The 71772-nt window shown below is 48.2% G+C and overlaps 3 protein-coding genes across 5 annotated transcripts; 2 read left to right on the plus strand and 1 right to left on the minus strand.

The window, feature by feature from the left end:
- Positions 1–13007: 13007 nt before the first annotated feature.
- On the plus strand, positions 13008–14712 carry LOC123497863 (putative F-box protein At3g16210). Of its 2 annotated transcripts, XM_045234848.2 has the most exons (3): positions 13008–13645; positions 13753–13911; positions 14042–14712. In XM_045234848.2, the coding sequence occupies exons 1-2, from the start codon at positions 13190–13192 to the stop codon at positions 13813–13815; spliced, it is 519 nt and encodes a 172-aa protein (XP_045090783.1). In that variant the 5' UTR covers positions 13008–13189; the 3' UTR covers positions 13816–13911; positions 14042–14712. The 2 variants fall into 2 exon arrangements, with proteins under 2 accessions (XP_045090783.1, XP_045090782.1); XM_045234847.2 differs by having other exon boundaries at positions 13023–13911.
- A 6362-nt stretch (positions 14713–21074) lies between these two features.
- Positions 21075–46163, plus strand: LOC109765076 (uncharacterized). 2 transcript variants are annotated; one of them, XM_040404057.3, is made up of 2 exons: positions 21075–23470; positions 45913–46163. In XM_040404057.3, the coding sequence occupies exon 1, from the start codon at positions 22748–22750 to the stop codon at positions 23459–23461; it is 714 nt and encodes a 237-aa protein (XP_040259991.1). In that variant the 5' UTR covers positions 21075–22747; the 3' UTR covers positions 23462–23470; positions 45913–46163. The 2 variants fall into 2 exon arrangements, with proteins under 2 accessions (XP_040259991.1, XP_020179449.1); XM_020323860.2 differs by lacking the exon at positions 45913–46163 and adding an exon at positions 30533–32158.
- On the minus strand, positions 24016–39230 carry LOC109765075 (uncharacterized). Its single transcript, XM_045234854.2, has 2 exons — positions 39119–39230; positions 24016–30156 (listed from the first exon to the last, which is right to left on the minus strand). The coding sequence occupies exon 2, from the start codon at positions 29166–29168 to the stop codon at positions 27195–27197; it is 1974 nt and encodes a 657-aa protein (XP_045090789.1). The 5' UTR covers positions 29169–30156; positions 39119–39230; the 3' UTR covers positions 24016–27194.
- Positions 46164–71772: the final 25609 nt, after the last annotated feature.

The raw sequence follows: 71772 nt of genomic DNA on the forward strand, positions 1-71772 counted from the left end.
TAACCTGAAACTCCATGGAGATTATTTTTGGAAAATATAAAAATATTGGCGAAAGAATCAAGGCCAGGGGGCCCACACCCTGGGCACGAGGGTGGGGGCGCGCCCTACCCCCTGGGCGTGCCCCCCTACCTCGTGGGCCCCCTGGAGCTCCACCGACCTCAACTCCAACTCCATATATTCGTGTTCAGGGAGAAAAAATCAGAGAGAAAGATTCATCGCGTTTTACGATATGTAGCCGCCGCCAAGCCCAAAACTCTCTCGGGAGGGCTGATCTGGAGTCCGTTCGGGGCTCCGAAGAGGGGAATCCGTCGTCGTCATCATCATCAACCATCCTCCATCACCAATTTCATGATGCTCACCGCCGTGCGTGAGTAATTCCATCGTAGGCTTGCTGGACGGTGATGGGTTGGATGAGATTTATCATGTAATCGAGTTAGTTTTGTTAGGGTTTGATCCCTAGTGTCCACTATGTTCTGAGATTGATGTTGCTATGACTTTGCTATGCTTAATGCTTGTCACTAAGGCCCGAGTGCCATGATTTCAGATCTGAACCTATTATGTTTTCATGAATATATGTGAGTTCTTGATCCTATCTTGCAAGTCTATAGTCACCTACTATGTGTTATGATCCGGCAACCCCGAAGTGACAATAATCGGGACCACTCCCGGTGATGACCATAGTTTGAGGAGTTCATGTATTCACTATGTGTTAATGCTTTGGTCCGGTACTCTATTAAAAGGAGGCCTTAATATCCCTTAGTTTCCGCTAGGACCCCGCTGCCACGAGAGGGTAGGACAAAAGATGTCATGCAAGTTCTTTTCCATAAGCATGTATGACTATATTCGGAATACATGCCTACATTACATTGATGAATTGGAGCTAGTTCTGTGTCACCCTATGTTATGACTGTTACATGATGAACCGCATCCGGCATAATTCTCCATCACCGATCCAATGCCTACGAGCTTTTCACATATTGCTCTTGGCTTATTTACTTTTCCGTTGCTACTGTTACCATCACTACAAAACCCAAAAATATTACTTTTGCTACCGTTGCCACTACTATCATATTGCTTTGCTACTAAATACTTTGCTGCAGATATTAAGTTATCCAGGTGTGGTTGAATTGACAACTTAGCTGCTAATACTTGAGAATAATCTTTGGCTCCCCTTGTGTCGAATCAATAAATTTGGGTTGAATACTCTACCCTCTAAAACTGTTGCGATCCCCTATACTTGTGGGTTATCAAGACTATTTTCTGGCGCCGTTGCCGGGGAGCATAGCTCTATTCTTTGAGTCACTTGGGATTTATATCTGTTGGTCATTATGAAGAACTTGAAAGACAAGAAAACAAAAATTTATCCCTCAACTACGAGGGGAGGTAAGGAACTGCCATCTAGCTCTGCACTTGATTCACCTTTTGTTTTGAGTAAGCTTGCGACACCTAAACCTGCTTCTGTTATTGATTCTGATATGTCGCATGTTATTGATGATGCCACTTCTGCTATGCATGATACTTATGATGAAACTACTTCTATGCTTGATACTACTGTGCCACTTAGTGAATTTCTTGATGAACAACTTGCTAGGGCTAGAGAGAATGAAATTATTGAAACTGATAATATTGACGAAAGTGATGATGAAGACTCTCCCAATAAATATGAATTGCCTGTTGTGCCTGAGGGCTATGTTATGGATGAAGAAACTGCTAGAGACTTTCTTGCTTGCAATGATATAAGTGATCTTAAGAAATTATTAGCTAAGCTTAAACAAAAAACTCCAAATGCTAGAATGAAATATGATCCTGCTTATGCTACTTCACCTATCTTTGTTACTGATAAGGATTATGAATTCTCTATTAATCCTGATATAATTACTTTGGTTGAGTCTGATCCTTTTTATGGCTATGAATCTGAAACTGTTGTGGCACATCTTACTAAATTAAATGATATAGCCACCCTGTTCACTAATGATGAGAGAACTCGCTACTTTTATATCCTTAAAATATTTATGTTCTCATTAAAGGGTGGTGCTAAGATATGGTTTAATTCTCTTGATCCTGGTTGTGTGCGTAGTCCCCAGGATATGATTTATTACTTCTCTGCTAAATATTTCCCTGCTCATAAGAAACAAGCTGCTTTAAGGGATATATATAATTTTGTGCAAATTGAAGAAGAGAGTCTCCCACAAGCTTGGGGGAGGCTTCTCCAATTACTTAATGCTTTGCCTGATCATCCTCTCAAGAAAAATGAAATACTTGATATCTTTTATAATGGACTAACCGATGCTTCCAGAGACCACCTGGATAGTTGTGGTGGTTCTGTTTTCAGGGAAAGAACACCAGATGAAGCTGAAATTCTATTGAATAATATGTTGACAAATGAAAATAATTGGACACTTCCTGAACCAACTCCTAAGACAACTCCGAAGAAGAGGCGTGTTCTATTTCTCAGTCCTGAAGATATGCAAGAAGCAAAGAAATCTATGAAAGAAAAGGGTATTAAAGCTGAAGATGTTAAGAATTTACCTCCTATTGAAGAAATACACGGCCTTAATTTACCGCCTGTTGAAGAAATACATGGTTTTAATCCATCACCTATTGAAGAAACACATGGTCTTGATAACCTGACACAAGTAGTAAAGGTAAATTCTCTCTATAGATTTGATGAAGGTGATATTCCTCGTTATAAGTCTGCTAGCCAATGCTTAGATGAGTTTGATAATTTTATTGTCAAACAAGAAAATTTCAATGCTTATGTTGGTAGACAATTGAAATACAATTCTTATATGCTTGAAGACTTGAGTGATTATATGTCTAGAGTTAAAGGTGAGCTTAAACTCATTAGTAAACATGCTTCTATGGTTACCACTCAAGTAGAACAAGTACTTAAAGCTCAGAATGATTTGCTCAATGAATTGAATAGTAAGAATAATGACTATGCTGTTAGAGTGGCTACTAGAACTGGTAAAATGACTCAGGAACCTTTGTATCCTGAAGGCCATCCTAAGAGAATTGAGCAAGATTCTCAGAGAAATAATATAGATGCACCTAGTCCTTCTAAAAAGAAGAAAAAGAAAAATGATAGGACTTTGCATGCTTCTAGTGAACCTGTTGTAGACACACCTGAGAATCCAAATGATATTTCTATTTCTGATGCTAAAACACAATCTGGTGATGAACATGAACCTAGTGACAATGTTAATGATGATGTTCATGTTGATGCTCAACCTAGCAATGATAATGATGTAGAAATTGAACCTGCTGTTGATCTTGATAACCCACAATCAAAGAATCAACGTTATGATAAGAGAGACTTTGTTGCTACGAAGCACGGTAAAGAAAGAGAACCATGGGTTCAAAAACCCATGCCTTTTCCTCCCAAACCATCCAAGAAAAAGGATGATGAGGATTTTGAGCGCTTTGCTGAAATGATTAGACCTATCTTCTTGCGTATGCATTTAACTGATATGCTCAAAATGAATCCTTATGCTAAGTATATGAAAGAAATTGTTACTAATAAAAGAAAGATACCGGAAGCTGAAATTTCCACCATGCTTGCTAATTATACTTTTAAGGGTGGAATACCTAAGAAACTTAGAGATCCAGGAGTACCTACTATACCATGCTCCATTAAAAGAAATTATGTTAGAACTGCTTTATGTGATCTTGGAGCCGGTGTTAGTGTTATGCCTCTCTCTTTATATCGTAGACTTGATTTGAATAAGTTGACACCTACTGAAATATCTTTGCAAATGGCTGATAAATCAACTGCTATACCTGTCGGTATTTGTGAGGATGTGCATGTTGTGGTTGCAAACGTTACTATTTTAACGGACTTTGTTATTCTCGATATTCCCGAGGACGATAGTATGTCTATTATTCTTGGAAGACCTTTTTTGAATACTGTAGGGGCTGTTATTGATTGCAACAAAGGCAATGTCACTTTTCATGTTAATGGTAATGAGCATACGGTACACTTTCCGAGGAAACAACCTTAAGTCCACAGTATTAATTCTATTGGAAAAATTCCATCGATTATTATTGGAGGTTTTGAATTTCCTCTACCTACTGTCAAGAAGAAATATGATATTCTTATTATTGGGGATGTGCATATCCCCGTTGAGGTAACATAGTGTTATTCGAAATTTCTCCGGTTCCATGTTATTCGGAATGAGTTTGTTAACAAGACTTGATCAACCTTGTTAGTGGATTCCTTTTGATGAGCATGACACGGATGAAATTAGAAGGCACAACCTTCTGTACCCTCTCTCTACTTTCTGTTATTTAGTTGAAATAAAGTAAAATTAATATTTTTCTGTCTGTTTTCTGAATTATCCATGCAATATAAAAATGCCCCGAAAATAAAAGTTCTCCAAATGCCCTGAAATTGAAATATGATTTTTTCTGGAATATTTGAGAATATTTGGCACTAAGAACACAACAGGGGGAGCAAGCACCTGGGCACGAGGGTCCAGGGCGCGCCCACCCCCCTGGGCGCGTCCCCCTGGCTCGTGGGCCCATGGTGGCTCCCCTCCACTTATTCCTACACCTACACACTTCTTCCTCCCAAAAAATCACCATCCAGCTCAAGCACAAGTTCTAGCTCATTTTGCTGTGATTTTCGATCTCCTTGCTCAAAGCACCTCTCACAAAACTGCTTTGGGCGATTGTTCCTTGGTATGTGACTCCTCCATTGGTCCAATTAGTTTTTGCTCTAGTGCTTTATTCATTGCAAATTTGTGATGCCTAGGTGACCATGTTCTTGAGCTTGCATGTCAAATTTATATGGTTCCAAGTAGTTCTAATGCATGATATGAGCTCTAGGCACTTGTATGAGTAGTTGCTATCAATTTTGTTGAGCTTGGTTCACTTTTATTTGAAGTTACTAAAAATTTCAGAAAATGATAAAGAGATTTTTGAGGGGCTCATCGAGCCGAAGCTTGAAGGAAAAACAAAGTGAAGAAGAAGAGAGGCCCAAATATAATCTGCCTCGTACCGCGGAGGTTCAGCCGTCTGAATGGCCTTGTGATGATTTCTTGAGAGCAACCGGGATTTATGATGATTTTAATGAATTGGCTGAGAATGCAGGCCTCACCGACTTCCTCCGCGACCAACGCGAACAGTATCTCTTACTCACCAATACCTTTGTGCAAAATTTTCATTTCCATTCTAGGAGGTCACCACCTACGGTGGATTTTCATTTATATGATGAGTATAAGGAGATGACCCTTCGTGAATTCTGTAGATTTTGCAAGTTACCTTTCCCGAGTATCATAGAGGAACCACATAGTAACGATGTGGAGGGGTTTATTGATACAATTGCTGTAGGGGAAACGAGGAAGGTTTCCGACGCACGAATCACTAGCATACATTTTCCTGTTCTACGTTACTTTGCTATATTTGCTAGTAGATGCATAATTGGTCGCGGAAACTGTGGAAACTTGAGTGTCCCTGATATTATTATTTTGTTCCATGCCTTGTTTCGTGATGATACATTTAGCATGGGCGCCATTGTTGCCAGGCGGTTAAATCTTAACCGTACTAAGGGCCCCATCTTGGGAGGCATCTTCGCCTCGCGCCTCGCTGCATACTATAACATACCTATTAGGCACTATGAGAAAGAAGAAAAATTGTTGCCTAATGTTTATTTAGATTATAAGAGTATGGTAGCACATGATTTTATTGTTAACAATACGGAAAGGGCGCTTAAATATAAACTGTTATTTGATAAAAATCACCCTGAGACTATTACCTTGCCTGCTCCTTCCTTGTTTGATTTGTCTGCAGGCAAGTATCTCGTTCCGCTGACGGCCATCCACGCCTACCGAAACCCTACATCAGCCACAGAGCCAGAGCCGGAACCACAATTTGATCCTCCACGACAGTCTAATTACAAGCGGGATCCGGAGATGATTTCCAACCAATGGCAATCAGAGGCTTCTTCATCTCAGTACGACCCCAACTACAACTTTGGATATCTGCCAGGCCAGCCGTGGCAATAGACCAACTTAGGCCAAAAGCCTAAGCTTGGGGGAGTACGTATCTCTCACCGACATTACATTTATGTTCACACACTCATTGCTAGTTGTTGGTGCTCATACTTTTTCACTGTAATATCCATGCTAGTTTATTTTCCTTTTCTTGCTTTCTTCTTGTGTGTTTGATAAACCTTAAGAAAAACAAAAAAATAGTTGTAGCTTTTAGCTAGTTTACTTTCTTGCCGTAGTAGTAGTAATTAAAAGAAAACCCAAAAAGATTTAATGTTCTTCTTTTGCTTGTTGGGAGCTTTCCTGTGTAAATAGTTTTATTTCTTTTCTTTTCTTTGGGGGTCGATAGGAGAAGACCATGATTAAATTGTTGAAGTGGCTCTTATATGCATTATTGTTGATTTAACCAAGAGCCCATATTGCCTTGTCTTCTCCTGTTTATTGAATGCTCGTAGATTCCAGCTTAGTCCAATGCACGTACACTATTATTATTATTCACATCGTTCGGCCGTGCAAGTGAAAGTCAATTATGACGACATATGATGGACTGACTGAGATGAGAGAAGCTGGTATGAACTCGACCTCTCTTGTTTTTGTAAATATGATTAGTTCATCGTTCCTGATTCAGCCTATTACGAATAAACATGTTTGCAATGACAATTAGAGATTATAGTTGCTTATGCCATGCTTAATTAGCTAGGAGTTTATAATGGTTTACCTTGCGTGCCAACATGCTATTAAAATGGTTGTGATGTGGTATGATAGGGTGGTATCCTCCTTTGAATGATTCAAGTGACTTGACTTGGCACATGTTCACGCATGTAGTTGAAACAAAATCAACATAGCCTTCATGATATTTATGTTCACGGTGGATTATATCCTACTCATGCTTACACTCAATGTTTCTTAATTTTAATGCATGTTCATGACTGTTGTCGCTCTCTAGTTGGTCGCTTCCCAGTCTTTTTCTAGCCTTCACTCGTACTAAGCGGGAATACTGCTTGTGCATCCAATCCCTTAAACCCCAAAGTTATTCCATATGAGCCCACTATGCCTTCCTATACACGGTATCTACCTACCGTTCCAAGTAAATTTGTATGTGCCAAACTCTAAACCTTCAAATGAAATTCTGTTTTGTATGCTCGAATAGCTCATGTATCAACTAGGGCTGTCCATATCTTCCATGTTAGGCGGGTTATTCTCAAGAGGAGTGGACTCCGCTCCTCACTCACGAGAAAATGGCTGGTCACCGGGATGCCCAGTCCCATGCTTTATGCAAATCAAATCAAAATAATTGCAAACAAAACTCCCCCTGGGACTGTTTCTTGTTGGAGGCACTCGTTGTTTTGAGCAAGCCATGGATTGATGCTTGTTGGTGGAGGGGGGGTATAAACTTTACCATTCTGTTTGGGAATCGCCTATAATGTGTGTAGCATGGAAGATATCGCCATCTCTTGGTTGTTATGTTGACAATGAAAGTATGCCGCTCAAAATATTATTTATCTCTGCTTTAAAACCGAGCTCTGGCACCTCTACAAATCCCTGCTTCCCTCTGCGAAGGGCCTATCTATTTACTTTTATGTTGAGTCATCACCCTCTTATTAAAAAGCACCAGCTGGAGAGCACCGCTGTCATTTGCATCCATTACTATTAGTTTATATTGTGTATGACTATGACTGGATCCCTTTTACCATGAATTACAATGTCTAGTCAGTCCTTGATCTTTAAAGGTGCTCTACATTTATGTTTTGCGGTCTCAGAAAGGGCTAGCGAGATACCATCTTGTTATATCATATTATGATTGTTTTGAGAAAGTGTTGTCATCCGAGATTTATTATTATTGCTCGCTAGTTGATTATGCCATTGACATGAGTAAACATGAGACCTAAGAGTTATTGTGAATATGGTTAGTTCATAATCCTTGCTGAAAACTTGAATGCTGGCTTTACATATTTACAACAACAAGAGCAAACAAAGTTTGTAAAAGTTTTTCTTTATCACTTTCAGTTTATCAACTGAATTGCTCGAGGACAAGCAAAGGTTTAAGCTTGGGGAGTTGATACGTCTCCGTCGTATCTACTTTTCCAAGCACTTTTGCCCTTGTTTTGGACTCTAACTTCCATTATTTGAATGGAACTAACCCGGACTGACGCTGTTTTCAGCAGAATTGCCATGGTGTTATTTATGTGCAGAAACAAAAGTTCTCGGAATGACCTGAAACTCCACAGAGATTATTTTTGGAAAATATAAAAAATATTGACGAAAGAATCAAGGCCAGGGGGCCCACACCCTGGGCACGAGGGTGGGGGGCGCGCCCTACCCCCCTGGGCGCGCCCCTGCCTCATGGGCCCCCTGGAGCTCCACCGACCTCAACTCCAACTCCATATATTCGTGTTCGGGGAGAAAAAAATCAGAGAGAAAGATTCATCGTGTTTTACGATACGGAGCCGCCGCCAAGCCCAAAACTCTCCCGGGAGGGCTGATCTGGAGTCCGTTCGGGGCTCCGGAGAGGGGAATCCATCGTCGTCGTCATCAACCATCCTCCATCACCAATTTCATGATGCTCACCGCCGTGCGTGAGTAATTCCATCGTAGGCTTGCTGGACGGTGATGGGTTGGATGAGATTTATCATGTAATCGAGTTAGTTTTGTTAGGGTTTGATCCCTAGTATCCACTATGTTCTGAGATTGATGTTGCTATGACTTTGCTATGCTTAATGCTTGTCACTAGGGCCCGAGTGCCATGATTTCAGATCTGAACCTATTATGTTTTGATGAATATATGTGAGTTCTTGATCCTATCTTGCAAGTCTATAGTCACCTACTATGTGTTATGATCCGGCAACCCCGAAGTGACAATAATCGGGACCACTCCCGGTGATGACCATAGTTTGAGGAGTTCATGTATTCAGTATGTGTTAATGCTTTGGTCCGGTACTCTATTAAAAGGAGGCCTTGATATCCCTTAGTTTCCGCTAGGACCCCGCTGCCACGAGAGGGTAGGACAAAAGATGTCATGCAAGTTCTTTTCCATAAGCACGTATGACTATATTCGGAATACATGCCTACATTACATTGATGAATTGGAGCTAGTTCTGTGTCACCCTATGTTATGACTGTTACATGATGAACCGCATCCGGCATAATTCTCCATCACCGATCCAATGCCTACGAGCTTTTCACATATTGCTCTTTGCTTATTGACTTTTCCGTTGCTACTGTTACCATCACTACAAAACCCAAAAATATTACTTTTGCTACCGTTGCCACTACTATCATATTGCTTTGCTACTAAATACTTTGCTGCAGATATTAAGTTATCCAGGTGTGGTTGAATTGACAACTCAGTTGCTAATACTTGAGAATATTCTTTGGCTCCCCTTGTGTCGAATCAATAAATTTGGGTTGAATACTCTACCCTCGAAAACTGTTGCGATCCCCTATACTTGTGGGTTATCAGGCGCCGACTGTTGTCTCCAACCGGCGTCCGAGGAGCCGAAGGGAGCACCTTCCCAGAGGTATCCACGCAGAGCTCTGACTTCATGGAAGAGTCGGCAGTGGCGTACTTGTCTGCTATGATCAGCAGCTCATCGAGTGTGGCCGGCTCGTCGCAGAGGAGTCGGTGCTTGAGTAAGGTGCCCTCTCGGCACCCGGCAGTGAAGTACTCGATTGCTTGGACCTCGTGCACCCCTTCGCAGGAGTTGCGCAGTTCAGCCCACCGCGTCAGGTAGTCGCGGGTGGACTCGTTGGGGCCTTGGATGCACAGCGAGAGCTGGCGAGGCTTGGGAGGCTGCTTGTAGGTGCTGGTGAAGTTGTGGAGGAAGACTTCAGTGAAATCTACCCAGCTATTGATGTTGTGGGGCTTCAGGCTGTTCAGCCACGTCCAGGTCGTGCCCTGGAGCATGAGCGGAACGTACTTTACGGCAACGCGCTTGTTGCCGTTTGCTATGTTGACGGCCGTGGAGTAGTCGACCAACCAGTCTTCCGGCTTCACAGAGCCGTTGTACTTTGGCATATCTCGTGGAAGCGTGAACTCTTTGGGAAAGGGCTCGTCGCGTATGCGGGGGCCGAAACAAGGCGGGCCCAATGCGTCTTCTTATTCTAGCGCCTAGGATCGAGCAAGGCGGTCGATCCAGTGGCGTGCGTCGTTCTCTCCGACTCCTTCTCGGCGGCCCAGCCGGTCGCCGAGTGTCGGGTGCTCTACAGGCGGTGGGGAAGCGCGCCTCTCCCTGCGAGGAGGAGGAGGCGGGCAGTCGTCCCGTCGTTCCACTGCTCGTGGGCGGCCATCTTGGTCGCGCTCAATGGTGAGGCGTGTGCGGCTGCGGCTGGCAGCCGGCTCTTTGTCTCGTCTGTCGCGGACGCCGCCTGTTGGCGTCCGGGAGGTCGCTCCTTGATCTCAGCGAGGGGGCGGGTTGTCATTCCGCCGGTCGGGTTCTTTGGCGCGACAGCCGGCTTCTTGCTGCACGGCAGCCGCGTCAATGAGCTGCTGGATGCGCTCCGTCATGTAGCGACGCTCGTCGCCCTCGAGGTTGTCCAGCTCGTATGCTGCCGCCTGAGCAGCTCGTATGTTCTCCGTGGGCGTGGCATAGACAGGGCGGTCTGCCCCAAACATGCTGGCGATGGCAGCGCCACGCTGCCGGACCGTGCCAATGCGGCTGGGCCCGCCGGCAGCCGGCGTGCCGCTAACAGCGTGGTCGATCTCGGGTTGGTAGGCCTCTGAGAGGCGTCTCATGGTGGCCAACTTCTTGGCGCTTTCGATAAGCGAGACGCGGCGGGCTTCCAGCGTCTCGGCGTCGGCATCTTCTGCGATGGGTGCAGACAAGTCTCGCAGCGCCGCCTCGAGCGGGTATTGGGCGCCGCCACCAGAGGCTCCGTCATGGCTGACGACGAGCACCTCGGTGACAGTGCTTCCACCGCTGTCGGCGCGAGGGAGAGGGTCGTCGATGACCACCATGTTGGTGGGGAAGGCGTCAAGGGACGCGGTGTCGGAGTCGACAAGCATCGGGTCGGTGGAGCCGATCGACTCCAGGTCGGAGGCGGGCTCGTTGGCGATGTCGAGCCTTCCAAGGAGATCGATGAGGCAGCTCTCGGAGCTTGCTGCGCCCATGCCTGGCGCGGGCTCGTCGGGGAGGCGGATCTCGCCAACAAGGTCAGCGAGGCCAGCCGCTGCGCAGGCAAGCTCTGCGCTACGCAGCACGTCGGCGCTCACGCCATCAGGCGTGCCGGGCTGGCTGCGCTCGCCAGGGAGGAACAAGGTTCCCGTCCAGAACAGATCTTCGGACGACGGTGCACCTAGCCCCACGGTGGGCGCCAAATGTCGGGGTTGTCGTGCGACATATGCCAAACGATGGCTTATCATGGAGGGGGCTAATAATATGTCGCCGGTGCCAGGAAACGGGATAAGGTGCAAACATGCACGCAGGCGAATCTTACCTAGGTTCGGGGCTCTCCTAGGAGATAACACCCCTACTCCTGCTCTGCGGGGTCTCCGCATGATCACTCAAGCAACAATGGTGGCTACAAGCTTGCTCCTTGAGCTGTTTCTCTAGAGGGGGAAGGAGAACAAGGCTAGCGCTAGCTTCCTCTCTGTATATGGGTGTGTGTATGAACTAAGGGCTGAACCCTTTGCATGGGTGTCCTGTGGGGTTTATATAGGCCTACCCCGCAGGGGTACAAAGGTAATCTGGCCGGGTGTAGGACCCGGCCGTCAGTGTCTATGGTGGCCGGCTTCTCCGCCGGCAGCTGGGGCCCACCGCCTGGTGGGACCCGCCGACTGTCTTGTACTTGGCCGGCTGCTTAGTACTGTGGCAATGCCACTGATGATGTATGCTTTGTCAGGGAAGCGTGGCTATAGTACCGCCGCCTGGCGGGCGATCACTGTAGCCATTCCCCATCTCTTTTGATTAATGGCGCACGGACTTTGAGGGAGGGGGAGGGCCGCCTGCTAGGAGTCGGCCTCCCCTCATGCCGACTGGTCCGAACTCACCGCCTTCTGGCTTCTCACTGACAGGTAGGGCCCGCCGCCCGTGGGTCGTACCGACAGGCCGTAGTGGGAGCATGGCCTTCTCTGCCATGGGTGATGTCATGGGCTGCGTGGCAACAATGCCGCGCCGGACGGGAGATCTTCGTCTGGTATGGTGCACTGTGGCCACGCTTGACCCTGGATTTGGGGGTAGCAGGGCGTGCTGTGGCCATGCCCTGTCTCATCACATTTATGTGGATGCAGACTTCGAGGACGCCTAGGGCCGTCTGCTAGGAGTCGGCCTCTCTGGAGGCCGCCTGATAGGAGTCGGCCCACCTCGTGACCGCCTGCTGGGCTTTGCCGTCTCCTGGCGGCCGGCCGCTTGGACCAATCGGCCGCGAGGAGGCGGTGCTTGGCTCTTTGAATCTTGAGGGAGCAGCCGCCCCTGACGTCTTGAAGCGCCATGGGGGGCCGATGAGGCTACCCGTGGCCAATTACTCCGACAGCGACCGTGAGGCCGGAGTGTCGTCAGGGGCGGCAAGGACGAGTCGTCATCAGAGCTTCCAGATCCGTCCACCACGGGAAGAAGAGGCCGAGATGCAAGGCCCCCATCACCACATCCAATCACCGCGCCAGTCTCATGGCCACGACCGGCCGCCGCCAACGCAAATCGCACCAGGATCGCCACCCATCTTCCTAATCTTGGCCGTACACGCTGGAAATGGCCAGATAACCCCGTCCCTTTAAGAGCGGGCCGGCCACCACCATGGCCGAAGCCGGCGATGGCGGCAGCAGCGAGGCCGATGAGTAGAGGGTTGGCGGCGGGGTAGGTTTTCGGCCCCCGGGCCGCCACAGGAGGGACGACATGGTGGAAGTGAACGCTCTGACATCAAGTGCAATTACTGTATGTACAGTGACCAAAGTGACTATCATCAACAAGTTTTTTTTCACTAATTTTTTTTTAATCCTAAAAGAGCAAGTTTAATGACGCATAATGCATTTTACTAAATTAAAAAAAAAACACTAAACTCCAGATGCATGCGGAGATCCTAACGATTTACGGCAGGCACGGTCAGTCAGCCGCACTCCGCGGAACTAGAGTCGATTGCAAATCCTAATCGAATCCCGTCTCAGCTACACACATCCCACCAAGAGCCAGCCCCTCGATCGATCCGTCACCATCAGCTAGCGCCCTCTCTGTTTTCAAGACGAATTAGTTCATCGGCATCCATGGACCATGGCCCTGGTGGCGGCACAGCTACTACCTGATGGCGTCCTCGCCAGCGTCCTCCGGCGCCTGGCGCCGCGCAGCCTCGCCGCATCTCGCTGTGTCTGCAAAAGCTGGTGCGACGTCGTCGACGACTGGCGCCTGCTGCGGACGGATCTCCTCCCGCTATCCCTCTCCGGGATCTTCTTCATGGAGGAGATTTTTCCGGCCCTCCCGAAATTCTTCGCGAGCCCGTCGATAGATGGCAAGATCGCAGCCAGGCTCGACTACCTGGACACCAAATTTGAGGGCTATCTGCATATTATGGATCATTGCAATGGACTTCTCTTGCTTTGGGATCAACTGGTGGTCAATCCAGCAACTCGACAATGGGTGCGTCTGCCTCAGCCCCCCTGCGCCGGGTTGGAGGACTTCGCCGACGACATGTGCCTTGCTTTCGACCCCACTGTGTCGCCCCATTACGAGGTACTTCTTCTTCCCAAAGTTCCTCACAAGTTGGGTTCCATGACTGTATTCACGGAGGAATCAGAGTGGCCGCCTTCTTGGTATACAATACGTGTCTTCTCTTCAAGGACATGGACATGGGAGGAGAGGGTGTTGGTCCGGAGAGGGGAGGCTGCAGGGGCCATTGCTGACATGCAGTCACCTAGGGCTAGGGAACCAGAGCATCGCTATACCGTCTACTGGAAAGGAGAACTTTATGTGCACTGCCAAAATGACTCCATTATGCGGTACTCATTCACCCCTTAAGCAAACGATGATATTTATTATTGGGTTTTGGTTTTCCTCATCTTTTTAAGCTGAAACTGATTGTCCTATCTATTAACATGCGTTTTCTCTTCATTGACTTCACATTTGCAGCATAACCTTGTCGAATGGTGAGTATGAAGTGATTAAACCGCCTACAAGCATGGATGAGTTTACAGAATTTTATATAGGGAAATCGAAGAAGGGGCTGTACTGTGCTTTAATTTATAAAGATAGATCATACCGACTTCAGGTTTGGTTGCTTAGTGAATTGAGGGGTAAAATGGAGTGGGGGTTGAAGATTGACACCAGCCTTGTGCCAGTGGTGGCAATGTTTTCTTGGTTGTCTCACGAAGAAAATTCCGGTCCGTGGATCTTACATGGTGGTAATTATGATGGAGATGGTAAAAAAGTGATCGTGGAAGATAAATGTGAATGGGACTTCAACAATGGTATTCTCCTTGAGGCAAGAGATGGGGATGAATGCGACTTTGTCTCTGGTAGTATTTATTTCCTTGGATTTCATCCGTATGATGAGATTGCCTTCTTGTGGGTGTCAAGAGCAAGAGTAGTTGCCTATCATTTGAGTAGCTCGAAAGTTCAAGACTTGGGCATGTTACACGTACAATGTGTAGGAGATTCCTTTCCATATACACCATATTGGACAGGAGAGTTATTTGAAAAGCATTAATTTATGTTCCCAGGGGTTTGCTTTCGATGCCATATGACTTGTAACTTACAGTGGTGAGTATGATTTTTTTACAAGAAATGCAGTTAACAGTTGAGTCTGGTCTTGTTACTTTTCTGAAATTGGAGTCCTGTCTTAATTTTAAATTCTTTTTTAGCCACCTTATTTAGGACATGGCTCCATTCGGTTAATCCCTTCCCCGCCAGGATTCTGGACAAAACCCGGTGGATCAGCTGGGATCACTCTGGCAGAGCTTCCTTCCCCGCACACTTTGTTTAGTGCATCCGGTTGCACATTCTTCCTCTGCATACTCTGTGTATATACATCGACTTTTGTATATGAAAGCACAAGGAGCTGCAGTACCAACTTTGTAATACAAATCAACTTTGTGCAAGGAGTTAGCAAAATTACGAGCCTACTTGTCATTTTTCTGAAAACCATTTTGTGGCCCAATCACAGGTTATTGCTTGGGTTGTTTTGCCCTAGGAACAATCACATTATTTTAAGTGGACAAAGAAAATTAATTACGGAAAATACTACATTCCTTTCTACTAATGATTAATGATTTTCCCCACAATACTTCTCAGCTTTATCATGTTTTTCCAGAGTCAAGCGTATCTAATGGTGTTCCTACAATATCAAGTGTTTGACCAACTCGCTTTTATTAGATGAAGTTGGCAAGGAGAGGTTTAGGACAGTCACTACTACTAGAGGAGCTCATGTTCTCTCCTAAAATTGCACTCTCCTTCCTATTCTGATACCACTAAATTTTAGGTTACATTTTTTCTTACAAACTCTGTGCATGCTCAACTGTGGTGCCACTGTTAATTGTCTTAAACAGGTGTCTTAATGTTCATGTAAATCAGGCAGGGTACCATTCTCAATAGTGACTTGTCAAGTTCCTGGACAATCATTTTGTGCTGTATTTGGGGAGTGGAAACTTTTGTTGAGATCTGTGATGCTGAAACACAAGCAGGGCATGGATTCTTATGGTATGCAACCAAAGATGATATTTTTTTATGGTGGTCACGTGTGTCATTTTACTCGTTTATTTGTTTCGCTTCTCAGTTAAGCTACTTGTCTGCTTACGAAACACGCGACGGTGTTGGAGCTGGAGTTGGAATTGGAGCCGGCAAAGCTTATATAGTCACGAGAGATTGAGAAGGATCCCAATCGATTGACCTCTGAACAGACCGAACTTCACATCTCCCTGCCTCTTTGTGTCAATTTGAGACCCGTAGAAGAAGGCGCGCGATGGCAACTCTTGTAATGATGCTCAGCCTGGATGATGAAAGCCGTCGATCACCGGAGCTCCATGTTCTGGACGTCAGCGACGAGCAGAGCGGTGTAAGATCCGTCCAGTGCATACGAAGCACGCCACGAGACCCTTGCTCGACTGCCAGCTACAAATCTGCTTCTTCTTTTCTACCTTGTCGGGGTCCGGGGATCGGTTGCTGCTGGTGGAACGGCAGGTCGATCTGGATACCATCCATTTTGTGCCCCGGACCGAAGCCTTCGTAGCAGCAGACCTGAACAGTGGGTGGTGGAACAAGGTGGATACGCTGATGGGGCATGCTCTGTTTGTCAGCCTAGGCTGCTCTGAGTCTGAGACCCTGTTTATTTCAAGGGACTTATTGGTTTAGGGACTTAAAAAAGTCCCTATAAGTCCCATCTAAACCAAACAGGAAGGACTTATAGGGACTTATTGGGGTCATTTGGGACTTATTAAAAAGGACTCTCAGGGAGGAACTTATTGGGACTTATCGTATCGATCTGGACGCACCCCCCGCATCGCCCCGCTCGTTCCCCTCCTCCTCGCCCCGCTCGTTCCCTGCCCTCGTCCCAATCGCCGCCGCCGCCCTACGCCCGCAATCGCCGCCGCCATGGCCGATGAGGAGGACGAGATCCCCTTCTTCTCTCAATTCCCCTCGTCTCAACAGATTTCTGAAGGCTCATCCGCCGGTGCAAATCTCGGGAGGGGAATGGGTTTCTTGGATCTCAACAGCAACATCGACGGCTTCCCGGAGTTGGGCTCGTACCAGCAACTCCTCTTCGACCAGTCGGCCGGTCATGGCGTTCCTTCGGTTGGAGCTGGTCGTGGGAGGCCCGTGCCCCAGGGCGGAGGAGGCCGAGCACGGTCTCGGAGCACGGGAGGCCGAGCCGGCTCTCACCTGCGTCCGTTCGTCGCCCCGGGCGCAACTGCCGTTGAGGGAGGCGTGATAGGGCGTGGGAGGACCATGTCGCAGGTCACCGGGCGCGGTGTAGGTCGAGCCCATGTGTCCTCATCGGCCGGCAGTAGAGGAAAAGCTGCGGGGAAGCAACGTGTGTCGTCAACTGCTGCATCTTCAGAAGATGTCGATGAGAATGAAGGCTTTGAAGATGAAGATGAGGATTTTGCTGTTGGAGAGGTAAAATTCTGATTGGTACACATAGTTAGCTTTCTGTCACAGGGTGCAAATTCATCTTCTTTATATGCTAGCTAATTGTGTGTACAATGGTATACCTTGTGTAGAATTTGAACCAGCTAGATTCTACTTTTGTTTGAATTGTGTACTTGTTATTTTTTGTTTAGAAAAACATTGCCAAGGCTGATTGGACAGACGAGCATATTACTGTATTTTGTAACATCGCCTGTGAGGAAGCTAGGGATGGGCACTGTGTGAATGGTACTTGGACAAGTAGAGCCTACAATAATATGAAGAAAAAAAATTATCAGCGTGCTGGCCTCCTCCATACTACCAAGCAATTCAAACAAGTAGAAATACAAATGGAAAAATTCTCTTGGGTGTGGTTGGGGCAGCAAACTGGTTGTGGCCGAACTGGAGATGGAGCTATAACCGCATCGAATGAGTGGTGGAAAAAAGTAATTAAGGTACATACATTATTTTGCAAATTACATCTGAATTGCTCACACTTGGTTACATTATTTAGCCTTGTCCTAATTACCTAACTAATGTTGCAGGAGAGACCAGATGTCAGAAAATTCAAGGGTGGCAATCCTGAGTATTTGGATATGCTAATAGAGCTATTTCAAGGTGTGGCAGTTGATGGATCATCAGCTTATGTGCCCATAGATGAAGATGAAGAAGAAGATGTTGTTGCCGATGATGGAAATGAGGAGAGTCCAATGAGCACCACCAGCAGGAAGAGGGGAAGCAGCTACGGTGAACAGTCAGCTTCAAGCCCAGGCAAGAAACACAAGAGCCCAATGGTGAAACTAATGACAGGGCTCATCAATACTATGACTAGTGAGAACACTTCTGACATGATCACTGAATATGCAAACAAAAGACAGGAAGCAAAGGACAAGGCAAAAGAGAAGAAAGCAAACAACACTAAGGAATCCATTACTCATTGTCAACTGTTGGCAGTTCAATGTGGTGCAGAAGAAACAAGTGTTGAGTACTTCATGGCAACTCAACTATTTGCAGATGAGGCAAACAGAGTCATATTTCAGAACATTTCAAGTGATCAGGCTAGACTGACTTGGTTGAAGAGGTGGTGCATGATGAAGAAGCTGTCCTAGTGTAGTAGTGATCTTGTTTGTCCTTTTTCTAATATATGTAATGGACATGTACTGTGTGACCTTGTTAAATGATCATTGCATGTTACTGTGTGTCCTTTTTCATGCATGTACTAATGTTTTCAAGTTCAAGAGGTGGTGCATGATGAAGAAGTTGTACTAATGTTTGCATGTTTCAGGATGATGACAGTACTGTTGATGGAATCAGCAGTGATGATGGGAGCAGCAGTGATGATGAAGCACTGATGTTGTTCATGCACCAAAAAAGGAAGAGAAGAATGATGCAGATGGCCTGCATGATTGGTATGTACTACCTGGACTCTTACGGTAACAAAGGACCTAGAAGAGTACCAATACAGTCTGGGCATGATTGGGTTATGACAACACTAGGCAACGAAACTGCTTGTTACAACATGTTTAGAATGCACAGACCAGTGTTTGAGAAATTGCATAGTGTGCTTGTTGATTCCTATGGTTTGAAGTCCACCAAAAAAATGTCATCAGTTGAGTCTCTAGGCCTGTTTCTTTGGATAGTAGGTTCCCCTCAATCTGTAAGACAAGCAGCAAACAGATTTGTTAGGTCATTGGAGACAATTGTAAGGAAGTTTGATAAGGTTTTGGAATGTCTGATCAAGCTTGCAAAAGACATCATCAGGCCAGTAGATCGTCAATTCAGAACTGTGCATTCAAAATTAAGATCTAGAAAGTATGCACCATTTATGGATAATTGCATTGGTGCAATAGATGGGACACACATACAAGTTGTGGTACCACTTGCCACTGCTGCCCAGCATAGGAATAGACATAAGGAGAAGAGTCAGAATGTGATGTGTGTGTGACTTTGATATGAGATTCACATTTGTCCTAGCTGGTTGGCCAGGATCAGTGCATGACATGAGGGTCTTCAATGATGCACGATCCAGATTTGGTGACAAGTTTCCAAAACCACCACCTAATAAGTTTTATCTTGTGGACTCAGGGTACCCAAATAGACCGGGTTATCTTGCACCATACAAGGGTTTAACCTATCATTTCCAGGAGTACCGTGATGGCACAATGCCTAGAGGAAAAAAGGAACACTTCAATTTCACCCATTCTTCACTTAGAAATGTCATCGAGAGGTGTTTTGGAGTCTTGAAGAACAAGTGGAGGATTTTGTTTCACTTGCCTAGTTATCCACAGCAGAAACAAAGCAAAATCATTGTGGCTTGCATTGCACTGCACAATTTTATTAGACAAAGTCAACTGCCCGATATAGAGTTCGACAAGTGTGATCAAGATGAAAACTATGTACCATTGTCTATGCCAACGACCACAAAAAATGATTCAACAAATGAGATGGACAGTGCTGCTATGAATCAATTCAGAGCTTGGGTCGCTGATGGGTTGTGGTCCTTGAAACAACAATGATATGCATAAGTGTTGTTCATTTATGTAATTTCTTTTATCTCGGTTGTTATGTACTATCTCTTATTTTGGTTCTTATCAACAAGTGTTAATCGTTTGTATGAACAAGTGTTGTTTCGGTTGTCACTATTCTGTAATTCGTTTGTATGAAAAAGGGTTATGTGAACAAGTGTTTTATCAACTTATAAGTCCCTGTAAACAAACATGCAGGGACTCGGGACTTATAAGTCGATGTAAACAAACAAGTAGGGACTTATGACTTATAAGTTGGGACTTAAAAAAGTCCTAGGACTTATTAAACAAACAGGACCTTATAAGTCGATGTAAACAAACAGGTAGGGACTTATGACTTATAAGTTGGGACTTAAAAAAGTCCTAGGACTTATTAAACAAACAGGGCCTGAGTCACTCCTTGTCTGCGGTGGCAGCGGTGGAGCTCAAGAAGACTGCATCTTTTTTATGACCGAGCGTAGGACGTCCCTCCATAGGAAAGGAAGAGGAAACCTGGAGATGAGTTTCTCGACTGAATCTTGTATAACATGAGAGACCGGACAGTGGTGTCGTTGCCATTGGTCATTGGACAACACGGCGGCGGAGCCGGAGCTGTCAGGCGATGATGGTCCATGGCATCCTACTTGGATTTTCCCAGCCGTTATTTGAGTGCAACTGCCACTTCCCTTTGTAAAACCTCAAACACGGATTAGAGTCAACGTATCGATCGAGTACCAACCGTGGCACAAATAGCACAAGAGATATTTGTTTTTGAACAGAAAAAATGTAGAGAGACGTACCAGCTGGTCAGGTGACGGTTCCCAACAGGACTATCTAGCTAGGTCAGCCTACATATTCGCAAAACAGGAGCAAAATAGGTCATGCATCACCGAGAAGCCTTGGGCATAAACTGCGCCATGAAGTCTCGAAATCTCTACTCCCTTCGTGAGGATCTAAACAAGGCAGCGGTTGCTGTCATCTGGATGCCCCTCTTCTTCTGGATACCCATCGGTTGCGCCTTCTTCCGCTTGAACGGCCTGCCTCCCAAGTTCTCCGTTCAGGTCACCGAGGCCACGAGTCCCGAGGCTCCCCGGACGGCGGTTCCAGCCGACCCCATCTCCAGTAGTACCGCCTTCAACATCACCCTGCACGCCGTCAACCGGCGCCCCGCGGACAGGTGCTACCGCCAGGGCGAGGCGGTCGTGCTCTACTCCGGCCTCACCGTCGCGTGGGGCCGCACGCCGCGCTTCTGCGTGGGCGCGATGGATGCACGGGACGTGACAGTCGTGGCATGGGCCGACGACGGTGTCGAGTTGCCTACGTTGCTCAGAGACAAGATGGCGGCGGAGCGGCGTGCCGGCTCGGTGGAGCTAGAGGTCGATGTGCGGCTGTTCCGGGGCGACGACGGCTCGGCCAGACCGACGTGGATGCGGTGCAAGGTGACGACGGGTGGGCCGAAGCCGCCGGACGGGGTTCCATGCACCGTGTTCGCTCAGAAGAATTGGGCCTCGGATATTGGCCCGTATTGGATGCAGACGCTTATGGCCTCTGGGTGTAGTTGGCTCGAAACGGTTGTGCATGGTTTATTCAATCAGTTTGGTTGATGATCACTCGTAGATCATGTAGATAATATGTAATATTGGGTTCGACTGTTTGTGACAGTGTTTTCCTTTTATTTGTATTATTATTGAGTACTCGATGACTTAAGCTTGACTCATGTTTAATAAATTGACTGTGTGCATCATGTAATGCAGATGACTGACTCCGTTTTCAAGAAAAATAAATGTGATGAGGTTTTTTTAATGGTATGTAATGATGTTTTTTTAAGGATCAGCCATAGCTGATGTTTGGCTGATAAAAAAACACATCTAGATGTGCTATAGTTATTGCACATTTAAGTGACTCAATGAAACTAGAAAAAAAAGACAAAAGAAAATGCTTGCGCGAATCTTAGCATAAAACTTAGATGTGCAATATTTAGAGCATATCTAGATATGCTTTAGCAAAACTGATTAAAAAAAAGCAGGGAGTTATGATAAAAGTGACAAAGATGAGGTCCGAAGATCAAGGAAAGAAGAAGTAAAGGAAAACAAGTTTTTTTTAGCAATGGTAAAAGTGACAACAATGGGACCGAAGCAGGGAGCAGTTTTTTTTAATTGTATGCAATGATGTTTTTTAGCAATGTGTTTGTTTCAACTATATGCGAGTTGGTGTTGACTGTCGCATGTAGAGTCATGCAGAGGTTATTCATACACTCATTATGTGTCGTATCTCTTTTATGCTATTGTTGAGTTTAATAAAAATGCCATTTACTAATAATAAAACGCAATATCTAAATGATGAATGTTACAATTTTTTTTGAATTACAGAATGACTCATGCTCATCGGATTTTCAACACTCGGTTGTGACTTTCTCAAGAAGTGACGGTGATGGACCGGCTCAGTTTTTTCTTCCTCTCCTTCTTGCCCACCCTGCCGCCGCTCTCATCCTGCCGCTGGCCTCTCCTCCTCCCGACCTCCATCGGTGCATGACAAGTGGCTATCTGTCCCGCCTCCAACTCCCACCACAACTGAACAGTTCTCTGCCACGAGGCTGCAACGGTCAACGGCAAGCAAGAGGAGCGACAGTTTGCAATGGGATCTCGTGGGTGAAGTAGAAGTGGTGGAAGCCATCAATACAGACTAAGCATATGTGTTGTTTTCCGTGTTTGAATGGCCAAAATGGCTTTCAAATGGTGAATTAAGAGCAGCCGATTATGACACTATGCATATTGGATGCATGAGCAAGAGTAAAATGAATTATAAAAGGACAATTTTGAGGCGTATAACCGTAGTCGTAGTCTCTATTATTTTTGTGTATGTGTGTTCAATTACCCTATATCTGATATCCATTGTTCTATTGATCTAATATAACCAAAATTTAATTAAAAATTGGAAATAGAAGGAGAAGGGGTGAAAGAACGTGGGCTACTAGAACACAAGCCTCACACACCATCGTGGTTATGTTCGCCAGCCATATACGTGCACACTTCATCGGGATCCTATATATTGAGACCTCCACAGATAACCCATCGATCTTTGATGTCAAAAAAAAAAACATCGGTCTTTATATATTGGCGTACTGTCCTAGTCGAACTACAACAAATTCGTCGTGATAGGCGCACGTTCCCTACCGGCCGGCCGGGAATATCTGCAGCGGGTACACGGCAACATGTCATCTCTTCTCTTCCGACTTGGGCGATCCTTGTGGAATTTCGTCAAGCAAAAAATACTGCACCCAGCGACGAAGCCTCGTCGACGCAATCTTCCCGTCCTTCGCGGCGACTTCAGGAGGCCGGCGCTCAACTGCCCCAGGTACATCATCTCCACGGTCTGCGAATTCGCTCTCTTGATCTGGCTGTTCGGGACGGCGTACTGCTACCTGACCTACGACCTGCCACGCGAGTTCTCCGTCCACTTGACGCCGATCCCGAGCAACGCCAGCGCGGGGGCTCCGGCCGCGGCGACGTCCGTCCCCCGGGCCTTCGACGTCGTCCTGCACGCCGGCAACCGCCGCACCGCGGAGAGGTGCTACCACCACGGGGAGGGGGCGGTGACGTACGGCGGCTTCACCGTCGCGTCGGGCCGCGCGCCCGACTTCTGCGTGCCGTGGAAGGGGGCGCGCGAGGTGCCGTTCAGGCTGTCGTGGGACTGGAACGACGGCGTTGGTCTGCCGGAGAACCTGCGTGGCCGCATCGCGGCGGCGGAGAAGGTCGGCGCCGTGGAGGTCGAGGTCCAGGTGCGGCTCCTCCGGGGAGGCGACGCCCGCTCCGGCACGGGCACGCCGACGTGGATGTGGTGCAAGGCGGGGACGGGTGGAGCGCCTGGAGCCGTCACCCCCTGCACCGTGTTCGCTCCGCAGAACTGGTTTTCGCCCCTGGCCTAGCCGCCTCCGGTAATGCAATCAATACTACTTCTTTTCTTTACCTGGCTACAAGTATAAGATTGATAGCAAGCTTGATTCTAAGCATGACACGATAATATCAATGTCCACTTCTCAAATGACCTGCCTAGCATCAGGCTGCTAATCTGTTTGGGTGCCAGAGAAAATATTGGAGATTTTCTAGTTTGAAAACATAGCATCTTTTTTCCCTTTATGCTTATGACAGCTTTGGATTAGAAATTTAGAACAATCGGCTCTACATGAACCCATGGTCCTTATACCTCGACAGAGAAGAGATCCTTCTAAGAAGAAAGAATACATGCTAGCTACCTGCGGGAGATTATGCATTCGTATCGACGATCATGCATTTGTAAACTTTAGCACCTGCAGAACTGCATGCTTACCAAACATACAGGCAAGTTTTCCTACAGTATGATTGATGAGAGATTACCCACCTATATATGTATACCGTGTGGTTAATTGAACTGACCCCCTGTCAGGAACCTGACAGAGAATCGGTCGAACTATACACTCAACGATGCGAATTCAGAGGTGAATTTGAGAGAATTTGCGCTAGGGTTTGTATTGCAGCAAAAGGGGAAAGTAGCAAGCACGCCACCGGCGGCTAGGGTTTATACCCAGTTACAATCATCGCGTCCAGAATGGAGAAGGAGCGGTGGCTTTATAGCCATTACAGGTGAAAAGCAAAGCAAAGAGCAAAAGCAGAGCACATGCATTGTCGGATGATCAACAGCGACCCTCGGAGCGATGACAGCCGTTGGATGGGAGATCCACGGTGGAGATGACATTCCAGTAGCGAACCGTTATCTTCTTTCGGGAGCCACTGGATGGCAGATCGACGGTCCATGCTGCTTCCGACATGCTAGAACAGAGCAATTCTTCAGAGATGTCTTTAGTTGGCCTGACAATTCCTCCCCGTCGAGACCAAGCTTGCCCTCAAGCTTGAAAGGAAGGGAAAACTTTCTGTATGAAGGCCGAATCCTCCCAGGTGGCTGCTTCTTCGGGCATGTTGACCCACTTGATCAACCAGCGAACGACTGGAATACTGATGTTTCCCTGGGGTCTGGGGATTAACTTCCTGTCCAAGATTGCTTCTGGCTCCATTTGAATAATTCCATCAGCACCAATGAGTGGCAAATTCTTTGAAGGGACCGCTCGGGGGCCAATGTGTTTCTTTAGTTGACTCACATGGAAGGTGTTATGCAGCTTGCAGCCTTCAGGGAGAAGGAGCTGATAAGCAGCTCGGCCAACTCGTTGTACAATCCTGAATGGGCCATAGAACTTGGAATGCAACTTGAGGTGCCGATGCAGACTGAGGGAAGTGTGCCTGTAGGGCTGCAGTTTCAAGTAAACCATGTCTCCTTCATCAAACGATCGTTCTTGCCTGTGTCTGTCAGCAAAGTGCTTCATACGTTGTTGTGCCTTAGAGAGATTCTGTTTGATCACTTCCAGGGCCAGTTCCCTGTCCTGCAACAAGGTGTCACTGTCCTCCGAAATAGAGTCAGGCAATGCAGACTCAGCTATCATAGGAGGGGGAAAACCATATAGGGCCTGGAAGGGAGTCATTTGCAAGGAAGTGTGGAAACTTGTGTTGTACCACCACTCAGCTAGTGCTAACCATGCATGCCACTTCCTAGGTTGCTGAAAACACATGCACCTTAAGTAGTTCTCCAAACACTGGTTCACCCTTTCTGTCTGTCCATCAGTTTGAGGATGATAGCTTGTGCTCATGTGTAACTTGATCTTGAGTGACTTGAACAGCTGCTGCCACAAGTTGCTTGTAAAGATTTTGTCCCTGTCAGTTACTATAACCAATGGCATTCCATGGAGTTTAAACACTGTGTCAGAAAATGCCCTTGCTACAGACTGAACCGTTATGGGGTGTTTCATGGCAATGAAATGGGAATATTTTGTAAATCTGTCTACCACCACCAGAATCAGATCCTTGTTTTCAGAAGTGGGTAGCCCCTCCACAAAGTCCATGCTGATGTGTGCCCATGCAAAGTCTGGGACTGGCAGGGGCTCTAACAAGCCAGGGTAGGGTGTATGTTCAGCTTTGTTGACCTGGCAGACAGGGCATTGCTTGATAAAATCAATGACATCCTGCTTGAGGCCATGCCAATGGAAAACCAAGTGAACTCTGTGGTATGTTGCTCTCTGTCCAGAATGTCCTCCCAGTTCTGAAGCATGGAATGTCTGCAAGATATCTTGTCTCAAGGAGGTGGCAGTTCCAATGACAATTTTGTTTTTATATCTCAAGATACCATTTTTGAATGTATATCCAGTGTCAATGTTTTTGTTAGTTGCACATTGAGCTATAAGATCTTGGACTTTCTGATCTGAATTATAGCTTTTAACCACTTCAGAAACCCATTTAGGTGTGGAGAAACTGGTAGACAGGAAGGATATCATGTGCTTGACCCTGGATAAAGCACCAGCAGCCTTGTTTTCTTTGCCCTTTTTATACTCAACTGTAAAGTTGTAGCCTAACAGTTTGAGTAATAACTTGTGCTGTATTCCTTCAGTCAGTTTTTGTTCCTGAATGTACTTCAAGCTCTCCTGATCAGTTCTGATAATCAGGGAAGTGGCTAGGAAGTAGTGTTTCCACTTTTTGACAGCTTCTATTATTGCTAGAGCTTCCTTGTCATAGGTAGACCATGCTGCTGCTTTGGGCCCAATAGACTTGCTGAAATAGGATAATGGTTTCCCATCCTGCATCAGGACAGCCCCTAGGCCATAACCACTGGCATCAGCTTCTAACACAAATGGTTTAGAGAAGTCTGGCAGGGCCAGGACAGGTGCTTGTGTCAGTTTTTCTTTAATAGTTGTAAATGCTGCTTGCTGTTCTGGTTGCCAAGAGAAGGAGTTCTTTTTCAGACAGTCAAAGAGGGGCCTGCAGATAACTCCATATCCCTGTATAAACCTTCTGTAGTAACCACTCAGGCCCAGAAAACTTCTAAGTTCAGTTACTGTAGTGGGGGCTGGCCACTCCCTTATAGCAACAATTTTAGTGGGATCAGTTGCCACACCTTCCTTGTTAATCACATGGCCCAAGTATTCTATTTCAGACTGACCAAAAGAGCACTTGTCCAACTTGGCATACAGTTTATTGTCTTGTAGGACTTGGAATACTTTCCTGAGATGTACCTTGTGCTCTTCCATGGTCAAACTAAAAACCAGAATATCATCAAAGAACACTACCACAAACTCGAAAGGGCCAAACAGGAAATTCATGAGAGATTGAAATGAGGGAGGGCCATTGGTCAGTCCAAATGACATAACTAGGAACTCAAAGTGGCCCTGGAGTGTGGAAAATGTTGTTTTGTGTATGTCCTCCTCAGCCATCCTTATCCGGTGATATCCACTTCTGAGATCTATTTTGGAGAAGACTGTTGCTCCTTTCAACTGGTCTAAGAGATCTTCTATCACAGGAATGGGGTACTTGTTTTTTATTGTGATAGCATTAAGTTTCCTGTAGTCAATGCAGAGTCTCCAAGTTCCATCCTTCTTCTTCACTAGAAGCACAGGAGAAGAGAAAGGACTAGTGCTAGGTCTAATGAGACCAGATTTCAGGAGTTCAGAGATGATCTTTTCTAGTGCTTCTTTCTGGTGATGTGGTACTCTGTATGGTCTCTGGTTTACTACTTTTGCTCCTTCCATAAGTGGAATTCTGTGATCACAGGGTCTGCTTGGAGGTAGTTCAGTAGGGGTGTTGTCATACTGTTGAATTATCTCTTGGAGTTCCTCTGGAATTGCTTGAGCAGTAGCAGAAGTCATAGTATGACAGGTAGATAAGAGAAAAAAATCCACAAACAGCCTGGTCCATTAACTTTTCTGCATTATCAGTGGCTTCCATTGGTGAGGACAGGGGTACAGTTTCATCCACAAATGTCACTTGAGTCTGAGGTGTAACATTAATCCTCATTTCCATTTTAATGAAGTCCATCAGAACAGGGCTATATTTCTTTAGCCAATCAACTCCCAAGATCATATCATACCCCTTCAGTTTCAGAACTCTGAAGGTGTCATGCAGTTTGGTGCCCTGTATTTCATAGGGGCAGTTCCTGGAAGTGAACTCACTCCACAGCTCTCCTCCACTTGCTACTAGCACTTTAATCTTGGAATTTGGGGTTGGGGCAACAGGTAGTTTTGCAGCCATATCAGGGGATACAAATGTGGAAGTGCTCCCACTGTCCACAAGGGCTGTAGCTACTGTTTTTCCCACATTAACAGTTAAGATAAAAGTGTTCTTCATTGCCCCTATGCCCATGGCAGCATGCAGAGAAACTTGCAACACAACATTGTCAGAAGGAGGTACCATTTGTTCTAAGTCAGGATCCTCAAAGTCTGTGACATAAATAATTTCTGCATTTTCCTCTTCTGTTGCCTGCAGTGCCTGTACTTGAGCTTTCTGGCTCATTTTGCACACCTGCCTATGGTCAGGAACCCATGGCTCTCTGCATTTATAGCAGACTTGGTTTTGTTTGGCCTGCTGTATAATTGTGTTTCTGTTTTGTGTGGTGGCAGCTAGGGGGGGTTTTGCTGGTTCAAACACCACTTGTCTTTTGGGCTGAGGGTAGTAGGGCTTGGATTGAGCAGTAGCAGTAGCCTTTTCCATTCTTCTAGCATACCACACAGCTGTCTGCATATCAGGAGGTTTAAAACACTCCACATGACTTCTGATGTAAGGATTCAGTCCAGACAGAAAACTGGTGATATAATAGTCATTTGGTATAGCAGGATTTTCTCTTCTCATGCAGTTCACGAGTTGTTCAAATTGCTCAACATACACAACCACTGTTGACGTTTGGGATATTGCATGGAAAGAGTTAACAATATCACAAGCAGAATCGATTGAGAACCTATCTGCAATATAAGTGCAAAATCTGTGCCATGGCACATTTTGTGGGGAAAATCCAGTTCCTCTCCACCATTGTATGGCCGGGCCTTGCAGATAAGATACTGCCAGCTCGGTCCTGTGCTCCAAAGGAGTCCTTGCAGCTGCAAAGTACTGCTCCAAGTTCTGAATCCATGACTCAGGATCTGTTCCACTGAATTCAGAGATGTTCAGTTTGGCTGGTTTAACTGTGAGAACATTTCTTCGGTTGTTAAATGGAGAGTCAGGCCTTCTGCCTCTATCTCCTCCCTCTGGCCACTCTTCCAGCGAGTGATCTTCTAACTGTATGGGATGTTGCTGTGGGGGTGGAACTTGTTGTGGTGCCACTGCTCTGTTTACTGCAAAATTCGGATGGCGATAGGGAATTTTGGGCGTGCCATCCAAGTTGAGCTCTTTACCAGCAGGATCTCGCAAAACTGCTGTTCCAATTACGGCCTGAGCCTCTTTTTCTTGCATAGCTACTGAAGGAGGAGTGTTCGCCAGTAGTTGCTTGGGCCTGCCCGGTGCATTGGGTGGTGACTGCAACAGAGGCTGTTTATGCTGTACACTCCCTTGTGCCGACTGTTCATCAGGAACGTCGCCCTGCTCTGGCAACAACAGCAAATGCTTGAAATTATCCTGGATTTTGTCAAAATTTTGCTGCATGGTGACGAAGTTCTTGTTGACCATGAATTGGAAGTCCTGGAATTCCTTCTTGTCTTCCTCACGATAGCGTTGCAGGGTTTTGATATCTAGTTCCAACGACTGGAGCTGCAAGACGCCCGTGTCGATGGAGCCTTCCGGGTGGGACATGGCTTCGAGAAGGGAGGGAAGGGAGGGACTTGCCGCGAGCTCTTGTATCTACCGCCGCCAACACCAAGAAGCACCGTCCGAGTTCAGATTCTGGGATTTTACCGCAGGAGAAAGACTCCCCAGCAACCAGAAGTGAAATTCAGACTGCCTCCGAACTGTGCCACTCCGGCCTCCACCAGATCAACAACAAGAAGAGGGATTTTCCGGCCTGTTCGCCAACCTCTACTTGCCAGATCCAACGCCTCCGAGAACCGATTGGGCCTCTGATACCAATTGTCAGGAACCTGACAGAGAATCGGTCGAACTATACACTCAACGATGCGAATTCAGAGGTGAATTTGAGAGAATTTGCGCTAGGGTTTGTATTGCAGCAAAAGGGGAAAGTAGCAAGCACGCCACCGGCGGCTAGGGTTTATACCCAGTTACAATCATCGCGTCCAGAATGGAGAAGGAGCGGTGGCTTTATAGCCATTACAGGTGAAAAGCAAAGCAAAGAGCAAAAGCAGAGCACATGCATTGTCGGATGATCAACAGCGACCCTCGGAGCGATGACAGCCGTTGGATGGGAGATCCACGGTGGAGATGACATTCCAGTAGCGAACCGTTATCTTCTTTCGGGAGCCACTGGATGGCAGATCGACGGTCCATGCTGCTTCCGACATGCTAGAACAGAGCAATTCTTCAGAGATGTCTTTAGTTGGCCTGACACCCCCATATCCTTTTGCAATTCGATAACATCGTTTTGTAGCACCAAAACAGCACAACGTTGCTGAAACATACGACGCTCCACCAAGACCATATCAGGAATCGTACAAGAAAGTGCATCTAGTTTAGGTATTCTTTCGTATCCAACAGCAGCAAATGTGTTTGCAGTTTTCAACACCGTAGTTTCCATTCAATTCTCGAGCTTCAGCCCACGACCTCAGCAGTGTTTAACAGGCTACCGGATTCACCAACCTTTGCTGACCTTCAGTCAGTCAGTCCACGCCTGCTTATAGAAAACGAGATCATTACAACAAATCCACGGCCCTCGCAGTACAGCCTCATTAACAGTGTTCATCGCAGAGGCTATAACCAGAACTTAGCAACTGAAATACTCACCCATTGCAAAACTAGAGTGTATCTTGACTGTTTGGTTATGCATTTCGACCTGGTTATATCATCTTTAGAGTTGACCAGTTGAGGCTATGTGATTCATATTCATAACCACAATCACAAAGCTTTTGAATATGAATCATATAGCCTGAACTGGTCAACTCCAAAGATGATATAACATAACCCACCCTTTCTTTTTCGAGAATAGTACACACAGTGTTGGATTAATTATTGATCAAAAGCATCGACTTGGACTCCTGCTGCTGCAGTTCCTTGCCAGAGCTCTTCCTCGACCCCTGCACCTCCCGCCACGGATTCAACCAGAGTTCCACTGCTGAGGATTGGAACCTCGTCCGGCCAGCCTATTGGTGGCGAAAACACCGCCCCAGACACCAGCGTCCAAGCCGCCGAGCCGCGTCTCCTTTTTCCTCTGGGCAGAGGAATTTCGTCAAGTTCAGAGACAGAACCTGTCATCGCTGCCTCCTCAAAGGGCACTGCAAGGTGGATTGCCGAAATCCATTCACCTGTTTCAAATGCCGGCAGTTTGGCCACCGCGCCCGGAACTGCACCTCGTCGCGTGCTGCGGCCGTCACGTCTGCTCCTCCTCCCAGTCCTGATGCCCCTCATGCGGACAGCAGAAGCAGCCATGGTGACCATTCTGAACGTCGTCGCGGTGCGGTTCCTGCCAACCGTGATGCAAGATCGATTGGCCGCTGCCATGGCGGCAGACAGACGCGACTACAACGCGAGAGATGATCGCTGTTGTGGTAATGAGAGGCAGCCGTCTAGGCGCGACCGCATCTTCAGAAACATACCATGGGCAACGGAGGAGCGCGACAACGAGGATTGGCTCGACTCCAGGCATGATGGCCGCCATGCCCCACGTCCCGATGATCTCGGTGGCAGAAGGCGGTGCGGGGCAGAGTCATCGATTTCGGATGCGCGACGCATCGACTGGACTCGGGTGCAGCGCCTCCCCGATGGGGCAGTCATCCCAGCTTCAGGTCGCCGCTCTCGCAACAGATCCCCTGATCACTCGGCGAGGACGATGCAGATACCCACCCTGGAGACTCTTCGCACCGGGCAGCGTGGCCATTCTCCTCCGCCGTCGCCTCGTACTACTTCATGCGACATCATCGAGCTCAGGCCGTCACCTCACAGCGACTGGGATGCTGCCCCTACTTCCCCTACAGCGAGCGCCCAGTCTCCCCGTGCTCCATCCCCATGCTCTGAGCCTGAGCCGGTCACCCCGGTCTTCGTCCCGGCTGTTGGCAATGTGGTGGCGCCGCCGTGCTCTCCTCTATTTGTTGTTTGCCCGCCACCGCTACTTGCCGCGCCAAGATCACCCTCTCCAAGGCCAAGGCCACCGACGAAGAGAAGAAAGACGTTGGCTGGGGTGGTGGGCTTCGACCTGGGCCGTCGGAGCCCTCGTCTTCATGCCAAGAACAGGTCCATGCCCGTTGCTAAGCTCGCTGAGAGGCTGCTCTGCCTGAGAATGGGCATCGTGGGCGATGGCGAAGAGGTCACGGAGGAAGCGATCGGTCGCTTTGTGGCAATGTTCAAGGGCCAACTCTCTGACTTGGCGATCGCAGGACTACGCACTCTCTTCAAGCTGGATTGTGACCTTGCGACGGCGGTGGAGGACGCGCTGTTGCAGCATGGTGGAGAGGGTGGCTCCGGGATGCCAACTCCAACAAGAGAAGTCGCCACTGTTTAGGCCTCTGCCTGTTTGCTTGCTGCTGTAGTTTGTTTCCTATGTTAAAAAACATGTACTACGGTCCTGATTGCCGGTCTGAAGCTGGTTTTGGTAGCTGCTGCCCTGATGTGCCCTGGCAAGGCTTAGTTGGATATGGCTGGAGCTGTTCCATTCAATTGAAGTTGCTTTGTTTTCCCAATGAATAGTCTAAACCTCAGTGTGCTTAATTGGAACGTGCGTGGACTGAATTGCCCAAACAGAAGAGCCACGGTCAATGCTACTATTGCTACGTCTGCGTGTCATTTGGCCTGTTTACAAGAATCAAAGCTCCAGGCTGTTGATGCTGTTGTTGCTTGCTTCCTTGGCGGATACAGATTAAAGGGTTTTGCTCAGCGCCCTGCTGTAGGCACGCGCGGTGGGATATTGCTATTGTGGGATGAAGATCATGTCTGCTTCGAGAATGTTCACCATGGCGACTTCACTCTCTCGGCGCAAATTACTATAATCAGCTCCAATACTTCCTTCAAGTTTACCACTGTTTACGGTCCAACTAGAAACAACCTCAAAGACGTGTTCTTTCAAGAGCTGAAGGATGAGAAGCCGCCTTTGGGAGAACGATGGCTCGTCGCGGGTGACTTTAACCAAATTTACCGGGCAAGAGACAAGAATCGTTCTAATGCAAATCGTAGTCGCATCACCCATTTCCGGAATGCCCTCAATTTTTGCGAGCTAAAGGAAATCCACCTACAAAACAGGAGGTTTACATGGAGCAATGAGCAAAATAACCCGACCATGTCCAAACTTGATGGTTTCTTCTGCAATGAGGATTGGGATATCACCTTTGACAAGCACATCCTGCATGCCTTATCTTCATCACTCTCTGACCATTGCCCACTTCTCCTGGCCAATGATGATGGCCCTCGGCGACCGCGGAGTTTCCGCTTTGAGAACTTCTGGACCAACATGCCAGGCTTCCAGCAAGTCATCCTAGAGGCGTGGAACAAGCCCCCCCAGCACCACGATCCTTTCCTAAGGTTATTCCACAAGTTGAAGAAGACCAGTCAGAAACTGCGAGTTTGGAGCAGAACCCTTTTCTCCAATGCCAAGGTCCAACTGCATATGGCCTTGGAGATCATCCTTCGCCTTGATGAGGCCCAGGATGTGCGGATTCTTAGTCCCGAGGAGGCGGATCTTCGGAAAAGACTTAAGAGGAGAGTGGTGGGGCTTGCAGTTCTAGAGAGAGCTAGGAAGAGGCAAAGCTCTCGGATCACCAACATCAAAGAGGGTGATGCGAATACCCGGTATTTCCACCTTAGGATTAATGGTCGGAGACGGAAAAATCTAATTCACCGACTCAAACAGGGCAATGGCTGGGTGACGGATCATGACCACAAGAAGAATATTGTCCACTCGCATTTCTCTGAGATCATGAAGAGGGGTGCCCCGCGCCCAAAGACCATCAACTGGGCAGCCATTCCCCGTGCTGACCATGATCTATCCATGCTTGGAGATGCAATTACTGAAGAGGAAGTGAAGGCTGCAATCTTTGCTCTCCCTAGGGACAAAGCACCGGGCCTGGATGGTTTTACAGGAAAATTCTTCAAAAGTTGTTGGGAGATTATTAAAGATGACATCTTGCTCGTGATCAATAGCTTCTCCAACCTTCAAACTAGAAATTTTCACTGGCTCAACTCGGCGAATATTGCTCTCGTTCCCAAGAAGGATGGAGCGGAGGAGATTTCTGACTTCCGACCAATCAGCCTAATCCATGCGGTGGCCAAGCTCATTGCAAAGATTCTTGCCACTAGGCTTGCTCCCCACATGAACGACATCGTCTCCATCGCCCAGAGTGCTTTCATAAAAAAGAGAAGTATACATGACAACTTTATGTATGTGCGGAATTCGGCGAGAAGATTTCACCGCACAAAAAAACCCATGCTCCTATTCAAGCTTAACATTAGGAAGGCATTCGACTCTGTTAGGTGGGACTACTTACTGGAGATGTTGAGCCATCATGGTTTCCCTACTCGCTTCCGCGATTGGGTTTCGGCCCTCCTCTCCTCGGCATCCTCGAGAGTCTTACTAAACGGAATTGCTGGCGACCCCATCAAGCATGGTTGTGGCCTTAGACAGGGTGACCCGCTTTCCCCTTTGCTCTTCGTCCTCGCGATCGACCCGCTTCACCATATCCTCAACAAAGCCACTTCACATGGGAAGCTTCACCCCCTGCCTGGGAGGCACGCGGGGATTCGTGCCTCCCTGTATGACGATGATGCTGCTGTTTTCTGTGCCCCTTATAAGGAGGATGTCCAATTCCTGTCCACCATGCTAGCTTCCTTTGGTGAGTCCACGGGCTTGTCCACTAACTGCGCCAAGAGTATTGTTGCGCCCATCAGATGTGCCAATGTGGACCTCGATGATATTCTTCAGTCCTTCCCGGCCTGTCGTTCCTCCTTTCCTATCCGCTACCTTGGTCTCCCTCTCTCGATCAAGGGACTTAAGAGGATTCACTTACAACTGCTAGAGGACAAGGCGGCTGGCAAATTGGTGCCTTGGAAAGGCAAGCATGTTGCTATCTCGGGTCGCATGACTTTGGTCAAGGTGGTTCTCACGGCGGTGGCCATCTATCACATCACTCCGCTGGACCTTCCGGTGGAGGTCCTAAAGGCAATTGACAAGCTGCGACGTGCCTACCTTTGGGCCGGAACGAACAAGGTTACTGGTGGCAAATGCAAGGTTAATTGGGAGCAAGTTTGTAAACCAAAGGAATATGGAGGTCTTGGCATTCTAAATCTCGGCAAGTTTGCCACTGCCCTTCGGCTTCGCTGGCTTTGGCTAGACTGGGATGAACCCTCAAGGGCGTGGTGTGGTCAGGAGACGCCGTGCACAGCTGCGGACCGTGATCTTTTTGCGGCTGCGACCAAGAGACGATTGGTGATGGGAATAAAGCGATTTTCTGGGAGTTGTCTTGGCTAGAGGGTATAAGACCCAAGGACATTGCACCAAAGATCTTTGAGATTTCTCGCAAGAAAGGCGGAACGGTTGCCCAGGCATTGAGGGATCATCATTGGATAGCTCAAATTGACACCCAAAGCGGCCTCACGCTTGAGCATCTTCAGCAATTCTCGGCATTGTGGGAAAAGATTGCGGGTGTTGTCATCCAACCGGGCGTCAAAGATAGCATTTTGTGGAAGCTCGCCAATGATGGCAACTACTCTGCTAAGTCTGCATATTTGGCGCAGTTCGCTGGACTCACCCACTCTAGCTTTCAGGTCTCGGTTTGGAAGGCTTGGGCTCCTCCTAAATGCAAATTCTTTGCCTGGTTAGTCAATCAAAACAGAATTTGGACCGCGGATAGACTGCAACGCCGAGGATGGCCAAACTGTGACCGGTGCCCGCTTTGCAATCAGGTGCAAGAATCAGCAGTCCACCTCCTTTTCAAGTGCAGGTTCTCTCTCCGGGTTTGGGATGAGGTGTTCTCCTGGCTCGGGCTTGCTATTCCCACGGCTTCTTGGCACCAATTCGGCACAGTTAAATCTTGGTGGGATGAGCTACTCTCGAACAACACCCAACCGGTTAAGGCCTTATCTTCTCTGCTACTTCTTGTGGGGTGGGAACTTTGGAAGGAACGGAATGCACGCGTCTTCAGAAGCAAGGCGGCACCGGTGGCGATCGTCACACGGATCATCAAAGAAGAAATGTCTATTTGGGCTATTGCCGGTGCCAAGAACTTGAGCAATGTAATGCCGCGAGAGTAATCCGTTTAGGCTTTTGCCGTTTAACGGCATTTCTGTAACAATACTCTCTTCTTAATTAATGAAAATGGCAAATCTTTTGCCTAGTTTCAAAAAAAAAACGATCAAACATTTTGCAACGGAGGGGGTATAATCACGAGTTACTTACTCAAAGCAAATGTTGTAGCTCAACTCCAGCAGGAGGCTCAGGTCCAGCAGGAGGCTCGGTTCTAGCAGGAAGCTTAATGTTCTTTCCCTCTACCTTGGACAACTTCTCAGCAATTGAGCGACGTAACCATAAGAAGGACTCAAGTCCTCGTAGGCAACCAACAATGTAAGATCCGATCTGAAGAAGATAGTAATACGAAGCATTACGTTGCATTGCGCATACAAGGGTATGTAGCAGTAGAGGACCAAAGATTTAATTTTAGGTTTAGCATAAATCATTGTGCCTAAGCAAATGACTAACAATCAGACAAGCGAATGATAGTAGATATATAGCTGTTGCAACTACGGATAACTGAACCATGACTGCATACACAAGCAAAGGACCAATAATTTGACAAGGGAATGATAGTAAGATATCTAGTTTTGCAGAATTAAATGCTACATTATCCTTTTTAACGGAGCATGAACAGTCAAAAAAAGGAGTAGGACATTAGAGGAACGAAATTAGATGTGACGAGTCTCGAACCCAGACCGGCTGGGGCAACAGTGTGATCTTTTTTAATGGAAAAATAGAAACGAAAAAGTGTGATCTTGAAATAACTTGACCGAGGCAAAGTTAACGTTGAAGCACTAATTAAGACTTCAACAGCCCCCTAAAAAAAGACTTTAATAGTCGATTTAATTCTTTTTTTTGTGGGGAACAGTCGATTTAATTCTTCCTATCCTATAATAAAGTTTGATTTGAAGACCAACGGGTTAACAAAATAAATATAAACCGTGTGGAGATCAATTGGGACTTTTGCCAGCTGCGTGCACCCTATACAGCACTCTTTTTTTCACTCGTCTAAGATTGGTAGCTTGCACGTGTATGTCTTTTGATGGATATATTTATGAACGTGTTTGGTAGCTTGCACGTGTCTGACTTTTTTCTGCTTTGGATTGTTTAATTGTGTGCGTACACTATTGGGACAATATGACATGATGCTTACAATGTCTTTTGGGGAGGAACCCTCAAGTTGACCATTTTTCTAGAGCCATTGCACGTGTCTGACTTTTTTTTGCTTTGGATTGTTTAATGTGTGCATACACTATTGGGACAATATGACATGATGCTTACAGCGTCTTTTGGGGAGGAACCATCAAATTGACCATTTTCCCAGAGCCAGGCCCAAGTGATGTAACTCAAGCACATATTGTGGCTCTAGTGGTGCAAGCTTGTACATGCGTTTGCACGTGTTTTGTTTCGCTCACCTCCCTTAAACCACTTCACATGAACCCTTCTAATCTATACAATGGTGGTTCGATTTGAAATAAGTTCTATACGAGAAAGTTGCACATAAACGTTGTGGTTCCATTTAGAAGATTGATTCCTAATTTTATGGACAGTAAATCCTTAATTTCATGCTAATGTTTGGAGGATTTTTAGACAAATTTCGGCAAAATCTTCACACCCAGTCAACCGTTGCCTCACCTCGCTGTTTCACACTACTTTCGTGTTGCACATTTCTGTTTCAATAATCACAGACAAGTAGATCTACATTTCCTACTGGACCACACAAACGTGTTCGTGTGTGCATGTTATGAACCGATGAAATTTGGCAAAATCTTCAAGCCCGGTCGACTGTTTGAAATTTCCTTTGACCACTAGCTCCATCTCGCCGTTTTCACACGACTTTCGTGTTGTACATTTTCTATTTCGACGGTCATAGACGAGTAGATCTATGTGCCCCTTCTCACTACGTGTCACGTCTAGGCATCAGTCGCGTGAAAAAGGATTCGCGTCCAGTTAATTCATGACCGTTGGATGAGCATCCGAGGGTTGTCACACCTTCTACCTCGAGCTGGACCGTTGGATTTGTATCCAAGGGCTGCCACGCCTTCTTCTATCACGAGACGGCCCTTCTCTTCTTATTTCAGACCCGTTTCCACGTGATGTAAGTTCACCACATGGATAAGAGGTACGATTAATCGCCCCTTGCGTACATAACCAAACAGCAACATGTTTGTACAAGTTGCATTTGGGGAAATAAATGCAACCATATGTGTGTTTCTTCTCAACCAGGCTCTTAAGGAGGGTGCGGTCTACCCAACTAGATGCACAACATGGTTTTTATCCTGTATTAGCAAAGCCGGGCCCAAGTCAGGCAGGCTCCTAAAAAACACAAAAAAACGTGCATGCTACCAAATAGGTCATATGTATATTTTCTTTTATACTGATTTTCTCTATCAAGGGACTGTTATGTCCATACTTTGTATTGTGAGCTTGATTAATATTCAGGGTGAACCCTCCCTATGCTTGCGATAAAAAAAGAGTTGGAACATTCATGCGTACATACGTCTACTCTCTCTCTCTCCAGAGGGGAAAAGCCCAATAGAAATCCGTAGAATGGAAGGACGATGCATGAGTGTGTTGTTCGGAGGATCTGAACCCAGGTAGCTGGGTAAAACATCAACTCCCCTAAGAGCGTCTTCAACAAACGCGCGGCTGCGCTGCGTGCTATATATTTTTTGCAGCGCCAAGGTAGCGTTTTAGTGCGCTGGGCAGGTGTTTTGCTAAGCGCAAAAACACGGTACCCAATCCGGCGGCCCCACCTGCAGCAGCCTAGATTTTGCAGCGCGCGAGCAGACACACATGATGCCATTTTTCTCCGCGCACTGAACCAACTTCACCCCGCGTATGATTTTAGCGCGGCTGCTGGAGCGCTAATCCCGCGCGCAATAAAGCGGTTTGTTCCAACGCGCTGCTAAGATAGAGCGTCTACGGTTTTTTCCAACGCGCGGCTAAGATAGCGCACCTGTTGGAGATGTTCTAACCAAGCTCACTTCTTAAACAGGAAGCACATTCGAAAGGTCTAACTAATTTAATGATTACATCATCCTATCAAAAAATCAAACAATCCTTACCAATAATATATTACACTTGATCATTTCTGTTCTTGCACACTGATCAAGTGGAACAAAATTTGGTGATAAACGTGTTTCGACCGAAATCACAACATTAATCACCAACAAGTTCATCTTAGTACGCCACGAAGTTGGTGTCACCCGTTACCATCAAGGAGATGAAGCGATAATTCTGTGGATATAATGTGTTAAAATATACTAAATAAAAATCTATAATATTCTCAATAAACTACATACTTGTTGCTTACCAATATATTTGAAGCATAAAAGTTGGACTAAACTTTTAGAAAAATGCTAAGTAGAGTGAGAGAACGAAGCAATGGAATACCATCCATAATTTAATTAGTTCTTACCTTGTATTCTTTTGAAATACATAACTGTGGATGAATAAGCCACAAGAATCCATTTACTGATCCCACCACGGATGCAACAAACAGGCACCAATTCATCTTGTTGTAGTACTCCTACATAGCAAAACAACGAGATGATATGTTTAGTTCAGTGCCTCAATGAGCCCAGATAGAGTTTAGTACCACAAGGATGTCACTTGATGAAAAAATAAAATATGAATGCAATGTGGTCATAATCCATTCAAGTGACAACAAAAGTAGCAGCATTTTCCTTTTCCCGTACCACACCTGTAGATTTGAACAATATGCTAGAATCACGGTGGTAAGTCATAATTTCAAGTTTAGTTTCTTACAATAAGAATATGCACGAGTAGCAAATCAGGTTCTTATATTATGTAAATGCTAGCCATCTCTAGAATATTATATTCTTTTCTTTCTTGATACTTAATTTTCATTATGATCCACCACGGGTATTAAAAAATATATGACTGCATGGTCCCACAAGAGAAAACAAGCCTAATGTTGCAATATGTAGATTCTTTTTTCTGCGATCACACAATGTTTTTTTAATACCTCCAGACTCCAGTGAATCATCTTCTGTTTTTTTTTTACTTTAATGCCATGAATCTCCAGAATTAAGTTCATATGTTTTTTACTTTTAAGGCACTTTTAAACCGTTAAACTACTCAACTTTATCCTGGGTGCCACGATAACCACTTCCTATATATATCAAGTACAGAATTCCTACTCTGAGCCTTCATGTAGAATACAACTTTATGACTTAATTCATATCTATAAACCATATTTTGTTTATTCGTGAAGATTTCATATAGTGTAGCTAGAAAAATATGCAAACATAACTAAAGAGATAATACTATAATTGTAGCAATGTGATTTAAACCATAAGAATGTGCCATAGTTTTTACTGGTCCATCAGAGCTTAATTTGTATGACTGTTACCATTTTTCTTTAAAATCTATACTTATTGGAAATAAAACATGTAAAAATAACAATAACACTTCTGCTATTCCCCATGCTATGTTGCATACAAGGGGGAATTGAAGAGATAATTACAGATTAAAATCAAGAGCATAGTAGTATGTGGCAGCACAGTAAAAGTCAAAATGAGAAAAAGCTCTTGTAAGAAAATTGAACACATGAAGATCAGTGGTTTTGTAATTGAAGTGGAGATGTCAAATACTAAAGTCATCAAACATGATGTAAAACCCTGTTACCATGCATCTCACAGAAGTAGGATTAACAATCTACACCTAGCAACAGAAACACAAACTAAGTGCATTTGAATTTTTGTTCCTTCATAAACGGAATTAGTAAAGGCAATATCAGTGTCTAAACTAGAAATGACACATACCGTGGACCCAATTCGAAAAGAATGAGAGAGTACACTCAGTGCTACTCCCATCCATCCAAGAGCTTGTCTATGTCCGAGAAAAGTGGCACCAAGGACAAGGACCACAAATGTTAGAACCATACACACTACTACTCGCTGATCCTACAATGTAAATATTACATAAGAAAGAAGCAGTCATATACACCTATTTATTTAGATATGTAATGTATACAGGATTGTACTTAAATAATAGATGTAAATTTTATTACCCCTGAAGCTTTGGTTTTCCGCTGAACCTTAACACACAAGGCCAGGTGGATAACGAGACCAGAAATGCAGGTCAGTAACACAGAAATGCTGAATGATCTGGATGGTAGCATTCCCAGAAATAGAAAAGCCAGAGAATGTAACCCAGAAAACCAATAAATAAAAACCACCAAAAGAATGTCTGTGAATCAGATTGTGGATCCGGCTTCAAATCTTTGATACGCAAGCTGAAAAAATAGCAAATTACATTTCAGTAGCAACTACTATTTATAATATAATATAAATAGGAAATGTAAAAGAACTTACATTGGACAAAACAATATTATAGGAGATAACGAAAGAGAACCGAGGGATAAGCTTGTCTTTGAGGGATTCTATCTTGGAGCAAACGGTAGTGGTGTTGACACTGAAAAAATTCATCAAAATAGACGTGCATATTCTTATTAATTTAAGAACTCCATTAGAATATTACAGCAAACTCACCAAAACTGATGTAAATGCATACCAGGGGTCTTTAGACACTATTGTGGAGTTGTTACATGATGAAGATGTTGGCTCTTGTGGACAGCAAACAGACTGAACTTGTAGTCCAAGTAAAATAACCACAAGTAGTACAACCCATTTGAATTCCATGTTGTACTGAAAAAGAGTAACTAAAAAATAAAAAATTAGGATTACAAATGTGGATAATAGCAAGTAACACATTATTATCAGGGCGCTGCTAGACAGCGCGCGCTTGATGCCTGGCGTGATCGAGCGGCCAACCATTTTAGAAAACTGCCCCACATGCGGTCCCCCCCTTCCCACTGAAAAAGGGAAGTTCATCCTCCCCACGTTACCACGTCCCGCCCAAAAAAGGGACAAAGCCTGCCGGAATTGGTGCTCCGGGGACCCGAGAGGTTCGAACACTTGGGTGTGCACACTGCTACCGCCCTGCTCTACTTCACAGCCTCGCAACCTCACGGCGATGCTCCTGCGTACACAAGCTAAAGAAGAAGAACAGTAGGCACGACAGTTTACCCAGGTTCGGGCCACCTTGCGGTGCAAAACCCTACTTCTGCTTTGTGGTTAGATTGCTCTCGCGAGGGAGAATGAGAGTACAAGAGTTGGGGGGAAGGAATCGATCCCCTTCTACAACGGCAACCCCCCCGCCCCCTTTTATACTTGCCTTGGTCCTCTTCCCCCGAAAACACTTGGCGGGAAGGGTTGCCACAAAGGCCAGTTTGAAGGGGTCGAAGGGGGACAGGGGCGCAGCTTATCCTAACACAAGATGGTCTTCGCCAGCAAAGCTACTATCCATGACGCGCTGGTGGGCTCGGTGATGACCTCCACCCTAGCACGCCCATCGTCTTGGTCTTCTTGCACCGATCTGGCCATCTTTGGGGACTGCTTTGGGAACCGGCGTGTTGGCCTCGCTCCTTTAGCACGAAAGAGGAAAGCCTCCTCATGCGCGCCTGATGGCGCTCTTCTGGCTTCGTTCGTCGTCGTGCGCGTCATCCACGTGACGGGCGCAGCGCCGCGCGACCGGGCTGAGGAGCCCTCAAGTTGCTTGCCTCAGGGGATGAGGCCTCGGGAGACCGCCTCGCGAGGCCCTTGGTAGCGCGTGCTGACGTGTGCCTCGTGAGGGCCTTGCTCGCGAAGTCCAATGGTGGGCCATGCGCTGGGCCCAGGATATGCGCCACGTATTGGGCCGCGGATAGACGGGCCCGGGTACCCCCAAGCCCACGGGCACGACAGTAGCCCCCGGGCCCGTGGCGCGCACGTCTCCACCCGGGGGGGCGAAACGGCGCGGGCCCTAACCGCCTGCAGGCCAGGCGCGACGCGTGCCGCATGATGGGGCGAGGGACGCCCCCTGTAACACCCTGAGAATCATGCTACAGTAACCCCCTGTGATTAAGCTAATCATGTTGCTAAACAGGGCTTGATCACATTTGAATCACCTTCCTTTCAAACTCCTAGCTCAAACTTCAAATATAATTAAAGTGAAAAATAAAAGTTTTCAAAAATTCAAACAAAAATGTTCAGTGGGTGCTAAATAATACACTGGTAATTATGGTGGAGAAAACACATTTTTATAAAATGTCTAAATACTTTTAAATAAAATAAAACAGAAAAGGGAATAAGCAAATAAAGAGAAAACAGAAACAGGCAGAAAAAAAGAAAAAAAGGAAAAAGGGCCCGCTTCCCCCCCCCCACTGCCCCCCGGGCCCAAACTGGGCCGCAGCCGCGACCCCGGCCCAGCCCACCTTCCCCCCCCCCCCCGCGCGTCCCCTTCCTGTTCCCCCGACCGGGTCGGAACGGGGCGCGTCGCCGCCGAACCCCCTCGCCGGCGGTGAACCCCGCGAGAGGATAAGGGCGCCAGCGGCCCCCGCTCCCTCGGGCCTCTCTCCCACTCACCCCGCTCACTCCCTCGGCCTCTGCGCCTCTCCCCCGGATCCGCGCCGCTCCCCTCTTCCCCACGCCCAACGCGCTCGCCGCCGTTCCCGTCGTTCTCGCGGCCACCGTGCCCCACTCGCCACCCCCGCCGTGTCGTACGACGTCGCCGCCCTCGACTACACCCCCTCCGCCTCTCCGTCGAAGCTCGGAGCCACTACAACGACCTCTCCGAGCTCGCCTTCATCTTCGGACGCCGGCGACCCCCTTCTTCCCCGGCGACGACCTGCTGCTACTAAGCCACCCACGAGCCTTTCTTGCGCCGCGCGGTGAGCTCCTCTACCTCCTCCCCCTCTCCGTTAGCTCGCTCGCGCTCCGTAGCTGCTTCCCCGCGCGCGCCCGAACGCCACGCCGCGGAGCTCGCCGCCGGCGTGTCTCCGGTGACCAAATGGTCACGGGCGTTGGCCCGCTAGCCCGACCGCACCGAGCCGCACCCGCCTAGGTAGTTAGTTCGGCCGTTCGCGCGCTCTAGCGTAGCTTCCGTCGGGCACCCGTAGCACCTCGCCGCCGGCGAGTTCATAGCGCTCGTCTCCGGCCGTTCCAGCCCCTCCGACCACCGCCGTTGGACGCGCGACGTCGAGCCGCGTCGAACGCGCCCAGCCACGCCCCCGGAGACCCCCTGTACGTGAAACCCGTACCCCTCCCGAGCCGCGCCGCCGTGCGTCTGGTCGCCGGCGTTGCTCCGGCGCCGGCCGCCGACGTGGCACACCTGGGGCCACCCCCTGGGTCACTGCCAGTGGCCCCCACGGGCCCCAGTTGACTGGGTTGACCCAGTCAACTGCTGACTGGGCAGGCCCAGTCACTGACATGCGGGCCCCGCCGCAAAAATTAAAAAAGAAAATGTTTTATAAATAAAAATAATTAGTTTAATTAATCTCTCACTGACAGGTGGGCCCAGTAGTTAATTAACTAAAAACTAATTAGTTTAATCCTCTGTTAACCCACTGTCTATGACAGGTGGGTCCCCCTTGTCAGTTTGACCAGTCAACCCGGACTGTTGACCGCTGACGTCACTCATACGTCATGCTGACGTCATATCCCTTTTTCTGTTAATTAAATAATTCCAGAAATTCAAATAAACTTTGAAAATTCATATCTTTTAAACCGTAACTCGGATGAAAATGTTTTCTATATGAAAGTTGCTCAGCACGACGAGACGAATCCGAATACGCAGTCCGTTCGTCCACCACACCTCCCTAACCTATCGAACTAGCAACTTTCCCCCTCCGGTCCTTCTGTCCGAAAACGCAAAACATCAGGAATACTTTCCCGGATGTTCCCCCCCTTCACCGGTACCACCTACTGTCGCGTTAGGACACCCCTAGCACCGCTCACTGTCATGTCACGCATCGTCATGCTTATGTTTGCATTGTATTTACTGTTTCTTCCCCCTCTTCTCTCCGGTAGACTACGAGACCGACACTGCTGCTGCCCAGTTCGACTACGGAGTCGACGACCCCTCCTACTTGCCAGAGCAACCAGGCAAGCCCCCCCCTTGATCACCAGATATCGCCTACTCTTCTCTATACTGCTTGCATTAGAGTAGTGTAGCATGTTACTGCTTTTCGATATCCTATTCTGATGCATAGCCTATCCTTGCTACTACTGTTGATACCTTTACTTGCAATCCTACATTCTTAGTATAGGATGCTAGATTTCCATCAGTGGCCCTACATTCTTGTCCGTCTGCTGTGCTACACTATCGGGCCGTGATCACCTGGGCGGTGATCGCGGGTATATACTTATATACTATATACATGACACCTGAGATGACTAAAGTCGGGACGGCTCGTAGGAGTACCCGCAAGTGGATCTTTGTGGCGGAGCGACAGGGCAGGTTGAGACCGCCTAGGTAAGAGGTGGGCCTGGCCCTGGTCGGCGTTCGCGAATACTTAACACGCTTAACGAGATCTTGGTATTTGATCTGAGTCTGGCCATTTGGTCTATACGCACTAACCATCTACGTGGGAGTAGTTATGGGTATCCCGACGTCGTGGTATCAGCCGAAGCTCTTTTGACGTCAGCGACTGAGTGGCGCGCGCCGTGTTGGACCGCTTTGACGTAACCGCCGTGATCGTGTGGGTTGCTAGGTCTGCTCGCGGCCGCGTTCGCAACGTGCAGGTGTGCTTAGGGCGATGGGCCCAGACCCCTGCGCGCATAGGTTTAGACCGGCGTGCTGACCTCTCTGTTGAGCCTAGGTGGGGCTGCGACGCGTTGATCTTACGAGGCCGGGCATGACCCAGGAAAGTGTGTCCGGCAAAATGGGATCGAGCGTGTTGGGTTATGTGGTGCACCCCTGCAGGGAAGTTTATCTATTCGAATAGCCGTGTCCCTCGGTAAAAGGACGACCCGGAGTTGTACCTTGAGCTTATGACAACTAGAACTGGATACTGAATAAAATACACCCTTCCAAGTGCCAGATACAACCCGGTGATCGCTCTCTAACAGGGCGACGAGGAGGGGATTGCCGGGTAGGATTATGCTATGCGATGCTACTTGGAGGACTTCACTCTATTCTCTTCTATATGCTGCAAGATGGAGATGACCAGAAGCGTAGTCTTCGACAGGACTAGCTATCCCCCTTTTAATTCTGGCATTCTGCAGTTCAGTCCACTGATATGCCCCTTTACACATACCCATGCATATGTAGTGTAGCTCCTTGCTTGCGAGTACTTTGGATGAGTACTCACGGTTGCTTCTCTCCCTCTTTTTCCCCCTTTCCTTTCTATCTGGTTGTCGCAACCAGATGTTGGAGTCCAGGAGCCAGACGCCACCGTCGACGACGACACCTACGGCACTGGAGGTGCCTACTACTACGTGCAGGCCGCTGACGACGACCAGGAGTAGTTAGGAGGTCCCAGGCAGGAGGCCTTGCCTCTTCGATCGTTGCTACTTTTGTGCTAGCCTTCTTAAGGCAAAACTTGTTTAACTTATGTCTGTACTCAGATATTGTTGCTTCCGCTGACTCGTCTGTGATCGAGCACTTGTATTCGAGCCCTCGAGGCCCCTGGCTTGTATTATGATGCTTGTATGACTTATTTATGTTTTAGAGTTGTGTTGTGATATCTTCCCGTGAGTCCCTGATCTTGGTCGTACACATTTGCGTGCATGATTAGTGTACGGTCAAATCGGGGGCGTAACAAGTTGGTATCAGAGCCGACTGCCTGTAGGAATCCCCCTTTCCACACTCCTTGGCCGAAGTCGAGTCTAGACATTACAAAAACTTTTACTAACATGGCTGTGTGTCTTACGGGCCCACGTCGCCATTGGGTGGTACTAGGATCTTTTACTCCTCGACCTTTACTCTGGGACTCTGAACTCTCTTCTACTCGGGTTAAACGAATTTACTAACTCTAACACTAGGATCCCGTGACCGCGTTCACCCCAAAGATGGATAAGCCATAGTTGTTTCTTAGAATAGTATTTTGAACAATTCACACACTGTCATTTGACTCCTTTGAAACGTCTTTGCTTTCAGATGGAACCCACGAGGCAGGTTGTTCGCCACACGATGGCCATTGGTGCCTCGGGATCACCTGCGGTGCTAGCTGAGATGATGACCTATCTGGGTTATCGCTGGCACCCTGAGTACACCGTCTACGAGGAGTACCAGGACTTTAACCAGGAGCAGTACCGTGCCATCGTCCACCTCTACTCTCGAGAGTACGACTCCACTACTGTGCTGCACACCGCACATGGTGTTGGTGTGACCATCGATATGACTGTCCACGATGCAGCCTATGCTGCTCTGACACGTCTTCGTGGAGAGTATCGGGAGTTGGACACCTCCCCTTTCAGGCACATTGCTATCGCCTCTGATGTTGGTGCAGAGGGATACTATACTGCTGCCTACTCCACTGTCACCCGAGAGCCCTTCTACCATCAGCACCTGGTTCTGCATGCTGATGGGCTGGATCGAGCTAACCGAGCTCTTCGCCACGAGATGTACACCACCCGTCAGCACCTTTACCGTGCTCTGACGCTACTGCACCTGGTTCTGCATGTTGATGACGCTACTGGAACGCGGGGGGCGAGGCGGCCGCGGTCGGAGCGGTGCAGCCGCCCTGCCTCCCCAGGCGTGGAGCCACTCCGCCGACGCGGCCCGCAAATTCATCATGGGCATGCACCGCCAGCCCTGCTCCTGGCTCCGGCTCTCGGGCTCCTTCGTGGAGGAAATGGCGGATCGCGCGCCGCTGGGCCTTCGGGTGCAGCCGGACGGCTGCTGCGACGGCCCCTCCTGGGTGGCGACAGAGTTCACCCCCACCGGCTTCATGTTCTTGAGGCAGGATGGAAGTCGTTCGCCCTCGCTCGTGGCTTGAAGAAGGGGCACATCCTCTACTTCAAGTACGACGGGGCCGCCACGCTCTTCATGAAGATCGTCGGGGTCACCGGCTGCCGCCTGAAGTGCTGCATGGAGAGCGACGACAACGACACCCCCGGCGATGATGATTGCAACGTGTCCCCCTCCGACAGAAGCGGGAGCAGCGACGACTCCCCCAGCATCAAGAGCGAGGACAACTCCGACTAGGGCGCAGTCGACCCTCGAGCCGGCGCCCTGGGGGTGGCGGCTCCCGCCAGGAGCTTTTCTTTTGTTTTCTTCTTCCTGCACTGGAACTATGTGGGCCCCGTGGGGGTGTGTAAGGAACTGTGGCCTTCGCGCTTTAAATTTGATGCTTTTGTGGTTCGAAATCGAGCTCATTCTTAACTTTCCTCGTTAGGCTCGCCCCTCTTCTTCACGTTCACCCTAGCGCTCTGCATCGCTAGGACCCAGCCCCAAGCGGGCCTTAGCCGTCGCTGGTATGCCAGGCCGCGATGCCTGGACAAGGCCAAGAGGTGAGGGGCTTCGGGCTCCGGTAAGAACTCCTGAGGCGCGGTGCTCAGGAAGCTCCCCCTTGACGCGCAAGCGGCTCACGCGAGAGAAGAGGCTTCCGCCTTGAGCGAGGTCATGAGAAGAAGGAACGCCACCAAAGGCCATCGAGTCATGCGGGCGGTTAACTTAGCTCTTCGAGGTGCGACACGAGGCGGTCGCGACTCGCGAGGAGTTCAGGCGGCGTCAGGATGCGCCTCCCTGAAGTCTCTTCTTTATCTCGTCTTCTATTTGCACTAGATCAATATAAGCCCCGCGAGGGGTGCGTGAAAAATCGATGCCTTTTGCGTCTTCACTAATGCCTTTGTGGTTTAAATTGTATGTCTCCTCCCAACGCTTCCTCGCGAGGTTTGCTCCTCCTTTTCTTGCTTGCCTAAAATGCTCTACTTCGTCAGGACCCGGCCCTCGAGCGAGGCTCAGCCGCCGCTGGTATGTCAGGTCACGTTGCCTGGGACAAGGCCAAGAGGTGAGGGGCACCGAGGGCCAGTGAGGGCCCCCGAGGCGCGATGCTCTGGAAGCCCCCCTTTTAACATGCAAGCGACTCGCGCGAAAAGGAGGCGACAGGCTCCGCCAAGGTCGCGAGAAGAAACTTTAACGACAGCGAATGCACCGCGTGAGGTGGTTGTACTTAGCTTTCGCGAATGATAGCGTTGATCGAACCGCCACCGGTGGCACGACCACTCGAGATGCATCACCCGAGGCTGGGCCTCCTGAGGCAATGCGAGCCGCGATCCGTCGGTGTTGCTTGGCGTGCGAGGTGCCGCTCGCGTGACCTCCGAGCGTTCAGCTCCTGAGACAGTTGCATGTTACAGATTACGAGGTATGGGGGGCGACGCGCACTCGCCAACTTACTCGTGACTGTTCTGTGAGGAGATAAGGCACCAAGGACCTAGTGAGGTGACGTGCACGGGAGTAGGCCCGCGAGCCAGAGCTCGATCGCTCAGATTTATCGACGCTGCAGGGTCGGACCCGAGCACAGGCGTAGTGCCAGTAGCCCTCGCTCATGGAACGGTCAAGAGCAGAGCTGCGAGCGCGTGGCGCCCACGAGATGGCGCCCCCAATGGTGACGCGGCACCGAGCATAGGATTAAGCAAGCAACATAAAGTCATTAAAGCATAAGCAAATCGAGTACACGACCAAAAAGCAAGGCGGCTACAGGGATGGACCCTGGCCGGCTTGAGGATGATGCAGCCCATGGGGCGCCCTCAATTTTCGAACAAACCAAAGAGTCACCTGGAAACATGTTGCTGCGGGAGTGTCGGGGCGCTTGACGAAGCATGCCGCGGAAGTTCACCTCTCAAGGGCTGATTGGCTCCTGAGGCCTTGGAGGCTCGCAAGGGGCTATCGCGAGCTGCGCCAACCTTTGGAAGGTGGTGCCGGCATTCCCCAGGCCGAAGGGCATGCGGATGTAGTTGGTGGCGAGACCCCTGCTCAGGCTGACGCGTGATGGCCAAAAGAGGTCCTGGGAGCCGGCCCTGTTGAGGCTCGCAACGTCAACGCGCACGCGCACCTTGCTACCCTCCCTGGGGGCGACGATTGGATTGGCGGGACGTGCGAGGCGACGCTCGCCACGAATAGCCTGAGCCTCTCGCAGGTTGTGAATCTCCTGGGCAATGAACTCTTGCTGCCTTGGCGCCAGGCGCCATGTACCTTGCTTGTGGGGGCGCGCGACAAGGCACGCCTCCAAGTGGTGCCCAAACACCTCCCTCGGCACGCCGGTCAGGTCGGATGCTTTCCAGGCGAAAGCCCCTGAGCCTGCCCGAAGGGAGGCGCCAGGCACGCCTTCCTATGCGGGAGGAGGGCAAGCCCTGGCAGCGGGGGCAGTGCCCTGGCTGCTGCCACCAGCCGCTGCCTTCCCCGCTTCGGGACGGTCCTTGGGGAGTAGCTGCTTCTTCGCGGGGGCGGCCTCGGGAGGTCCGGCGACAGCCTCGCAGTCAGAATTCACGGCTGCGGTGGCCCGATAAGCATGCTCGAGGGAGCAGACCGCGTCCTTCTCATCGCAGACGCCGCTGCAGCCAGGCATCTTGAGGGCATTGTAGCCATGGTGGGTCACCGCCATGAACTTGGCTAGTGCAGGGTATCCCAAGATGGCGTTGTACGGGAGGCCGATGTGGGCCACGTCGAAGTCGATGCGCTCAGTGTGGTAGTTGTCGCGGGTGCCGAAGGTCACAAGGAGGCGCACTTGCCCTAGGGGGATGGTAGACCCGTCCGTCACCCTTGAGAAGGGCCCGGCCGGCATCAGCTGGTCATAGGATACTTGGAGCGTCTCGAAGGTCGCGATGAAGATCGCGTTGAGGCCAGCACCCCCATCGATGAGGGTCTTGGTGACGACGATGTTGCTGATGGTGGGAATGCACAGCATGGGGAGCGCACCGACAGTGGCCGAGCACCTAAGGTGGTCCTTGGAGTCGAAGGTGATAGCTTACTGCGACCACTTGAGGGGCCACACGGCCTCAAGCCTCGAAAGGGCGGCATTTACCTCGCGAGAGAACTGCTTGAAGAGGCGTTTGGACGCGGGGGCCTGAACTCCGCCGAGGATGCAAGCCATAGCGCGAGGCTCCTGGAAGCCCCCAGCCCCCTCGTCATGCTGATTGGCGTCATTCCTTCTAGGCGGCGGTGGTAGCGATGGAAGGGCAGCGTTGTCCTGAGGGTGCGCCCCGCGAGGCTGATCACGCCAGGCGCCCTCACGAAGCTAGTCGCGCCAGCCGCCCTCGCGAGGCCGGTCGCGCCAGCCCTGGTGGGGTTGCCGTTGCGGTTGTCCAATCGGCCGCCTACACGGCCGGTGCCGCGGTCGTTGCGGTCCCCATGGCGGCCCAAGCGCTCGTCGCGGAGTGACTTGAGCTCCTGGCAGTCTTCGGTGTTGTGGGTGCGCACATTGTGGTATACGCAGAACAGAGGGTTGTCCTTCTCGGGCTCGTCGCGGTCGCGGTCGCGGCCGCGCTTTTGCTCAGGCTTCGTCGCCAACACAGCAGGGCCCTTGCGCTTGGTCTTATTGTCGTCTGGTGTTGGCATCGAGATCGTTATGGATGAAAAGGCGGCCCTCTTCAGCCTTGGCGCATTTGTCGGCGATGTTGAACAGATCCAGCGCCGAGCTCAAATCGTCGTTAATGGCGAGCTTCTCGCGCATCCTGATGTCCGTGACGCCGTTGGAGAACGCCAACATGATGGCTTCGTCCGAGGCGCGTGGGATCTTGTGACGCACCTGGCTGAAGCGCTGAATGTACTTGCAAGGGTCTCACTAGGGCGCTGCTTCACACGCCGCAGGTCGTTGACAGTGAGCGCGCGATCATGTGTGCCCTTGAAGTTAGTGACGAACTGCTCACAACGCTCGCTCCACGAAGAGATCGACTCCTCAGGCAGGTTCATGAGCCAGGAGCGTGCGCCGTCCTTGAGGGCCATAAGGAACCAGTCCGCCATGACCTTATCGTCACCATTCGCCGCCTCGATGCTCAGCGCTTAGAGCTAGAGGAAATCCGTGGGGTCGAGGATATCGTCGTAGCGCTGGGGCAGCTCCGGCTTGAACTTGTCGGGCCAAACTACCCGGCGCAACTCGCGAGCGAAAGCCCGGCAGCCCACGATGCTCGAAGGGACGCCACGCATGAGGGCGGCCCGGTTCTGGCGCCCGGCCGTTGCGACCTCTTGAACAATCCGGTCTTGGCGCTGACGCCGCGGCTCGAGCAGCACGCACGCGTGCGTCAGGCGGCGCACAGTGGACGATTTGGCAGCTGGCTTCATCCCGGGCTGGTGCGGGTGCTCCGCGAGGCAGGTCGCGCCGCCGCGCGGCGCGCCGGGGTTCGGCGTTATCCTGCGCAAGGGAGGAGGCGGAGGCGCACCGTGCACCACGTCCCCAGCACGAGATGGCGGAGGACGCAGCGAGTGGGAGGGCGCCGGAGCCTCTCTGGCAGCGTTGACGAGCTCGGTGATGCACCCCACCACCAAACTCTTTGGGTTGATCCTCAAATTTACTACTAAGAAGCTACTGTAGTATTTATTCACAATATTTTGACGTCTGGGAGATTAGGGATAAAATCCAATGGGTGTAGTGGCATGCAATCAATATCCTGCAAAGAACAATTTCTTCAACAATAACCTTTTTTGGGCGAGTAACAGCAACCTATTTGACATGACAAGTATCTCATCTTACATCGGTTTTTGTTATTATATTCCAACAGAGATGAAAATGAATCACTTGTCACTAAATCACTCACCTAACCACGGGTAACCACGGCAACAACCCCACCATCTCGTTAGCGCCGGAAGCAAGGCGGCGCACCACCACCACAAGGTCACCTTGCGACACAAGGGGACTTCTTGGTGGTGATGTTGAGCACTTTGGTTGGCATCCTAACAGATCCCATCACCAACAGATGCATGTCCTTTGGCTGCCTTCGCACTGGTCGCGGATGGTCACCTCAACCTCTCAATGGGGATCTGCTTGGCAACATCCGGTGAGCTAACATGGTCTTTCACCCTCTTGTGAACATGCATCTCGAAGCTGTCCCAGTTGACTACCTGATTAGAAAGCAAGACAACATTGTTTACACCTCTTCTCAAGTTTTAAAGAACCTCTATTCTGAAACAACCAACTGAGTTTTGACCGGCTAAACCTCAGTTTTAAAGAACCTCTATTCGGAAACAGATACCGGAAGAATCGTATGGAATCATCATTTACTCGACACATCACCCAAGTACAATAACTTCCATTTTTAAGTAAAACATATGTTGAAGGACTAACATCAAGTAATCCTATTCATAGCTTAGAGTGGGGATGCGGCCAAGCCAGGCATCGTAGCCGGCGTCGATCGGGCGGTAGCGGAGCAGCTCACGCGCCATGAGCGCCGGGGCTTCCGCGTTCGCCGGCCCGCGACGGCCGAGGGAGGAGACCGTAGCGGTGCGACCGTCAAGCTGCACAGAAGGGTGCATGGAGGAGTCCTGCTGCTCGTGGGCGACGGGGTCGGTTGCGGCTGCCGCAGCCTCGGCAGAGTGGCGGCGGTTGCCGCGGCCAGCGGGCTCCGTCTGGGCGACGCGAGCCGCCCCGCACCCGGCACGAACACGGCGAGCGTCAGCCATGGAGTTGGTGGAGCGGAGATCGGAACGAAGCGGAAGAACAGCGGCGCACCCCTACCCGGCGCGCCAAATGTCAGAATCGGGCCTCCGGGGACCCGAGAGATTCGAACACCGAGGTGCGCACGCTGCTACCGCCCTGCTCTACTTCACAACCTCGCAACCTCACGACGACGCTTCGACGAACACGAGCTAAAGAAGAACAGTAGACACGACAATTAACCCAGGTTCGGGCCACCTTGCGGTGTAAAACCCTACTCCTGCTTTGTGGTTGGATTGCTCTCGCGAGGGAGAATGAGAGTACAAGAGTTGGGGGTAGGAATCGATCCCCTTCTACAGCGGCACCCTCCCCTCTTTTATACTTGCCTTGGTCCTCTTCCCCCAAAAACACTTGGCCGGAAGGGTTGCCACAACGGCCAGTTTGAAGGGGGACAGGAGCACAGCTTATCCTGACAAAAGATGGTCTTTGCCTGCAAAGCTCCTATCCATGACGCACTGGTGGGCTCGGTAATGACCTCCGCCCTGGCACGCTCGTCGTCTTGGTCTTCTTGCACCGATCTGGCCACCTTTGGGGACTGCTTTGGGTACAGGTGTGCTGGCCTCGCTCATTTAGCACGAAAGAGGAAAGCCTCCTCCTGTGCGCCTGCTGGCGCTCTTCTAGCTTTCTTCGTCGTCGTGCGCGTCACCCACGTGACAGGCGCAGCGCCGTGCGACCGGGCTGAGGAGCCCTCAAGTTGCTTGCCTCAGGGGAGGAGGCCTCGGGAGACAGCCTCGCGAGAGGGCCTCGCAAGGCCCTTGGTAGCGCGTTCTGACGTGTGCCTTGCTCGCGAAGTCCAATGGTGGGCCATGCGCTGGGCCCAAGATATGTGCCGCGTATTGGGCCGCAGGCAGATGGGCCCAGCGCCGAGCATGCGTGAACTACCCTACGGTCCCCTCACAGTTTTTTGAACCTGGTTAGAGAAGATGCTGAGATCTTGCTTTGTGTTATGTACTGTCTTCCACCTAACCTCTGGAAAGAAAAACACCATAGTAATTGCTTAGGAAACCCCTTTACAGAGAACCCTAATAAAGTAGCGTAGCTGCTCAGGGAAATATAAACTTGCAGGTTGAATTTGGAAGAGTTGTTCCTAAATCCCCACGGTGAAGTTCAAAACTTGCCTACATCCCTGGGAGAAAGTGATGAATGGGAAGAATAGTTGCGTACAAAACTAGGGAAAAATTTCCTTCATCTTGAAGTTCCTCCGCCAATGTAAGTTAAATGGACTATATACTGAAGTTTTGTTCGAAAAGCAAAAGGCAAAATGGTGTATGCTGTTAAAAAATTGAGTGTACTGAACTTGAACAGAAAAAAAGAAGTTGCCTATATGAATTCAGAGTAATAGTTCCCTCAGCCATTACCTTAACTATGATCCTACAAGAAAAAAAATCAGAGACGTTTTTAACAGCAAACATGATAGATCAACTTTTTGACTGAACTTTAACTGAAAAATTAACATCACTGCGCTGAGAAAAGAAAACAGCAGGGATTTTCCTGAAAAAACACATTGTCCTGCCTGGAGAAAAAATATCATATTGCCTATAAAAAATGGCAGGTTCTCTGTGTATTATCATACACAAAACCTGATTCGTGTCTGTTGCCTACCACCCAAAAATCAAACGGCTATGAGCTCTGCGCCTAACCCCCACCCTCGCCATGACTACGCTTGTGCACCTTTAAAAATCCCGTCCCTTGATAAAAAACGACCGGTGCGAATTTGTGCGCAGGAGGCAAGCCTACGACCTCTATCAGTCGATTGACTGCCTGGATTTGTGTTTGACAGAAAAAATCCTCCAAAATACGGCAACCCCTCGACCATCTTCACCCCCTTCACTCTCCCCCTTTGACACCCCATGGACGTCGACGACGCGTCGACGCAAAATCTACCCGTGTTCGCCCTGAGAAAACCGAGACAAAATATGAGGCATGGCTGCGGCGGTGACTCACCTTCTAACGGAGACGTTCGCCGCCACGCGCCACCGAGAGCTTCCCCTCCTATTCCTCGCGTGCGTGGTCGCTCGGGTGGAATGCTGGTGCTTCGGCTGTTGACACGCTGCCCCTCTGCGGAGGTCCGCGACGGTCCGCACTCCCGTTCCCCTTGGCCGTCGCGGCCCCCGACTGCCCGCCGGCGACGCTCGCAGCTAAAAACCTAGGGGATTCCCTCCCCTTCGTCGCCGCGCGGATTGAGAGGCGGAAAGGGAGAAGCTAGTGGACCGAGGGGATCGGATTTCGGGAGTAGTTTGGGGGGTGGTCGCGCGGTTCTCAGTTTCTTACTTCGGGTCCACAAAAACCTCGGGTTATGTATACACTGAGGGCGCGTTCGGCAGTCCACCAACTCTTCGAATTCTAGAATCTGCAGAGCAGCTGTTTGATGGCTCCAAGTATTTTAACTACCGCTCTGGGAGCGGAGCTATGGAGCAGAGGGAAACCGAACGCGGCCTGAGTTGACAAGTTACACCCAGGTCGAACCATTTAAGAATGGGCAACACTAGAAATCAGACTACTGATAGCTGCCTTCCCATCAGACTAGTGCTGCATCGTTGGATTGGAATCTCCTGAAAGAGTAAATTGCACGAAACCACCACTTTAAAGGCTAAATTTGCGAAAAACACTACAATACATTTTTTTTAAAACACCATGTCTTCAGTAATGTTTTTGCAAAAAATACTGATCGGTCTCGGTTAAGTGAGTTTATGACAGATGAGGCCCACCAGTCAGGCTGACGTGGCACCAACTTCTCACACCATTACATGAAATCGTTTGGTAGACGTGGGGCCCGCTTGTCAGCCTAACAAGCCTCTCTTTGACATTTCATCGAATACTTTGCGTGCAGTGCACAGGCCGGCGGACAAAGGTTGCCATCGCGAGCCTCAGCGAGGCGACAAAGGTCAAGGACGGCGAGGACGGTCGCGTCGGGATGGCGCGGCCGTGCTCAAAGATGGCATCCGCGGGGGAGCACTGGCGTCGGCGAGGCCTCTGTCCCTGCCGAGGGCGGGCGAACGGCGGCCTCTGCCTCGGTGCGGCAACGGCGATGGTGGGCTCTGTCTTGGCCAGGGGTAGGACGGGCGGTGGCGGATTTGAAGATTTGAGGAGCTCCCCGGTGAGCTGGAGCTTACCTGGTGCACCTAGTCACACCTCCCTCGCCGGTGGAGGCCTCGCGTGGCTCGCGAGGGCGCAGGGATCCCGATTCCCGATGCTGCATGGAGCTCGCGTGCACGGCCTGGGAGATGCCGACGCGGTCGGGCGCCCCGACTCCTGCCCGCGAAGCTCGGGACGGCCGAGACCAGCTGCAGGTCGCACATATAACGGCGGCTGGAATCTCGTCGTTGGTGGGCGGCGGCGCACATATAACTTCGCGAGGCACCATCTGGCATGCGGGGCTCGCCAGCGCCGAGGCAGGTGCACCTCCCGAGGAATGGCTGCAACTTAGCTCCGTCTCAGTACGGCGACACTAGTGGCGGTCTCTGCCTCGGCCGGGGGGTGACGAGCGGCTCGATGGTGAAGATAAGGCAAGCAAAACAAAAAAAGCCATTCATTTTTATTTTCTTTCAATGACAGGTGGACCCCACAGGGCTCCACACATGTTCACAACGTTACCCAGCGTCGCCGTTACATGCCAGATGTTTAGCGATGTCACGTCAACCTAACAGGCGGGCCCCATCTGTGTAACATCCCAATTTTCAATTTGGATGTTATACATAGATCATCATATGCATATCATATTTTATTTGCATTTTGGTTGTGATCCTAGAAATCTTAAGCAACTCAAGGACCCAGGGAGAGAGTTGGAGGTTTCACAAATTTTCATATTTGAATTTAGTTCGAAAAGAGGATCAATTTGATTTTAATATTTTCTCTCCAAATATTTCCAATAACAAAATTAAATGAGAGAAGATAAAATGACTTCTTCAACAAAGGAGAAATATTGGAGAAGAAATTTTAAAATCAAATTATTTTTATTTGCTATTTTATTTGAATTAGAGAAAAACATGCATTTTTGAAAATTGCATTTTAGTCTAGAAAAATGTTCATCTTGTCCTAAATATTAGTTTTGGACGGTGAATATTGTTTCTGGAATTTTTAGAATTTATTTTTATATTTGTTTGAATTTTTGTTCGCAATGAAATTTATTTTTAAAAAAAAAGAAAAAAAAGGTTTCCTGGGCTGGCCCAGCCGAGCGCCGCCGCCTTCCTCGCGTGCTCCCCGCCGCGTGGCCGAGCCAGACTCCAGCTGGGAGTTCGCCTCGCCGCCGCCCCGCTTGCCCCTCCCGCAAGCCGGACCGCCCCCTCCCCTTCTTTAAATGCCGCCACCACCGCCCCCTCTCCCTCCACCAAACCCGCAGCCCCCCCGCCGCAGCTGAGCTGCCGCCCCGCGCCGCCGCTGTCGCCGCCGCCCCGCACCACCATCGCCACAGCCGAGCCGCCGCCCCGCGCCGCTGCTGCCTCGCCCGTTCGCCGGAGCCGCCGCAACCGCCGCCGTCCGGATCCGCCGCCAGTTTTCCGTCGAACCAGTAAAAACCATGAAAACCCGCCCCCTTTTTTTCAGTTATTCGTTTAGATTGGTTTTATTTTTTTAGGGTTCGCTAGTTAGCGAACGTTCACCTGTTTCTCTCTGTTAGCGAACATGTTCCTTCGTTTAGTTCTGTTAACGAACGTTCGTTCCGTAGACTTTTTTTCTTAGTTTTATTTCAGCCAGGGACCTATCTATGAATACTTTTCTTACAGATTAGTCCCTGATCTTCAAACCCTCATTACTTTTTGCTCGTTTGTCCAAATCTAGTGAAACCAACGCCAAAATCTTCATCTCGATCCCCTCTGTTCAGATAAACAACTTGCACATGATTTTGGAAAATTTAAAATTTGGTTTCAAGCCGATTTGAATTTGAACTTCTTTTGATCGTAGTTTGAGTTTCGTATCTCTGATTCGATTGATTCTTTTTGCAAATCGAAGCTCTTCTCTTGTACTTTCTGTTCAGATATTTTTCTCTCGGTTTTACCTTTGCATCTTGTGCTTGAGTGCTTATGTATGCTATTGTTTGTTCACGATAGAGTTCCCGGAGTGCGGGGCTTGCTACTACGAATCTCTAGGGTTTTCTGATCGTCAGCAAGACAAGTAACACTTTGATCATATCCCTTTATTACCCAGTTTTTATGCATTAGTTCCAACCCTCAAACATTGCATGAGTAGGATTGATAACATGTGGGTATTGGGAAGTAGTTAGGTAGAACCTATTGACTTATATCAAACCCTGGGGAGTTACTACGTTATGCTTATACTGCTATGCTATGCTCGTAGAGGTGGTTTGGTTTGAGTGATTCATGGCAGATGTGAGTATTATTTTGAATTAAGGGATAACTTAAGGTGGCTACTTTAATACACATCTGGGTGGATTGTTTTTGGGCACCTGGGGAATCCAGTGTTGTCCAAGGAGATCCCGGGGCATCCGTGTGATCATCCTATGGTTCGCCACCCAGGCTCAAAGGGATCATAAGATTATTCATGCTAGAAACTTCCGTGTGCAGCCACATGCCATTATGGGCTCTGGCATAGTTGAGTAAGTTGTGGGAAACCTTTCCATGATGGGCTAGCAGATGTAGGGGATTGTAGGTGTACCGGCCTATCTATCGGTTAAGGGGATCTCTTCAGAAAGACTGGGTCTCGATCATCCGTTTCTCAAACATCATGTAGTGCGAGAAATTCAACGGAGGAGACCGAGTCTTGTGGGGAAAAGTGCGCAAACCTCTGCAGAGTGTACAAACTAATCATGATTAGCCGTGTCCCTGGTTATGGACATCTTGAGTATCTAGTACTTGGATTATTGATTTGATCTCATCACTTTACTTAATTAATTTGTTGGGTTATTAACTATTATTTTGGGATTGAGATGGGGTTCCCATTCTCAATATTATCAACAAACTTTGTAGTTAAATAAAATATATTCCTTTGTTGTAGGGAAAAACTAGCTTTATGCAAATGATAACCATAGAGCCTCCACCAGCCATATATGCATGTAGTGATAGCTGTTATTTGTTCATTGCTCTATAGTGTTATCTTGCCAGCATATTCCATGTGCTGACCTACACAGGCTGCAACGTATTATGTTGCAGAATTTTCAGACGAAGAGTAAGGTGCGCTAGGTCGTTGTCGTGCACTCAGTTTTGTCGTGGAGTTGGATGGACTCATTTACCTTCGAAGCTTCCGCAGTTATCTTATTTAGATGGCCTTCAGCCATATTATTGTAATAAGTTCTCTTTTGAGACACTCGATGTAATAAGTGTGTGATTGAACTCTGTTATAAATCCTCGAGTATTGTGTGTGTCGGCATTACCGATCCAGGGATGACACTTAAGCACAGAGACTTGACCGTCTGAGGTCGGGTCGCTACAAGATGGTATCAGAGCACACACTGACTGTAGGACGCGACCACTAGGATAAGCTACAGGATACTCTTCTCTACTCATTTCTGACTCTTCTCCATTTTCTACTCTATAGATGGCGGACCCAAGGAACAAGTTCACTCAACCAGATGAGGACACACCTTTTGGACGACAATTGAAGGAAGTCACTAGGTACCTGGGCATCGGAATACCAAGTTTCACCGGGACCTATACACCGCCACTTTACTAGAAGAGGAGCGTTGGATGATTCGAGTTCATGTTCCAGGAAGGACGTTCGCACCAGTTACTGAGCCCATAGAGTTTTCCTTTGATGCACCAACCTGGAGTCTAGGAAAGAGAATGGTCACCCACATCGCCATCGGACGCATCGGCGAAGTATACAACAAGGATCTTAAGGACACCATCTACCAGATATGTGGACACCGAGATGAGCAATGGGAGATGATTAGCACCAGGAGGGATAAATCCATTGCAGCCTACATCAAGGAGTTAAATCAGCACATTCGTCGTCAGGAAAACCAGATGTGCGCCAGTATGATAGACTTGAAGAAGGTGATGGCCAGGAACATGGAGCTAGCAGAAGAACTCAAGTCTACATGCGATGGCTATGAAGAAGAAATTGCAGTACTACTGGAGAAGGATGAAGACCTGAAGAAGAAGAAGCTAGGAATATTCACTACAAAAAAATACACTTCCGTGATGATACGTGTTTGTCACAGTAGGTCACGTTTTCTGTCATGCATGTACATCCATGACAATTTTATGACAGAATCAAGATAGTCATACCTGTGCTGTCGTAGAAGTGTTCCATGACATTGCCAAAATTATCATCACGGAAGTGTCCACTTCCATGACGATAAATCGCGCGTCACAGAAGTGCTTTCGTCAAGGGTGACCGACATGTGGCATCCACCGTAACGGAATGCCGTTAAGCTATCGGGTCTGGTTTTGGATCCGATAACCCGTTAACAGCCCCGACCAATGGGGATTTTCCACGTGTAAAATCATCATTGGCTGAAGGAAACACGTGTCGGCTCACCGTTGGGACATATGTCATCCACTCATTGGACCCAAAGCGCCTATGATACGCCGACAGGCGGCACGGCCCAACAGAGGCCCATTCCTGTGAAAAGGCCGGCCCGTTTGACTTGGTCAAAAGGTGGCGGGCCGGCCCACGGCAAGCCTGTTAATGGCATGTTCGCATATACCCCATTTACAGCCCGCTAACCCAGGGCCCGTTTACGGCCTATCCAAATTAGGCCCAGTAGCATCATCTGGGCCATCCAATATAATTCCAGTCCGTTTTAACTTCCGGCCCATGTATGGCCCATGACGTCTTTCGACCCATATGAGGCCCTTAGTAACCCTCGGCCCCTTAACGGCCCGTGGTAAAACTGGCCCGTAATGAATAGTGTATCACTTTATACCCATTAACGACCCATTATTTCTTGGGCCGTTTCTAACCATGTTATCTTTCGGCCTTCTCAGGTCCCATTTATTCTTGGGCTCATTTCCAGCATTCGTTTACTTACGGCTCGTTACTGTCATTTTCTGCTTCTGGGCCAAATTCAGCCTGTGGTTACAATCGGCCCGTTTGTGGCCCGTTAATATGTTGGGTCGTTTTCATGTCAAAAAAACGTTGGGCTGTTTTCATAGAGTTATCAAGTACGGCCTATTAACGGCCCGTTATTGTCCACGAATAGTACGACCCATGATTGGCGAAATGATGATACGCCCCGTAGAAGGCCCATGGATCCTACGACTCGTAAAAGGCCCATGGATCGTACGGCCCGTAGAAGGCCCATGGATCCTACGGCCCGTATAGAAGGCCAATGGATCCTACGGCCCGTAGAATATACGGCCTGCAGGAGGCCCATGGTTACAACAGTCTGTGTGTTGCCATGATTATTTTGGCCTAGTTTCCAAAAAATAGGTTATTGTGGCCACTAGAGAAACACGGAAAAAGAACTGCAGTGACTACAAGCAAACAACTAAACAAGACAATAAGGAAATAAATAAGCAAGCAATTAACGCTAGCCTATTACCGCTATTACACATATTACATCCACTGGGCACCACCAATGCAAATATAGGGAACAAAGCAGCATATTACATACACTGGCCGTCAAAATTGGCCACCAGTGCAAATAAATGCGGCAGCAAAACAAGAGCATAACTGAAACAACTTCAGAAGTGCTCAAGAAACGTTATCCTGGGTATCCACCATGCTGGCAATAAGCTTAGCAAGCTTATTAGCTTTGTCTTGTTTGGCGCTAAAATCCTCCAACGCTTGCTGTTGCACCAGAAAGTATGCATTTGAATGCTCCAGGGACTTCCGCAGTCCTTCCGCTTCTTGTCGCGGCATAGCTGATCGATGTATTTCAACTTGTAGCTGAGACTCAAGAAACCGAACTGATTCAGACAGTGAGTTTGAATAGCTTGTGCAAGCGGTAGTGGCCAGTAACTCGAACACTAAACCAAGACAGGACTTTGGGGTTGTCTCACTGTCTTCGAGATAGTCTTCCTTGGCTGTTTTATCAGCTTTGTTGGAGACCAACAAGGATGTGTCACTATCCTGAACCTTATCTGCATTACTTCCTTTACCATTGCTTAATAAGGCACTCTTCCCCAATATTCTGTCAGCATTCTAAAAGAAGAAGCAAGCAGACACATAACAGGTTTAGCATGTACTAGTATATGACACTCATTTCGGTGAACCAGTTCATTAGTAAGGTGGACAGGATTAAACTACCAAGTCTTCTATTGCCAAGTACTAGTACATAATAAAAGCATCAAACAAACATATATCTATGTCCTATGGTCACTGCATTGTCTTGCCAAATCAAAATAGAGACACGGTTCAAATCATATCAGTTCAAGACAAAGCAGCAGTGAAAGAATACAAAGCGTGGGAAACTACAGGGCACAACAAGATTTCAGATGGGTACCACGGGTCTACATGTACAACAACACTATTGGCTCTATTGTGATGCTAGTAATGTGCATGATATGAGAAGTCAATTGTATACACAATTGAAATTGAAATCAACAGAGCTATTGATAAGAGCAAGCCTGTTAAAGAAACATGCGTGAACATACTTGTTGTGCCATTGGAGTTTCGATTGGATCCTTCAATTTAAAAATAAGTTTGTATGAGTAAATACAGTGATACAAGAGTAAAGCAGTATGCACGATAGCAATCATAGTTAAAAAAGGCGCGCCTAAGCGAGCGCTTAAGCGCGCCTAGGCTCTAGGCGTTGGCAAAACGCACTGCGCATAACTACGCTTAATCGGTGCATAACTGCGCATAAGCATGCGCTTTGGTCAGTAAAGCGCAAGGCGGTGGCAAAACACACAATTAACGCCTAGCGCTTTTTTGAACTATGATAGCAATGGAATCTTAAATTAGAACAGTTGTTCTTTAGGTTTAGGCACTTGTTCTACATGAACAGAGTACAGTAAGACGCAAGAATATAGTACTTAAAAATAGAAAATGAGCTCATAGACCTTACCATATTCTTGGTTCGGGACCAGTACAGAACAAGGCGTTCCCAGTCATCGTCCAGTAAATGTGTCTTAGGAGAACGTAAGGGAATTTGATGAGTTTCTTTGCCGGTGAAGTACGTTTTCTTCAGGTAATTCCGATACTGCCACCAAGCATTCTTGAAGATAGCAGAGGTATTAGCACAGGTTACCTCATCCTGAGTTTCCAAATCGGTCCTTCTTTATAGAGAAAATGGGAAAATTTGATGTATTATAACCATCATGGAGGTAGGATGTATGGGACAAAGCAAAGTAATTGCCATGAATAACATTACTTACACATAACTCCTGGACAAATACCTACAACTGGCATTTTCCTTCATCTTCAGTATAATATTTCCAAGATGGGAAGATACGCACATACGATTTAACAACATCAAATGCGATAGATGCTAAACTACGACTAGCTGGTTGTGCTTCCTCCACAGGAATAGGCGTACTAACTGGTGGAGTTGGGGTTCACCGTGGTAGTACTGGCCCTTTGGGCCCTGGAGCTGCCTTACTAACTGCTCTTGTTTGGGAGCTCTGTGGTGGAGATGGTGCTGTGTCAACAGGAACTGGGTTACTATCTGCTGGGGTTGGGGTTAGATTGGGTGAAGCTGGTTCTCTGTCCATCGCAGTAGGGGTACAATCTGCGAGAGTTTGGGTTATGTGTGGTAGGGCTGGTTCTCGTGCATGTACAACCAGGGTGCTATCTCCACCAAGAGGTAGCACTGTTTTATTTGAAGACCGTGTTTTTAGTCCGCTAGATACTGGCATCACCCGCTCCAATTCAAATGGCTGATAAACAGGAAACATAGTTGAATGTACAGACATTGTATGAGAGACAGATGCAATAGATAGTGTGGAAAAAAGAGGACATGAAATAGTTGACATGTATATTGTTTAACTAAAATGGATAGCATGACATAATTTCACATATATGATGTCTATCTAAACTGGATAGCATAGCATAACATAATTCAAAGATATGATGAATAACTCAACAGGATTGCATGACATAATTCACCTACATGTTATCTAAGTAATCATGATCGCATCATTTAATTCACATATGTGATTTATATGCTAAACAGAGGGCATTAGATATGATGTCTGAACTAAGAACATGGTGTTAAATATTGTGTATATGATGTCTAAACTATGCAATGCAAGACACCGTATGCATGATATGAGCAGTATAACCGTGCCAAGTTAGAGCATATACCTCGGTGGGGGAATAGGACTGGTCATCTGTCTCTGAATCCATCTCTGAGGAGCTATCGGGACCCAACAAGAGATCTGCTTCGACAGGTAGCACTGTCTGCTCTGAAGGCTTTGTTTTCACTCCAGATTTTTCAATCTCCCACCCAAATGGCTGATTCACAGGAAGAGTAGTTTAATGTACAAACATTGTCGACAAATGGAAATGTAATGAAGAAAAGGATGGGCAAGATATCATTCAAATATATGATGCCTGGTTAAACAGGATGGCATTGCACATTTCACATATACTATGGCTGGCTAAAAGACATGAGACTGCATAATTCCCATATATGATATAGAAACTAAACAGGTGGCATTACAGAACATGTCTAAACTAAGCATATGACATATATGATGTCAAAAGTAGGCACTGCAAGGCAACATATGCATGATATGACTAACATCATCATGCCAAGGTAGAGCAAACACCTTGGGGGGTAAATAGGAGTGGTCAGCGGCGTCTGAATCCGCCTCAGAACAGATATCTTCCTCTGGATTACAATCTGGAAAGGGGTGGGGAGGGTTTGCCATTGAACCCACCATGGAGCGATGTCAGCATGACATTGTATTACCGCGCAAAACTCTTCTCTTCTTCTCTACATGTTCAGCATGACTGTGTACAATATCTGACATGCATACGGAAAAAATATGGTGAGATTATGTAAGGAGAGCATGCAGAAATTTAGAGTGATGGTAACAACCAGTGGATGGATCCAAAAATAATGATAGCAGGCTGATGATTGCTTTAATTTAATAAAAAGACAGATGATGATTGCTTTACTATTTGTTTCCCACCCAAGATGAACAAATAATGATACCCTAGGTGAACCAGATATTAGACAAAGATACTATTCATTGCTTCCTTGATATGTGCCCCACAACTAATTTAGAACTCAAGTTTGAACATTAATTTGGACCTGACTTGGAGTCCAAGAGGTGAACAGGATGATAAAGTAGCAGGTAATTTTAAGCAATGCATAACATAAGCAGAAACAAAAGAGTGCGACCTCTCTTGTGGACCCGTGTACTCCTCAGGTTCATCTGCTGAGTCGATGATGGTGATGCTGTTGCGGTGGGTGCCGACGGCAGGGAAGGAGATCTGAGGCGGCGAAAGACGGTCAGGAGTCGTGATGTCTGGTTTGGTGGATGTTTCTGTCGATGGAGCAGCTCATGTGAGGTGGACGACGTCGCGGTAGGAGCAGGACAAACCACACAAAGTTCCCTTCGACACATACCTGTAACTGAAGTAATTCTTTAAGGGCTCGTTTGGCTTGCATGATTCTAAAAACGCATGGACAGGAAAAACACCGGAATAGGATAGGAATGCACATGGTAAATAGAGCATTTGTAAACACATGATTTCTGTCAACTTGGGTGTTTGGTTTACAGGAATTGGAAGAGCAGAGGAATGCAAAGAAACATGGCCAAAATAAAGTGAAACCATATGAAAGCGTGTACGGTTAGAATGTTATTCTGCCACTAATGCACTTGGTCTTGTTTTCATGCATAGGATTTTGAAAAGTAGGTCCAGGTGGATGTTTTGCTTCATTCCTTTCAACCAAATGCATGAATAATTGAATAGTAGAGTGCCATTGGAAAATACCCTATTGCTATGTTTTTCCGTTGAACCAAAATAGCCCTAATGGATCGACATGAATGTATAGTAATAAGTGATGCAACAAGTGTACAACCTCTTTGCCGTAGCCGTGTCGACCTCGGCATCATTGGGTTGGTCACTGAAGCAGTTGAGGCAGTGGTGGCTGTCGGAGGTGTGGAGGAAGATCTGAGGAATCTGTAGACGGCGTCCAGGGCACTGCTCTGTTGTGATGGATCATTTTGTCGTTGGAGCAGCTCTGGTGAGCCGTAAGACGTCAAGGCTGAAGCAGCACAAGACAGACATTGTCAATCTCAAGTGGGATTCTAATAGCATCTCCAATAGATGATGTAAAATAAATGTAAAATTTACATCACAAAAAACCACCTGACTACAACAGATGAGGTAAAAACTGTTGACTCTGAAATTAAATGTCGAAACTGAAATTTACTGTGGAATCTGAATGTTACTGTCGAAACTGAACGCAATAGTAGCAGAGAGGCACTTGGCATGTAGTTTAGGGAGAGCCTAGAGTTCATCTTCAACCTGCACCCCCTGAGCCGCCAGCCACCACCGGCCGAACTGCCGGCCCCAGCGCCGCCTCGCCACCCCGAAACAACTCCCCACCGCCGGTCCGCCGCTGCCCCGGCCAGCCCTCTAGGCCCCCCGCCCCCACCCTGAACCCTAAGATAGATAGTGGGGTACCTCTCCGGCGAGCCCTCGTCCCCGCTGCGGGTGGTTCTTCCTTAACTCCGGCGAGCCCCCCCTGAAAACCGGCTGACCCAAAAGTCGATTCAGTCGACTGAAGTGTAGCTAAATCGGAGCAGAGCAGCAGCACGAGCGAGGGGGAGAGCAATAGCAGCAGCGCGAGCGAGCGAGCGAGCGAGAGCCAGAGCAGCACCAGATCCGGCTGGTATGGACGCCGCCGCCGAAGGGGCCTCTCACTGGGGGAGAGCCGCCGTGGAGATGTCGCCCGCGGCGCCGGCTTCAAGGTAGCCACTCCATGGGGTGCGGGATGGAGCACCGTCGGTGCCGGAAGGTCGAGTTAAGGAGAAGGTGCGGTGCGATGAGTGTACAACCTCTTTGGTGGAGCCGAGTAGGCCTCGGCTTCGTTCGAGGAGTCGGTGAGGATGATGCGGTTCCAGTGGAGTAGGTTAAGGCGGCGCTGTGGGGATGGAGCAGCCGCGATAGACGAGGCAATCGTCGGAGCAGCTCCTTGGAGGTGGAGGACGGGGCGGCTGAACCGGCGGACGACGAGATGGATGACGGATCCTCATCCTGGGAGGTGGACGAGGGACGTCGAGCTGTTGCGGTGGACGACGTCGTCGGGAAAGAGGCTCCGGCTGGGCAGCGGTGAGGTGGCGGACGGAGGAGGGTGGGGTTTCGCGGCTGGAGCGGAGAGGTTATGGCGGCCTGGGATTTTGAATGGCAAAAAGGAGGCGATGGGAGGGGGTGAACCATGACTTAGGGACGCGCTTGTCCAAAATGTAGGGTGTGTTACAAAAGTACCCCCCCGCCGATTTGAACTAGCGGCCCTTTCGGCTCAGGGTTAGAAGGGGGATTTCGCGTGTCGGGATTTGGCAGCTGGAGGGAGTTTTCGCGCGTGTTGTAATTTCAGGATAGCAAGGCGCGGGTTGTGAAGGCGCCAGTTTTGGGAGCACGATATCTGAATTTTCGGGATATAACAAGGCGCGGGTTGAATTTTAAGGACAAGCCTAACGTGTAATATTGTACTTGTACGTACCAAATCAATTCGCACTTCCCTCAACCAAAAAGAAAACAAAAAAAATAAAACTATTCACACCACACAAAGAGAGAGTCTTGCCCCGTTTTACTATTAAAATGCTATTCAAAGCTACTCCCTCCTTCCATCTATATAGGGCCTAATGCGTTTTTCGATGCTAACTTTGATCAAATATTAGAGCAATAATATATGAGATGCAACTTTTACACAAAGCACACCATTAAATTCGTCTGTGAAAGGTTCTTTCAATGATATAATTTTCACATTGTGCATGTCATGTACTATTAATCTTGTCAATAGTCAAAGGCGGTCATAAAAAACGCATTACGCCCTATATAGATGGAAGGAGGGAGTATGAATCCATGTTATGTCCAATTAAATTTTTTCGCTTGCTGTATAATGCATGTAACCTACTCATACCAACATTTTAGTGCATTCCAAATGTCTATACTACCGCTGCAATTCGAACTGAATTTGAATTCGTTTCTCTATTTCAATAAGAATCTACAATCATGATTGTTGCCAACTTCAACCATCATTCGTGTATTACCTTAATAACACACATGATTACTGTAGAGATAGATATGAACTATGTGTACTACATGAACTCGAATTCTGTTTTTTGAATACACTTGATGTTGATTCCAAATAATAGTACATTTGATGTACTAACTATATATTCATAATCTAAACCATGTTCCATACGTACACCGTGTTGATCACACATAGTATAGTGCCCCGCCCCCTACATTATGACAAGTATTTAGACCTGAGCTGCAAAAGCCACACATTAGCCCAAATTATGATCAATGTTCTATATATTATACGTAGTACCAGCAAGATACCCATGCGTTCCACAGAACATCAACATGATCAAGGGGAGGCCTAATTTGCAAATATGGAGAGGGGTGTGGGTATCTTTTTTCAAAATTGCCCTAGTTTCCTTCCTATCCGTCAGATATAAATCGGACGGCCTATATTGCAGGATGGCAGGCACACCATCATCAACAACTCCGTTTTGTTTATAAGAGTAGAGATAAAATATATTATATGTAGTATAACATGTTCATAACCACACCATGTGTATCACCGTTATATATATTCACACATGCGTCAGTTTAAAACACTATGATAATTTCTTCAAATATCCGAATTCACTTTTTATAATGAAGTATGATCTCTATTCGTCTTTTACACCCACACAATCCTCTTATCTTTGTAGCTAGCGCTAACTTTCTCTCGTGCATGCACACGCCCGCATCCCTCTCACCCTCCCTCAGCATTCTCTAGCTCCATCGCGCAAATTCATCTTTTCACTTTAGGTCGTTCACCCACAGTGTGTGTAGGCCCCCCAGCTCCTTCTTTACGGCACACATCGATCGATATGCCTCTCTAGCCAGGTGTGCCTAGCACAAACACAGCTTCCCCTCTTCTCTTATCACCGTCCATGCCTCACTCCTACCACTCTTTTCATCGATCTCGTACTCGCACACTCCTTCCCCCTCGATATAGTATGACTCTCGCACCACCTCCTAGATGCATCCCTCTCTCTCTATCCTTCTCCTCGTGCCTCATTTGCTTCTAACACACACATGCATGTATACCGATCGATCTCCCAACATATACCTAGGTCGACTTTAACTATTCCCCCCCATCGATCGACGTACCTCACAAGTTATGTCTCTCCTTTCTCTGACAAAGGACGATTGATCTTCCTATGTAGTTACGTCTGCTTACCACAGCCATATCGTCCCCCCTCATCATTCGTGCATTCCTCCTAACCCGTCTCTCACACGCACGTGCACAGACACGCAGCCATCCCCTCTCTTATTGACATTGCAGGCGTGCCCTCCGGTTGTCTAGCAAGCCTATCCCACCATTTGTTAGAAGCAACTCCACTACCACCCCCTCCAACACTCTAGCTCTGTCTCTCTCCCAACCTTATTCCTCTCCTACACATGCATGGATGCCGATCGATCTCCCTTAATACATGAGGTAGATCGATCTCCCTTAATACATGAGGTAGGCCTCTCTCCTCCTCCACACATATACCAGCCATTGTACCTCTATAGTTAATTAGGCCTCCCTCCCCCCACCACACACCGATAGTCGAGCGTTGTAGGTAGGTATCCATGCCACAGAGACAAACTGCACCTGTCCCCTCTCATGTTCCAGTAGGCCAGCCACTCTATATCTTTGACGTGGGCACACACAAATTCAATGGCACTCTTTATCGATCGTGCACACACACACACACACATCATCCCTCTCTTCGATTCTATGGACACCTCAAGCCGATGATACCTCCACTCTCTTCTCGTGGATCTCCCCTCTATATATATGATATATCCAGGACTCTATTTCACACACATTGCATATGTTACATTTTTTGATTGACCCCCCCCCCCAAAAAAACTCTCACGAACCCACACACTATATCTCTCTACGTTTGTATCTCTCTCACACAACCCCACATAGGTGGTGTACGTATACAAGAAGAGAATAGGTGCACCGTGCACGTACTCACGCTTCGTGCCCAGCCACACCCGCGCGGGTACACGGTGGAGCTCATTTCTGTACGAAATGGCAGCCCACGTGCTAATTTGAACGCGTGTAGCGGTTGTTTACCTACGGAGGTCGTGTACCACGCGTGCACGAAACAAAGTTCGACTTGATGCATTGGCGCGTTATTTTTAAATAAAGTTATATCGCTCAATGGCACGTACACAGAATATAAAACGATTTTTATGGAGAAAAAGGTAGTCCGCTCCACTATATACAATAGAGCCTGCCTGCCTGGTTTGTCTCTCTTCAGAGTATCTCACACAAGGCTGCAGTGGCCTCTCTCTCTCTCACCATTGGTCACTGATTCGGCCGCATCCCGTCTGCCGGCGGAAAGGGAGGACGTGCATCGTTTCTCCGTTCGACGACACCGAGGCAGCACGTCCCGATCTGCGGTACACGCCATTCTCTCTGACCAAGCTCCGGCGCGGTAGGGCCTACGCCACCTGCTCACTGCCGCAGTATGGGCAGATTCTGCCCGCCGCCGCTCACCTAGTTACATCCCGACGACCTCTAGGTATCCCCTCCGGCCTTGCTCCACTGCCCGTCTTCCCACGTCGCTGCATGTGGATCTTCCATAGTTCTTTGCCCAAAACGTAGCTCGTCCGGCGTACTTTCCATATTGCAATCTCGCCCTCACACCGTTTTAGACAAACACAACCGTGTTGTTATCTTCCCTTAGGACAAGGAATATGCTTCTTTTTTGTCGTTGCATGTGTCATCAACTGTTATTGGCCAGTAATTGTTTCCTTTCTACCTCTTTTTTGCAAACAGGGCTATCCATTTCACCTCGTTGCTATTGCGACCTTTTGGTGAACTGCACAAATCACTTTTTTTAAGAGTGTTTTGTGCAGTTCTACCAAAATGTCACACGGGCAATGTCTCTACATTTCAGTGCGACTGCAAAAAGGGAGATTGGTTTTGCTCTATCCTCCTCATCCAACTCCGAGCCTAATCTTCTCCAACTAGTTAGTCTTAAGAGAGACTGCAAAGGTGACCGACTTCTATTTGTGTGTTTATTGTTTCATCAGCAGTCCTCTACTATCGTAATCACACTTAATATCTTTGGAACAGGGACGCTCAACTCTATTTTAGTGGAACTACACAAAATGATTAGAATATTGCATGCTCCAGACAGCTACTTTTTTCCCAACATGCCTTGTTGATTTAGACAGAGCTGGGGGGACGTTGCTGCCAATGAAAGCATGGATCAATTTTAATTTAACACCTTCTCACAACTTTGTCTTCAGTTGTGATGTAAATATTAGCTCTGATCTGCTAATAATTGAGATGCATTAGCAAGGAATTTAGTTTTTTATTGTTTTCGAAAGAGCATCGATGGCAAGACACACGAAACAAAAGCTGAAAGCTCACACCATTGTACAATTTCATGTCGCTAGAAAATTATTTGTACATCAATTATGTAAACAAATGCTGGAAGCTTGATAGAATTGCCAGAAGCCTCTTCGGCATCCGGGTCCATGTGCCATGCACAAAATTATACTCCTTCTTACCTAAATATTTGTCTTTTTACAAATTTCAAATGGGCATA

The sequence above is a fragment of the Aegilops tauschii genome, chromosome 3 (assembly GCF_002575655.3).
Source record: "Aegilops tauschii subsp. strangulata cultivar AL8/78 chromosome 3, Aet v6.0, whole genome shotgun sequence".
NCBI classification, from domain to species: domain Eukaryota; kingdom Viridiplantae; phylum Streptophyta; class Magnoliopsida; order Poales; family Poaceae; genus Aegilops; species Aegilops tauschii.

What these genes read in the sequence shown, in the direction of transcription:
- LOC123497863 (XM_045234847.2), top strand. Translation starts at nt 13,190, where the DNA reads ATGGCCCTGGTGGCGGCACAGCTACTACCTGATGGCGTCCTCGCCAGC. An exon ending in CAAAATGACTCCATTATGCG is followed by an intron (nt 13,912 to 14,041) that starts GTACTCATTCAC and finishes TCACATTTGCAG; the next exon opens with CATAACCTTGTCGAATGGTG.
- LOC109765076 (XM_040404057.3), top strand. Translation starts at nt 22,748, where the DNA reads ATGTCATCTCTTCTCTTCCGACTTGGGCGATCCTTGTGGAATTTCGTC.
- LOC109765075 (XM_045234854.2), bottom strand. Translation starts at nt 29,168, where the DNA reads ATGTCCCACCCGGAAGGCTCCATCGACACGGGCGTCTTGCAGCTCCAG.